Below are 72,089 nucleotides of genomic sequence, written 5' to 3'. Positions count from 1 at the left end.
TAGAGAGATGGATAAAGATGAGAGCAAAGGAAGACTTCTGGCAGCTAATATATGGAGCTTCTATTGACATCCTTCTTGGCCTGAATTTAACCACATAACCATATCTAGATGGAAGAAAGGCTATGAAATAAAGTCTCCATTTTTTTTTTTTTCTTTTTGCGGTATGTGGGCCTCTCACTGTTGTGGCCTCTCCCGTTGCGGAGCACAGGCTCCGGACGCTCAGGCCCAGCGGCCATGGCTCACGGGCCCAGCCGCTCCGCGGCATATGGGATCCTCCCAGACCGGGGCACGAACCCGCATCCCCTGCATCGGCAGGCGGACTCTCAACCACTGCGCCACCAGGGAGGCCCTAAAGTCTCCATTTTTATATAGCTGTATTTGCAGCTAAAATTCTGATAATAGAAGAAAATGGAAACAGATATTGGGGACAACCATTAGCCTGTATGACAAGATCTAAGCACTTTTTGGAGAAAAAACTAAAATTAAAAATGAAGCCTAATTCCAAAACGTTAAAACTCAGTGTTGGTATCATTCCCTTCAAATTCTCATTTTAAGTCTGGTTGAAATAATGAAACTAGGATTGCTGAAAAAATCTGAGGCTACATCTAAGAGAGATAACTCAATGAACATAAAGCAGAAGTTTCTTCATGGAGCAAAAACACATAATTTAAGTAACAATAATCATACCATTTCATTCAAAGTCTAAGCACTAAAATATAGAATGGTAAATTGCCTGAGTTTTTGTATGAGTGCATATTCTTGTTATAATAAGAAATAATTATTGGAAGTTTAATGTTGGAAAACAATATTGAGGCTTTTAAATATATCAGGAATCTCCAGCCAAAATAAAGTACATGAAATTCACCCTGATTTGGCTCATTCCTAAGAATAACATGGGACTGTTTCTTTGCACATGTTTAGTACAGCCTTTGGCACTATTATGATTAAGTGTTACACAATTCATGATGTAACACTACTCTCCAGGAAAGAAGGGGAAAAAAAGAAAGATAAATTCTGTGGGCCTTTTGGGACTCTGTTAACAGAAAAGCAAGAGACATTCAGTCCAAGCTCTGCTGGAAAATGGAAAAGACAAATAACGAGAATGAAAAAAAAAAAAGTAAGGAAATACAAAAACATTTTCCAAGGCTCGTTACATGGACTAGGAGTATGCCATGGGGGGGGGGGGGAAATAGTTTGGAAAATTCTGAGAAAAACAAATAATACAAGTTGCCTCAGTATAGGAAACTTCAGAGAATCTTGAATGTCCTGACAGGTATTGTCTTTCAATATGCGTGTGTGCTGATGAGGTGTTTCCCAAATTATTTTATTTTAGAACATGCTTCGTCAGAGAAACTAGTAAAATTAAGATCCCATGGGTCGCCTATTCAGAAGACACTGATTTAGAGACATATCACCACTGACTACCCATCTTCCCTCAGTTAACCTGAGTACCGAATCACACTTCTCTCAAGCAAGAACTTCACCTTCTGCTCCTCAGAATGCCCTTCTCCATCCATGTCCCTACTGAGATCCTATCTTATCTTACATGTTTCAAGGACTTATCTTGGCCCCACCCCATTCTTCCTAATCCCCTAAATTTTGTCAGTATTTTTCTGAATAATTGTTAGGACTTTATGCAATACCTAAATAAATAGATTTCTTTCTTTTTTAAAAACATTTTATTGAAATATAGTTGATTTACAATGTTGTGTTAGTTTCAGGTGTACAGCAAAGTAATCCAGCTATACATATGTATGTAAATATATATATTCTTTTTTAACATTCTCTTCCATCATAGGTTATTATACGATATTGAGTATAGTTCCCTGTATACATATACAGTTCCCTGTAGGCCCTTGATGGTTATCTATTTTCTGTATAATAGTGTGTATATTTTAATCCCAAACTCCTAATTTATTCCTCCCCTTCCCCTTTTGTAACCATAAATTTGTTTTCTATTTCTGTGAATTTATTTCTCTCTTGTAAATAAGTTCATTTGTATCATTTTATTTTTTTTTTAGATTCTACATATAAGCAATATCATATGATATTCGTCTTTGTCTGGCTTACTTCACTTAGTATGATAATATCTAAGTTCATCCATGTTGCTTCAAATGGCATTACTTTATTAAATGAATAGATTTCCTTCTTAAATGAAGATGTATGCCATTAACCTTCAAAACATTCAAAGCCTCCTACGTTCGTAGGAGTATGTTAGTCATCCAAATTTTACCAGGAATTTGAAGATGTGGTCTGACTTGAAGCTCAGTGGCAAGCTAGATGTCACCAGCAGAGAATGTACAGAATACAAAGAATAGAAGCAAGTTTCTAATTCTCTTAGGACATCAAATGGGATGAGAAAGTGAATTATAAGGAGTGTGTGTGTGTGCGCTTGCGCGTGCACACATGCACACAAGCATACCCATTGACGTGGTTCTTTTATCTAGCTTCCCGATTATAAAGATTATGTTTTCTTATTTTTAATCATCCCTTGAATTTATGCCATGAAAAAAATCAGTAACCTGTACTGGAAAATTGCAGAATTAATTCTCTTGATAATATGTGGGCTGTGTTTAACATGAATTGAAGAATAACAAAAAACTGTTATTTATGAAATGACGTTATCAGTAAAAATATCTTAAATTATTATATTTTATTCCCTTTTTCCAGTTTTATTGAGATATAATTGACATACAGCACTGTATAAATTTAAGGGGTCTGGCATTATGATTTGACTTATATACATCATGAAGTGATTGTCACAATAAGTTTAGTAGGCATCCATCACCTCATATACGTACACATTTTTAAAAAATAGAGAAGAGGTTTTCCTTGTGATGAGAACTCTTAGAATTTGCTCTCTTAACAACTTTAATATATAACATATGGCAGTGTTAATCATATTTATCATATTGTATGTTATATCCCTAGTACTTATTTATCTTATGACTGGAAGTTTGTACATTTTGACTGCCTTCATCCAATTCCCCCTTCTCCCACCCCCACCTCTGGTAACCACAAATCTTGTCTCTTTTTCTCTGAGTTTGTTTGTTTGTTTTTGAAGTATAATTGACCTACAACACTATGGTAGTTCCTGTTAACACAACATAGTGATTCGCTATTTCTGTACATTTTGAAATGATCACCATAAGTGTAGTTAAAATATGTCACCATACTAAGATATTACAGAGTTATTGACTATTTTCTCCATACTGTACATTTCATATGGGAGACATTTATTTCACAACTGGAAGTTTGTACCTCTTAATCTCCTTCACCTATTTCTTTCCTGTCCCCAGCTCCCTCCACTATGGCAACCACCCATTTGTTCTCTGTACATATAACTGTTTCTGTTTTGTTATGTTAGTTCATTTGTTTTGTCTTTTATTTTCCACATATAAGTGAAATCATACAGTATTTGTGTTTCTCTGACTTATTCCACTTAGCATAATACCTTCTAGGTCCATCCATGTTGTTGCAACTGGCAAGAGTCCATTCTTTTATACCACATCTTCTCTATCCATTCATCTACTGATGGGCACTTAAGTTGCTTCATATCTTGGCTATTATAAATAATGATTCAATGAACATAAGGGGGATTATATCTTTTATAATTAGTATTTTCATTTTCCTCAGATAAATACTCAGGAATGGAATTGCTATATCATATGGTAGCTCTATTTTTAATTTTTTGAAGAATCTCCATCTGTATGTCTTTTTGTCTATTCAAATCCTCCACTCATTTTTAATCGAGTTGTTTGTATTTATTTTTTAAATGTAATGGTTTACCAAGTGGTATGTGATTGATTAACATGGACCAAACACTATGTTAGATGTTATGGAAAGGAGATGTGTAAGCCATAACCACTGCCCACAAAGACTCCTCAATCTAGTATGTATTGAAAGTAAGGGGAGATAGTCAAATATAAAGCTAAATAATAAAATGTGAAAAGATTGATATTCTAATATAGTGGTGACTTGAACAAATGGTTACTGGATTGCAGTGCCAATAGGAAAAATAATTAATTTTGCTGAGGCAGGGAAGGTAATCTGGAAGATTCCATAGAGATAGCAACATCTGAGCCATGAACTGAAGTAAAAGTGAAGACTGAGGAAGAGATGAGAGGAGACAGTACGAGTAATGCCTGGGAGGGATAAATGTGAATGAACTATCTGAAAAGAGCAAGTAGAGCAGTATAATCCAGCAAAATGTCCAAACATGATAGGTCCTTTGTATTTTCCTTTTATACAAATGAATATGTGAGGAAATGAATGAATAAATGAAATACAGATGGGAGGTGGTTGAGAGAGGAAGATGGCTAGTAGAGAGAAGTAAGCAGATGAGATTCAGAATGGGAAGGACTCCACTTGCTATAGTTGTAAAAAAGTGGTCTAAAGTCAATTGGATATCCATATGCAAAACAAAAAGAAAGAACCTAGATACCAACCCTACCACCTTATTCCCTACATAAAAATTGACTCAAAATGGAATATAGACCTAAATGTGAAGCATAAAACCGTAAAATTTCTAGAAGAATACATAAAGGAAAATCTATGTGACCTTGGGTTTGGTGATCAATTTTTAGCTACAACACCAAAAACATAACCAATGACAGAAAAAGCTGATTATTTGGACTTTTTTAAAAAATTAAAAACTTCTTCTCTGTAAAAACAGTGTTAAGAGAATGAAAAGACAAGTCAGCCTGGGAGAAGAAAATTGCAAGGCATAATTGTGATAAAAATTTGCATCCAAAATATACAATAAACAATAATTATGTGATGCAATGGATATGTAAATTAGCTTGATTGTGGTAAACATTTCACAATGTATATGTATATCACATCATCTCATACATCTTAAATATATACAATTTTTTTGGCAATTATACCTCAATAAAGCTGAGAGAAGAGAAAAGATAAAAATACAAAAAGAACACTTAAAACTCAACATTAAGAAAACAGCACTGTTGGTGGGAATGTAAATTGATACAGCCTCTATGGAGAACAGTTTGGAGGTTCCTTAAAAAACTAAACATAGAACTACCATATGACCCAGCAATCCCACTACTGGGCATATACCCTGAGAAAAACATAATTCAAAATGTCGTGTACCACAGTGTTCATTGCAGCTCTATTTACAATAGCCAGGACGTGGAAGCAACCTAAGTGTCCATCGACAGATGAATGGATAAAGAAGATGTGACACATATATACAATGGAATATTACTCAGCCATAAAACGAAACGAAATTGAGTTATCTGTAGTGAGGTGGATGGACCTAGAGTCTGTCATACGGAATGAAGTAAGTCAGGAAGAGAAAAACAAATCCCATATGCTAACACATCTATATGTAATCTAAAAAAAGAAAAAATGGTTCTTAAGAACCTAGGGGCAGGACAGGAATAAAGGTGCAAATGTAGAGAATGGACTTGAGGACCCAGGGAAGGGTAAGGGTAAGCTGGGATGAAGTGAGAGAGTGGCATGGACATATATGCACTACCAAATGTAAAACTGATAGCTAGTGGGAAGCAGCTGCATAGCACAGGGAGATCAGCTCTGTGCTTTGTGACCACCTAGAGGAGTGGGATAGGGAGAGTGGGAGGGAGACACAAGAGGGAGGAGATATGGGGATATATGTATATGTATAGCAGATTCACTTTGTTATAAAGCAGAAACTAACACACCATTGTAAAGCAATTATACTCCAATAAAGATGTTTAAAAAAACAGCCCAATTTTAAAAAGCTTAAAAGATCTAAGCACACATCTCACTAAAGAAAATATACATACAGATGGCAAATAAACAAAAAAAATACTCAACCTCTTTTGTCACTAGGGAAATACAAATTAAAACAACAATGTAATACCACTATATACTTGCAGGTGGCTAAAAATAAAAAAAATAAAATAAAACTGACAATACCAATAGCCAGTGAGGCTGTAAATCAACAGGAGCTCATTCTCAGTCATTGCTGGTGAGAATGCAAAAGAGTTCAGCCACTTAAGAAGAGATCTGGCAATTTCTTATAAAGCTGAACAAGTCTGGAGAGCACCAAGATTTGGGAAGGTAGATGAAGTGAAATTAGGAATATACATTGAAAAAGAACCAATGTGTTCATAGTTGACCTTCTTGCTTCTCTCCAACCTTCAGGTCACATAACGGACTCCACCTAGCTAATAAGTAGGAAGGGAGAGATTTATCCTACAGCATTAGGTAGACTACAGAATCTCGGACTCTGTACTACTACTCTTTGCTGTGCTTCTAGAAAGAATTTTGGTGGAGGTGCTGGGGACAACCTAGTATCACAATAACTCTGTCACAGTCAGAAGATGGCTGCCAGCACTAAAGAGCTCACTGCCTCTGCCACTCCCCAATGCCAGTAAATTAAAGGCTCCATGCTTGCCCTTTACTGCAGTATAATTTTGTCATGAACCAGTATCTCCATTTGTATCTGAGAGAACCCAAATCACATGATCACATATCTGCTCCCCAGGGGAAAGGGAAGCTAGGAAATAGAGAGTTTAGTTTTCTATTTTTTTCTTTGTTTGTTTGAAGGCCCAAAGTGTATTCTGAGAAACTCTCAAATATAAACAGAATTTTCAGAAAATTTTGAGTGGCCAAAAATAATCGATGTCCTTACCCACCTGTAATAGTGGGAGTCAAATAAAGGTCATAGAAACTCTAAAGGTGGAATTGGAGTAAAATATTGTTAATTTGTAGACAGCATAGATGGTAATCATTTGCAATTTTCATTAGGAAAGTATAGAAGCCAGTGGTAGGGATGGAGGAAAAGGATGATTCAGTGCATTCAATGTAAGAGAGTATAAAATGTAACTTTAAAAAAAAAATTCCTTTAGAGTCTATACATTACCTCTTCAAAATTGCACGCTGGATACTAATTTTGGGGAGCCTAACTAAGCTCTCTTAACAACTTGATTCTCATGCTCAAGTATTTAATAGTCAGTGACTTTAGGTTTTAAGCAGCTACCTGCTTAGTCAAATTTTATGCTGTGAAACAAACAAAACAACAGCAACAACAAAAACAGAATCAGTAGTTATGTTTCAGTACCCAGCTTGCAATAGCTGATGCTGGGATGGTATTACGAGGATTCACTTAGGAGGTTCAGAAATGCTAGAGGAAGCAGTCATGCCTTCTAAAACACTAAATACTAATAGTTTTGCTTTCTACTGAAAACATTATTACTTTGTCAAGTGTACTGTTTTTCAAAAGAGAAATTAGTTTCAGGCAGTCAGTCTACTCTAACAATTAAGCTAATAAAATAAGAAGTAACTAAAGTACTTTTTGTTCTTCTGAATCACTGAAATAGCAAAGTGAAGAGGACTTCCAGGAAGATTGAGACTTTTTCCAATAAAACTCTAATCTGAAGTCCTCATCCATAATATTAAGGCCAAAGCTGAATATATGTGTTCCTTAAACTTCTCTAAAACACTTTAGAAAAAGCTTTATTTTAATTTATAGAGAAGGAAATAGCCACATAGGATATCAGATTTAAACATTTTTTCAATATATATCTCAGATATAATAACTCAGAACATTGTTAAAATAAAAATCCGAAAAAAATAAAATAAATTTTCTTAAGAAAACTCAAGATTCAGAGTAAGCAAAAACTACTGGGACTTAATAAATGTTATTTTTTTAAGATGTCAGTAATTTATGATTTATTATCAAATGTTTGAATTCCATTCTACCCATTATTTTATGACATTTTTAATAAAAAATTTTTTGTCAGTGTATGGTCATAAAGTTAGAGATAGGAAATTTTTGTAATATTGGAATTGCACATCACATAAAATTTCAACCAATTGCTTTTTCCACTTCCAATTTTTAGGCAAGTAATAAATGCACATGGTAGAAATAAAATTTTACAGAAGATTTATAATACATCCTATGCCTCACAAACCCAAGTCTTCTTTCCCTGTAGCAACTACTTTCAACTATCTCTGTTTTGAGTTTCTTTTGGTAGTTAACTCCTTAATTCTAATAACCAACATAGATTTTTATTTATTCCTTTGTCATTTTAAGATTTTTAAATTTTTTTATTATTTTAAATTTTTTTATTGGAGTATAGTTGATTTACAATGTGTTTCAGGTGTACAGGAAAGTGAATCATTTATACATATACATATATCCACTCTTTTTCAGATTCTTTTCCCATATAGGCCATTACAGAGGACCTACTGTATGGCACAGGGAACTCTACTTGATTCTTTTTAAAGAAAAGGATTTATCAATATCTCACACAATGTCTTGTCCCTTCCCAAAGTTGGTATGTTAAATTTCAGTGCTTCTCCATCAACTCTGCCCAATCTTTTGTTTTGTTGATCACTGTGTTCAATTATGAAAATTATAGTGCACTACTCCCTTGACATATTTTACTTATCCTATCCCATTTGTCATGTTTTTAGGTGAACCTTTACTTTTAAAAATGCCATGATAAATAACCTTTACATTCTCTTCTCTAATCATATTTTAAGAATTCAACATTTGGTCTGTATGTTTATTCTGAAAGTTGAAAGCAAATAAACAGAACTTTTAGGGGAAATATTTACTCCCCATGGTTTTCATTTGGAAAGACCTGCCCTAAAATATTGATCTCTCTCCATCCCCTCTCTAACTTCTCACCAAAGGATCAATGACTTTTTTGATAAGCAAGTCTGGAAAGGAAAACTGAATATGCTAAGCACAGCCCCTCCCTAGCCTACTTTTTAATTTGGTTACTATTTTTTTGCTATTGAGTTATAGGAGTTTGTGCAGATTAACCCCTTATCAGATATATGGTTTGCAAATATTTTCTCCTGTTCCATAGGTTGTCTTTCTTTAAGTTTTGAGAAATGGGTTGAATTATGAATCCACTTCCACAGCACGCATTATTTCTCTAAATAAGACATACAGATGGCCAACAAGTATATGAAAATATGCTCAAAATCACTAGGTTGTGGAGAAATTTAAATGCTTTCATACTATTGGTGGAAGTGCAAAGTCATGCAGCTGCTATGGAAAACAATATGGTAGTTCCTCAAAAAATTTAAAAAGGAACTATGACCCAGCAACCCCACTTCCAGGTATGTATCCAAAAGAATTGAGGATATCAAAGAAATATCTGCACTCTCATGTTCATTGCAGCACTATTTTCAACAGCTAACTATGGGAAAAAAACTAAATGTCCATCAATGAATGAATAGCTTCCAGGATGGAATGTAGACGGTGGTAAATGAATTTAATTATATTATGAATATAAACATAGCTGTCCTAAGGGGAGTGAGAATTTTTTAAAAAGAAGCTTTGGTAAATAATTTTGGAAAACAATATTTTCACTGGAAACTGTAAAACTATAGACAACGGAAGTGTACACCAACACCATATTTCACAGAGATGCAGATAACAATTCTAAAACTGCTTTACATATATACAGAGATTGAATAAATAGGTAAATGAATTATAGTGACTGAAAACTAGGTTTCTTACTTCAGAGAGGGAAGGAAAGAAGGCTAGAATGAACCCTGTGGTATTGAATTGGAATGAGAGACATAGTATGCATTTTTAACATTATATATATATACAGGTGAAGAGATACAGAAACAGTTATAGATTTGTGGGTTAGTATACAAGCGTATATTACCTAGCTGTGTGCTGAAAGGACTCGGAGCAATGACATTCAGTGGCAACAAACACACCCATTACCCAGATCTTGGTTTCTAAATACCATGCTCTAATGAAAAGAACTAGGGCTTCTTAGGAAAAAATGGCTGGTTTGGGGAGGAAAAATGTAGCAGGGATAACACAAGATGAGCCAGGAGAATTCTATGGTATCAAAAAGTAAGAAAGACTCAAAAAAAAAAAAATACGGAGACATTTCAAAGAGATATACACCTGTAGTAGCTAACATGAAAGAGCTCCCATTGGTCAAAGCTGGAACAATTTAACAGAATAAATAATATAAAATGAAATATAAATATATATTCATTCATAATAATATAAATACATGATTGAGTAAAGAAATAAATAGGGGAAGAGGGAGTAATATCTTCCTTATAGATGAATTCCAAATCATATATATGTAGTCATCTCCCTCTCCAGGAGGTAGAACATAATTCCTATCTCTTAAGTGTGAGTTGTACCTAGAGACTTCGTTCCATAAAGGAGAGGAAGAGAAAGAGTAATCTTACAGTGGAGAAACCTGACAAGGACCACCTTGACTGACTGATCACCAGTTTAATTATGAGAAAAACATCAAACAACCACAAATTAATGGATATTCAACCAAACACCTGACCAGACTCCTCAAAACCGTCTATGTCACAGACAAGGAAAGGCTAAGAAATTGTCACAAACGAAAATGGGGAAACAAGACAGTTATATTTAATGTGGTACCTGGATGTGATTCTGGAAGAAAAGGAGGACATCGATGAAAAAGTAGTGAAATTCAAATAAAGTCTGGAGTTTAGTTCATAGTAATGTACCAATGTGAATTTCTTGGTTTTGAGAATTGTACCACAATAGTGTAAAATGATAACAACAGCATAAACTGTATGAAGAATGTAAAGCAACTCTCTGCACTATCTTTACAACTTTTCTGTATATCTAAAACTACTCCAGATATAATGTTCATAAGAAGTAGATGATGAGATACAAGGGTTTTGACAGTTTTCATCTTCACTAGGTTTCGAGAAGCAATAAATATAGCTTCAGGTAAAGATTCTGCGAAGAACGAGTGTTTTGATGGGGAAAATAATGTGAAGGGGAATCCTTCCTTAGGTGGCAGATTTCACTGACCTAAGAAATTCCAGAGCAAGAGACAGTGCAAACAGCATTGTGCACTAAGAACACCGGCCACGAGAAACTATCATTAATCAGCTCTCAAAACAGATAGAGCACTACAGTTTGAGGAAAATGAGACTGATAGAAAAACAAAAAATTAGAAGTTTAGTAAGCTTCTAGAAATGGAAAAGAAAGAAAATTCTCAAGTTTTCCACTCTTACAAATTTATAAACTTTGCAAGAATAGCAAAGTCTCAAGTGCTTCTAATAAAAAGGAGTCTTATAGATAGTTGAATTTCATTTGCAGATATAGGAAATACACAGGGTCAGTGTCAGCCTCCTGTTCGGAGAAATATCACAGTGTAAGGTCACAGATCATGTAATCTAAAGTAGTGATCCATACTGGCTGGTATCTTGGTGAAGAGAAATTGAAGTTTTCCTTCACATAGCCTCACTCTCTTCATACACTAAGGTTTTTGCTATGATTTTTGACAACACTAAATGCTAGAAACTGAATATATAGTTTTGCCTGGGATAACTACTCTCGTAGCTAGACATTAGCTTATCTAAATTTTTTGCTAACACTGTGATAATCTAGCATGTCTTAGTAAATTTGATTTTTTTTCCTAAGTGACACACATGAATTATTTAAAGTTTATTTCCTGGTGGTTGTTTCCTAAGAATAGAAGACTGACCAGGGTCTCTGTAAAGATAACTGGTTTATCAGCATGTCAACCTAAATATTTTATTTTTAGGTTAAAATATAGGGGGCTTCTGGGCTTCAAAATACTGGGCCCTCAAATTCCAGGATGGGGAAGCGTATACAGAGAGCATTATTTAACTTCCAAGAATACTACAAGTTGGTTCGATTTATCTAGGGAAAAGTTTTTGCAGTTTTCTGACTAAGAGTAAAAGGCTGAGCTGCCAGCAAAGTCCCATTTCATATGTCCTGCCACAGGATGTATTCTCTGAAAATCAGACTCTGAGAATGAGACTGTAAACAGCTAATGCAGAGTGTTTACTAAGAAGGATCCTTGAGATCAGTACCTGTGGAAGAAGGAAGAAGAAAAAAGAACTAGGCAGAGAGAAGTCAAGCTTCAGTGGCAACTCCACAAAAAAAGCTCAGGATTGAAAATGACCCATCAGGTGTGTTGTGCAATGGGTCAAAATGGCTGGCCTTTTATACCTCCACCTCTGTCACTGGCGGTGGGTCTCCCTAAGGGTGTGACCAGGGCAAGGCAGCTTTCTGCAGCAGGGGAAGCCCTGCAGGAGCTGTCATCTGACTCCATTCTGTTAAGCCAAAATGAAAGAATCCTTCCTTAAAATGAGACCTGTATAGTGCATTACTGTATCTACCACACAGCTCAGTGCTCCAAACCTACTTCCTAGAAATATCCTTTATATACAAATCCCCATGTTCAATTACTGATATTTTATATGCATCTAATGTTCATGAAAATGCATTGCCTCATTCTATTAATGCTCATATTTTAAGTAATAATCTCTTTATAATTTAATGTTTATTTTATATTGGGGTATAGTTGATTTACAATGTTGTGTTAGTTTCAGGTGCACAGCAAAGTGATTCAGTTATACATATACATATATCCATTCTTTTTCAGGTTATTTTCCCATATAGGTTATTACAGAATATTGAGTAGAGGTCCCTGTGCCATACAGCAGGTCCTTGTTGATTATCTGTTTTATATATAGTAGTGTGTATATGTTAATCCCAAACTCCTAATTTATCCCTCCTCCCTCACCTTTCCCCTTTGGTAACCATAAGTTTGTTTTCTATATCTGTGAGTCTGTTTCTGTTTCGTAAATAAGTTTATTTGTATCATCTTTTTAGATTCCACATATAAGTGATATCGTATTATATTTGTCTTTGTCTGACTTACTTCACTTAATATAATAATCTCTAGTTCCATCCTTGTTGCTGCAAATGCCATTATTTTGTTCTTTTTATGGCAGAGTAATATTCCCTTGTATGTATGTACCACATCTTCTTTATCCATTCATCTGCTGATTGACACTTAGGTTGCTTCCATATCTTGGCTATTGTAAACAGTGCTGCAATGAACATTAGGGTGCATGTATCTTTTCAAATTATGGTTTTCTCCAGATATATGCCCAGGAGTGGGATTGCTGGATCATACAGTAGTTCTATTTTTAGTTTTTTAAGGAACCTCCATACTGTCCTCCATAGTGGTTGTACCATTTCTACCAACAGTGTAGGCAGGTTGCCTTTTCTCCACACCCTCTCCAGCATTTATTGTTTATAGACTTTTTGGTGATGGCCATTTTGACCAGTGTGAGGTGATAGCTCACTGTAGTTTTGATTTGCATTTGTCTAATAATTAACAATGTTGAGTATCTTTTCATGTGCTTCTTGGCCATCTGTATGTCTTCCTTGGATGGCTTCACAGGCGAATTCTATCAAACATTTAGAGAAGAGTTAGCACCTAACCTTTTGAAACTATTCCCAAAAATTGCAGAGGATGGAACACTCCCAAACTCATTCTATGAGGTCACCAAAACCAAAGATACCACAAAAAAAGAAAATTGTAGGCCAATATCACTGATGAACATAGACGTAAAAATTCTCAACAAAATACTAGCAAACTGAATCCAACAATACATTAAAAGGCTCATACACCATTATCAAGTGGGATTTATCCCAGGGATGCAAGGATTTTTCAATATCTGCAAATCAATCAGTGTGATACATCACATTAGCAAATTGAAGAATAAAATATTAGGATTGACATATATACACTAATATGTATAAAATGGATAACTAATAAGAACCTGCTGTATAAAAAAATAAAATTCAAAAAAAGAGAAAAACCATATGATCATCTCAATAGATGGAGAAGAAGCTTTTAACAAAATTCAACACCCATTTATGGTAAAAACTCTCCAGAAAGTGGATATAGAGGGAACCTACCTCAACATAATAAAGTCCACATATGAGAAACCCACAGCTAACATCATACTCAATGGTGAAAGGTTGAAAGCATTTCCTCTAAGATCAGGAACAAGACAAGAATGTCCACTCTAATCACTTTTATTCAGCAGTAATCTCTTTTATCAGACACTTGGGTGGTTACTGGTGGTGGTTTCTCATTATAAACATGCCATGATGAACATCAGTGTATCAGGATTTTTTTATACCCTCCACAGTATGGAACACATTAATATGCCCTGCAGTGAAACTCAGTAAATATTTGAAAATGATGCAATATAAAAGAAATTACATGGCTTTAAATCTGTAAGAATTTGGTTGCAAGTTCCAGTTTGGTCAATCATCAATTATCTGAAATAAAAGAGTGCTAAATAATAATAAGTAGTAAAAGAATTCCTGTTCTATTTACTATGCAGAGAGTTTTGAGTAACTAATGATATTATGTATAATTGCTAACTATTGTTAAGAGTCTCCTGTGTACTAGTCACTGTTAAAAACCTTTGAATGCATTCATTTAATTAATACTTAAAACAAGGATTGTTTTTCACATTACTGTTTATGCAGATTAGGAAACTGAGAGAGAGGAAATAATTTTCTCAAGGTTATATAACTAATGAGTATTGGAGCAATGATGTGAACTCAGACCTGCTCTTACTACTGCACCATACTGCCTCCCCATAAGCATTATTCTTTACATTCTGAATGCACCAATGTGGGTTATTATTAAATTCAGATATATATATATACTTGATCTTTCATAATCACTGTACCTATTAAGAAGTATAAATCATAACTGTCCATTAAAACATTTATTCCCCAAATTCTTTGAGCTTCTAATATATGCTAAGCACTTATTATCAAGATGCTGGTAGTAAAGTACTAAATGAAACAGTAATTCCTTTTTTCATGGAGTTTATATCCTAGGGAAGGAAACAGACAATAAATAAAATAAGTAAAATACGTGGCATGTTAGATGGGTTATATAGAGATAAATGCTAAGAAGAAAACAGTTAAACAGGAAAGGTGTTCCTGTTTAACATAAAGTCAGAGCATGAAAGTTTTTGGTAGAGAGGACAGAGCCCACCTCACTGAGATGAATTTTGAGTAAAATTTTTGAGCAGAATTTAATTGCTCAGTCAAAGCCTAGCATCGAATTTTCCATACATTCTCAATAAATATACATATTTTTAATGTAAGAAACTAAAGAAAGAAGAAAGTATTCCAACCATAGCCACAGATATAATGACCATATATAACAGTGTTTATTGTGATTGCAATTCATGGTAATCCTTTTGTGTGGAAGAAACTGTTTCGAACAGGTGCAGATTGTACCATTTAAGCAAATGTAAGCAATAGGAAGAAGCATCCCTTCATCAAAAATTTCACAAACATAAAATATAGATTTAAATTACATATTTTATCCTAATTTGCCCCAAAAATTATATTAAATAGATTCTCACATAATATTCTTTCTTTTTGTTTCTTAAGTTTAGCAATTTACTCTTCTCCTAATAATCAAAATTGTAAGGAATTGCTGACTATACTGTCACACCCACATTTTAGATTTTAGAATTGTTTTCTCTCTATTTTAGTATATTCTCCACTTAGTTTCAGGATTCTAACATGCACTGCACGATCACACACTAAAAATTGCTATCACTTATATAGTGTTTATTATATGCTAAGTACTGCTCTGTGTCCTTTTAATTTTTAATGTACTTCTTATTCTAAGATGTAGGTATTTCAAGTATCTAATTTTATACATATAGAAACTAAGGCATAGAGTGGTTGCACAGAGAATCAGTGAGTATCAACTAGTCTGTTCCATAACACTGGGATCTTAGCAATTACATTAATCTGCCCCTCTTCAAAAAATTTTTTCCTAGATAACTTTCAATTTCAGGAAATTAATGTATGGTGTGTCGAGGTATAATAATGCCCATCAAATCCTATTTTCTTTTTCCTTAAGAAAATATGACATTTTTTATGTGCTATATATCATTTTCAAGGATTCTGGTTTGGAGAAAATGAAATACATATACCTCACCCTCTTTTTCTCAGTGAATGCAAATATAAATCCTGGATAGAATGCATAAAACAGCTATTTGAGAACTCCAAAAAGTAAATGGTAGCAGCAGGAAGGGAGATGGAGATGAGAACTTTAGGTTCCCTTGAAATGGAAGTGAGTTTATTTTCTTTTCTTTCTCTAAGGGTAGCTAAGAACCCAGACATGTGTACTGGATACAGATAAAAGAAACTCCAGGAGAAGCTCTTTATTTCTGGTCCAAGTAACAGGAAAGGGTTTATCTATGAGTTATAGAGAGTGAAGGAAATCTGCTTATTTTTCTCCCCCTTCCCTACCACCCCAACACCTTGGCAATAGCATGGCAGCAGTGATAGCAAAGTCGTGGCAGAGATGATGGGTAGTTACCTAAAACTTTCACGGGGGAGGACTCTTCTCTCTGATCAGAGAAACTATGGTTCAAAGAACATGAGGCAAATTCCTGTTGCCTTTTCCTTTCTCTGTCCTCGTACTACAGTAATAGAAAGTGCAGAGCAGAGCAAGGAAACTCAAAATATAAACTAAATTGGAAAGCTGAAAAAATTTAATAACATAGAAAAAAACTGGAAAAGAGAAATATAACAAAAATAAAAGGAAGTGTAGCAAACCAAAAATCAAATACTAAAATGTTGGTAGCAAATTAAACACATCAAAACATACAGTAAATGTAAGTGATATAAATATACCAATTAAAATATATAGTCTGATTGATTTTTTTAAAAAAAACTCAATTGTATGCTGCCTACAAAAAAACCCACTATAAATGTAATGATGTAAGTAAGTTAAAAGTAAAAGAATGGAAATTGATATCTCATGCAAGCACTAATTAAAAGAAAGCTGAAATGGCTCCATTAATATTAGATAAAGTAAACTTTAGAGCAAGGAAAATGACCACAGGTAAAGGGAAACATTACATAATAATAAAATGACCATTTCACAAAGAATACACAGCAATCTAAAGATGTATGCACTTAAAAACAGGTTTCAAAATACATGAAGCAAAACTGGTAAAACTGAAAAGAGATATGGGAAAATTTACAATTATATTTGGATGCTTCAACATCCCTGTCTCAGTAATCAACAGAACCAGTAGACAGAAATCAGCAAAAATATAGACGAACTGAATAAAACAGCATCATCAGCTAATTGGATCAAATAACATTTACAAATACTCCAAAAAATAACAGAAAAATACACATTTTTCTCAAGTGCACATGCAACATATAGCAAAATAGACCATATCTCAAGGCATAGAACAAGGCTTAATAAATGTAAGAAAAATGAAAAATACAAAATATGTTCTCTGACCACAAAGTAAAAACAAACCAATAATAGGAAGACAATTGGAACTAAACAATATTTTAAATAAAAGAATTAAACATACTTTTAATAATTCATGGGTCAATGAGGAAGACTCTTAGGAAATTAGAAAATATTTTGAACTGAAGTAAAAGGAAAATATAAAAAAATCAAAATTCGTGGTATGCAGCCAAGCAGTGCTCAGTATGAAAATTACAGTACAGTATTACATGTTTATATTATAAAAGAAGAAAAGTTCTCAAATCAGCAATCTAAGTTTCTACCTAAAGAAACTAGGAAAAGAAATATAAAATAAACTCCAAGTAAGCAGAAAGAAGAGGATAATAAAGAACAGGAATCAGTTCAACTGAAAACAGTAAATCAGTAGAGAAAATCAGTAAAACAAAAATCGATCCTTTTTAAAATAATTAATAAAATTGATAAGCTTCTAGCCAGACTGATAAATAAAAAAATAGAGAAGAAACAAATCACCAATATGAAGATACTGTTCATAATAAGTTAGTTATGATATACCTTATGCTTATTAAATCTATATCTGTTGCAGTCACATTCATTATAACTTAGCCCACATTTCAAATATCCAGTATAAAGGATGAGGATCTACAATATTCGGTCTGAATATTACAAATTGGGTAATATTACAATTTACTCACAAATGATTTACCAGTGTACCTATTCCATCAACACATTCTTCTCTAATGGAGTAATGGAGTCAAAGTGACAAATGGAAAATTTTACAAAGCAATAAGATTATAAAATAGTAAAATTGAGAGAGATATCCTACAAGATTTAAAGGGAAGTTTAGCAAGTCATAATACTATCACAGCAATGTTTCTAAAAAATTTAAAATGCATTCTTCCAGCTGCTGCTATAATTTTTGACTAATAGAGACTCACAATCAATCAGTCTATTCCCTATTATCTGCATTTCAACTTTAATGAGTCCTACAGTAACATAGTGACTGACGAAAAGTTAACATGGGACCAGTGGTTTCAGCATAATTATAACACATCATTCATTAGATTGTCAAAGTCTCCTTCCAGATATTAGCCTGCTAGTTTAATAAAGGAGGTAAAAAATCAAGACCCATTATTACCCCTACATGAGAGCCCTCAGGGAGTTGAGAAAATTCCTCAACCTAGTGTACAATGACATTCTGTAATAAGCAGCAGCTATACCCATGAAGTGAAGGTTGGACTTAATGGCATCAAATCCTCTGTCACTTTTCTTCACAGACACCCACTAAAAGTCCCAAGGCAGCATTTTAAAGCAGGAAAGTGCTCCAGCAATGGTTAATGAAACTATGATTTTTCCCTATGGGGAATACCCTTCTAAACTAGAAAACAAGCAAAACTAGTCCATTAACTCTCCTTTGAGAGGTGCTTTTGTGGCTTCATAAAAATAGCAATGCAGAGTTGGAAAAACAATAAAAATCTCAGACTTTAAACACTAAAATGCATGCATTTGGTAATCAGCTTAATGAATGCTTAGTAAGGAAAGGGACTGCACACAAACATTATCCATGAGAGAATAGTGTAAAACCCACATTACATGAACAAAGAGGAACTTTTCCAGAAGCAAAGATATCTGACTTATTTACCTTTTCCTATGGCTCCTCTGCATTTATTAAAGGCAGAGACGCAGATGCATGAAACTCGCTTGCCCAAGGGCAAGTTTGGGAGCATATTTGAACTGTGTTTTTTCTGGTCTCATGTTAGTTCCAATCTTGACCATTATTTTCTTGTGATGAAGGAAATATATTGTTTGAATAAAGAACAAACTGCAGCAGATTTCATAGACAAAGAATTGTCTCTATTTATATCAGTATGAATAACACTTTGCTTAGGAAAAGAGCCCTTGAGGTGGAAAGATGAAATTTTCCTCACGCTACTCATTCAGCATATACTATTTTCTGAAAGAAAAGGAGAAAACAGAGAATTGATTTTTTTCTGCATACTAAATGAAGTGGAACGTGGTTTTTGACCATACCCAAGAATAATGTATAACGAAAGAAAAGGAAAGAAAGAAAGAAAGAAAGAAAGAGAAAAAGGTAAAGAAAGAAAGAAAAGAAAGAAAAGAATGTGGAAAATTTGAAAAAAGAAAATGGCTGAGCAACGAGATTGACTCTAGGATAATGATTGCCAAAATGTCTAACATTCTCCCAGACTTAACTAAACTTTAGAGAGCCTTCTTCCTGACTTTAGTTCCCTGACTTCTCTTTTCTTAGAGCTTTTACTTTAGAAAATTCTAAATTCTTTCTCTGCCCCTTTGAGATGTAAAGCTTCTCCCATCCTATTGCCTATTTAACAACTAGGAATGTCTTCCTTAAGGACCTGGAAGTCAAGCCTTTGAAATGTAATCATTAAGATAGAGCCCCTCAACCCCAGTCTTTATGGGAGGGTAGGAGCCTAACTTTGACAAGCACACATCAATCAATTAATAAACACAAAGTGGCCTAATCACATTGATAAACTTCCCTTCTTAAGACCTCCAGTACTTTCCCACTAGCTTCCCCTAGTACTTAAACACTCTCCCACCTTCTGTTTCAGTAGAGTAGACTTCAGTCTCGTATTGCAATAGTCAAGTAAAGTCTTTCTTGAGCATTTAACTCTGGCTGATACAATTTTGCTTTGACACTAAATGATTTGTGTGTCATCCTACAATGGGCTACGTCCCAAGAAAATTCACAGTAAAGATTGCTACCTACACTAGCCTTTGTAGTGGTTCTTTGGAAGACAGAAAAAGTGAGGCAGTGTTTAGCAGGAATAAACTTTGTAGAAGAATGGGAAGAAGAATGAGGTATGTCCTGACTCTTGAGAACAAGGCATTCCCTTGATTAGTCACAAAAATTTTTGGTAAAGAGCACCCAAAAAGTATGGCATTAGAGATAAAGTCATATTTAAAAAGAGACAGTGACTCCAGCTGGTTGGAGGACTTGGAGACCCTCTGTCAAACAGTAAGGATATACCTTGTGTGCACAAAGCTTACGTTTCTGATTATTTATTGTAGCATTCAGTCTTAGTAGGGTTATTGCTAGTGAGAATTCCTTGCCTGTAATAAGCTCTGAAAAATACTTATCATGAGCTATTAATTACTAGAAAAGGCTTCTTTTTATACTTACCTGGTACTACAACTGTCTCTTTCTATTTTTGTCTCCTGCATTTGTGTTCAAAGTTCTAGATTGGTAGATAGGGCATTTATATATTACTCCCTTTGGGATAGGAAAAATGATTTCCAGGTTAGGATTTGAGCTACAGCGGGTCACCCCGTTGGGCAAAAACCAGGACACCACAGCTCTTCTTTTGACATCATTAAATATCTACAACATCCACTGTAGCACCCAAAGCTCACAGGTTTTTATTGTTTATTTCACAACTGTTGTAGAATTATTTGTAATAACTCTGAGAGACAAAACGTCAAAATAAAATATGGAGAAACCAGACAGACGTCAAAACGTGATTGTAAAAAAAGAGACTATTTCACAACAAAGAAGGTATATCTTAGGGAATTTTTTTCCTCTTCCTCCAGCTCATTTATTCAAATATCTCATTGCACAAATTTTTCAATCTCAGTAATACTCCAACCTATAGACCTACAAAACTGTCTTTACTTCTCATGTTGCTCAACTGAAATTACATGATATATCATTTTAGCTGCTTCTTTGCAAACAGCCTTAATATCCATATATATTTCTCTCATCTCACCTTATCTAATGGAAAATTGATTCATTGTTTCTCTGAAATTCAATAAGATACATGGATTGTAGTCCAAAATTTGCCCTGGATGATGATATGCCAATCCAGAAAATGAAATAATCCACCTGGTTGTTATCTAATCTTCCTTCCAAATCTAAATTTCTTTTCTAACTACATCTCACTTCTTTTCTTCTTTCCTTCCTTCCTTCCTCTCCCCTTTCCTCCCTTTCTCCCTTCCTTCCTTCCACTTTCCCTCACTCTATCCCTCCTTTTCTGGATTTTAAAGGTAAGTGCAATATTTTCTATACCTCCAAACGATTATGGGTGGTAAGCCAAAATATTTTGATAAAATACAAGGAAAATATTATAACATCCATTGTCAACAGTGCAAAACAGTTAAAATACTCCAGAAGAGGAACATCAGCTTTGTGCCTCTATAGTGGTTGTATGTTGTTCCCTAATGAGAAATAGATTTCCAGCTGGCAGAGGCAAACAGATTATTTTGAATGTACAGTATTAATTTAGTGCAATTACTATGATTAATGTTTTTAGAACAAAATTGTGAGGTTTTCCTAATGAATGAAGCTGAAATATTTATTTTATAATAATATTGTAGCATTGTATTAATATAAATGGAACAAAAAAACTAGAGAAGCATAGAGTAGCCAAACTATGAATCTGAACACTGAAAAAAAAATTGCTTTTAAACATCATTACCTCGCTACTATAAAATTTCCTAAATTGAAATGTAGAAAGTTTGATATTTCCAATTGATATACTATTTCTTGAGGCTTAAATTTAATTTCCAGAAATTAAAACTATGTGAAAAAAGAATCCCAGTAAAAAGGCATAGTTACAGATAAAGGCTATTAAAATAGCGTCATTGTACAATGAGAGATGTAAGTGAGACAGTGTGATACTTGCAAATAGTAAAGAGTTATGGGCATTTCTTTCTGAATAGAATTTAATAAAAATAAATGGACTGTAGTCCAGTGGTTAAGAACTTGGTTTCTGAAGTCAAGAATTTTAAATTACAATTAATCTGTGTGGCCTTTTGCAAATTATTGAAATTTTCTAAATCAATGATCTTAAAACTTGGATTCCTGAGTATACATAGAGTCTTTCCAAGGACACGGCATGGGTGATTTAAGAAAATCAATTTCCAGAACCTCAGATATGTGCTGCCTCATCATGTACTTCCAGTGAAGGAACCACACACGATTTCCTTTCTCACCTTCTCCATCACAATTATCCCTTCTTCTGGTTGACAAAGTAAGGGGAAATTCTCATCCAACTCAAATCCTTCTACAGAAAATTGTCCTGACATTTAAAAACAACTGGAGAGCCAAACAAATGGACAATTCAAATTGCTTGTGTTGGTGAAGACTCTGAATAAGGCCCTATAAACCCAGTGTAAGATTTAGAGCACTGTGTTCTATTTTACTAAAGTACAAGTGTGACGTTGGAAATTTGGGGTTTTGTTGGAAATTTTGAAATCAGATATACTATAGGATAGGAAGTTGGGAATAAAGGCAATTTTCATTACAAAATCATACCTCTTCCATGGTTTAATTATTGTTAAAGAACATACTGTTCCCGAGGGAAAAATCCGTCAGAGTAAAGCAAAGAGAGCATCAGTAAGAAACAATGAAGTAACTGGCACATTGGTTCACCCAGGTGACAACTCACAGCAAGGCTCCATGCCTTACACATGTGTGTATCAATCCTCTCCCCCCACCCCCAGCAACTGTTTCCAATTAGAAGTCCTGCTGGTCCTTTTGAAGTGAATACATGAAATTAATTTATAATCAGTAGCTTTTACTCACAAGCTAAGATCAACTTACTTTTAAAACTAGTTTATTTTGAAAATTTTGAAATTTCATTGACTTTATTAATTGTATAATCAAAACTATTCTTTTTTAATATATTTATTTATTTTGGCTGCATTGGGTCTTTGTTGCTGTGTGCGGGCTTTCTCTAGTTGCGGCGAGCAGGGGCTACTCTTCATTGTGGTGAGTGGGCTTCTCATTGTGGTGGCTTCTCCTGTTGCAGAGCATGGGTTCTAGGCACAAGGCCTTCAGTAGTTGTGGTTCGCGGGCTCTAGACCGCAGGCTCAGCAGTTGTGGTGCACGGGCTTAGCTGCTCCGCGGCATGTGGGATCTTCCAGGACCAGGGATCGAAACAGTGTCCCCTGCATTGGCAGGTGGATTCCTAACCACTGCACCATGAGGGAAGCCCCAAAACTATTCTTTATATACAATAAAAAGAAAACACTTCTGTCCATCTCATCCTAGACTAAATAATAACAAATTAAATAATCACATATTTGTTAGCAGGCAAAAGAATAAGGTTTCATGTTTCTTTATGTGAGAACTTGTTATATCCGTTCCTCACTGACCAAATGAAGTAAGAATACATAGAACACCTGGGATCGTAATGCATTTTCATATTACTAAATAAAAGGATAAGAAAAGCTTTTTGAACCACAATGATTTCTTGGTCACATAGATTTCTCATATTATGAAGTGACAATTTCCAGCAAAGTTATTAAATAACAGTAGCAAAATATTGTTCACCTTTATTTGTTTGTCTGTGTATTTATCTTGTCTGAGAACACTGCTCTTAAAGTTTATCTCAATGAAAACATAAGAAAATAAATTCTACTCTATTCAAAGTCTGCTCAAAGCAAGCATTAGAGTATATTCTATATTAAATTCTTTAATTATTTTTGTGGCTTAAAAACTATGCTTAATATCCACATTTCCTTTGCGTCATTACTATAGAAAGCATGGAATAATTTAAAAAATGGAGTTTTAAAAAAAACTTGGGATAGAGAAAAAATTATCAGAGAGTGATTTTTGAAATTTGCTTTTACTCTTTTTTTTTTGATATACTGTTTCATGCTACAGTGAAGGAATGAAATGTCCTTCCCTATATTCAAAGTCATCTGAGTAGCCTGAATGATGTTTCCCATTATTTAATAAGCTTGAGGTACAAGACAAAATTCACAGGGAATCGATAATAGCTCTTGTCTTTGTTTTTGTTTTGCAAAGTCAGACTTAGCCCGAATACAGAAAACAAGAAGGAAGAAATAGAGTGTGTGGGCTATTGACTTTTAAGTACAACATAGAGTTCATAATTAAAATATGATCTCTAATTGCTGACAAATTCATTGGCATAAACATAGAGATAACTGTAGAGTAAGAGTACATATCTATAAAAAAAGTTTTAATATCTACTTCATTATTTCTGTAAATTAAATGAGTCTAGCAGCTAGTACTGTCCAGGAGATGTTCAAAAAATTGTGGCTATTGTGTGCAGTCACCTCTTAATTTGACATGAGTACTACTCACGTTATGGAAAATCATTTAATGTGCTATGCAGTAGTAGTTCCCCAACCTAATTTTGCATCAGAATCACCTGTGTAGTTCTTTAAAAGCAAATTTCCAAATTATATCTGAGAGGTAGAATCAGAAATATTGAGGTTGGGTCTCTAAACTTTGATACACTGATCATTTTTTAACCAATTTGCTGGGAACAGTGGCTCTAGACATTTAAGTCATCAGAGATCCCTTTACAAGCAAGCCACCTTCCACGTCCCTTAGCATTGGTCAGATTTTAGACTTTTTGATGCATGCCCAGGATTAAAATTTTTAAGTATAGAAATGCAGAAGGATCTTATAATTAACATGAAATTCTTAAACATACTTTTAATATTTTTCTATATGTATTTTTTTTGTCTTTTTTGTTGTTGTTCTATGAATATATATGAGAATTATCATAGGGAGGCAGCATCACATGGAACATCATCAAATCCAAGATGCCAATGTTTGTAATGTGCAGAATTATTCTATGAAATACTTAAAGAGAAAAAAAATTAAAATTTGACAAAATGCCTTCTTAGGACACAATTTTTATTAGACTTATTTCTGGTACTACTTTAGACTTATTAAGGCATAAATGATATATGACCCAATCAGCTTGGGCATTTTCAGTATAATTTTGTGTTATGGCAGAGAAAGTTTTGTTAGTATTTCCTATTTGTCTAAACTAACAGTTTTATTTTTTCACCAGTTGAGTCACATGTTGCAGAAGGCTTTTCAGCCTTTGTTGAAAGTCAGCAGGAATTTTCTGTCAAATTGATATTTGATGCCTTGATGATAGTTCTACACTATGCATGAATCTTTCACACCAGCAGTTCATTGCTTAGAATTGTCTTCCATTATTAAATGGAACTAGAAAATTTCTCCTTTCAGTCCCCACTCTTGTCTGGTAATGAGAATTCTTTTTACAGATAACCCAGTAACAAACATATCACAGTTTCACCTACTTATTGGGAACGTCATTTCTTTGAGCAAGTGAGACTCTTTCTTGGTGATTTTCAAGGATCATAGAGTATCTGTTCTATTTAATACCTGATATCATATAGTTTTCAAAAGTAGCTGAAATTTACATCAACAGTGTGTGGAGTTATGGTGATCCACATGTTTGTCAACACATGGCATTATTACTAATGCTATTTTTAACTATTCTGGTACTGATGTAATCATATCTTCTTCTTGATTAACTTACATTTTTGTAATTATTGTTAATTGGGTATCAATGAGATTAAGCAACATTTTAAATGTTTGTTGGACATTTTTATAAACTCTCCTTTGAAGTGACTATTACAGCCATTTTTCTTTTAAAATTTCTATTTTTTCTTAACTATGTAAAGTTTATATTTTCAGAAAATAGGCACTTTTTATTATGTGTATTGTAAATCTCCTCTACACTGTGGCTTGCCTTTTCACTATCTTAGTTGTGTCTTTGAATAAACAGAATTTCTTAACTTCAAAGTACTCTGGCTTATAAATATTTTCCTTTATGGTTAGTTATCTTTTGTGTTCTGTTAAAGAAATGTTTTCTTAACTCCTCCAAAAGGGAGGCACTTTTCTATATTATTTTATAGTGGACTTACTGATTTCCCTTTCACATTTAGAGTTTCAGTCCACTCAGTATAGAGTGTGAGGTAGAGGTTAAATTTACTTTACCTTTTTTTCACTTGCATATCTGACTAATCCAACATGATTTATTAAATACCTATTATATTCCAACTGCTCTGAAAATTTACCTTTGTTACATATTCTCTATGTTTGTTAATGAACTCTAATTCTGCTTCATTTCTCTATGTGTCTATCCTTCCAGCAACAACTGTCTTAACTACACGTTTGTAAAAAAAAAAAAAAAAAAGTCTTAATATTTAATAGAGCAAGTCCTTCCTTTTTTTCTTCTACTTCAGACTGTCCTGCTAGTCTTGAATCTTAATTCTGTATAAATTTTAGCATAAGCTTTTCAAGTTCTGAAAAAAAAATGTTGAGATTTTGGTTGGACTTTGGGAGCAAAGATATATTTTTTTCCCCTTTTTCTCTTTTTGTGAGTGTGTATGTGTATCCTTCTGTGTGTGATTTTGTCTGTATAGTTTTGCTTCTACCATTTGTCCTCAGATTGTGTCTGTCCTTTTTTTTCCTTTTTTTAATTTTTTAAATTGTTTTTTTAATAATTATTTTTTATTTTAATAACTTTTATTTTATTTTACTTTATTTTATTTTATTTTATCTTCCTTCTTTCTTTCTTTCTATTTTTTCACCCATTTATTCTTAGCCGTGTGGATGAAAGGCTCTTGCTGCTCCAGCCAGGCATCAGGGCTATGCCTCTGAGGTGAGAGATCCAAGTTCAGGACACTGGTCCACGAGAGGCCTCTCAGCTCCACGTAATATCAAACTGCGAAAAACTGCCAGAGATCTCCATCTCAACGCCAAGACACAGCTTCACTCAATGACCACCAAGCTACAGTGCTGTACACCCTATGCCAAACAACTAGCAAGACAGGAACACAACCCCATCCATCAGCAGAGAGGCTGCCTAAAATCATAAAAAGGCCACAGACACCCCAAAACACATCACCAGACGTGGACCTGCCCACCAGAAAGACAAGATCCAGCCTCACCCACCAGAACACAGGCACTAGTCCCCTACACCAGGAAGCCTACACAACCCACTGAGCCAACCTTAGCCAGTGGGACAGACACCAAAAACAATGGGAACTATGAACCTGCAGCCTGCGAAAAGGAGACCCCAGACACAGTAAGTTATGCAAAATGAGAAGACAGAAAAACACACAGCAGATGAAGGAGGAAGGCAAAAACCCACCAGACCTAACAAATGAAGAGGAAATAGGCAGTCTACCAGAAAAAGAATTCAGAATAATGATAGTAAAGAGGATCCAAAGTCTTGGAAATAGAATGTAGTAAATACAAGACACATTTCACAAGGACCTAGAAGAAATAAAGAGAAAACAAACAGTGATGAACAACACAATAAATGAAATTAAAAATTCTCTAGAAGGGATCAATAGCAGAAAAACTGAGGCAGAAGGACATATGAGTGACCTGGAAGATAAAATAGTGGAAATAACAACTGCAGAGCAGAATAAAGAAAAAAGAATGAAAAGAATTGAGGACAGTCTCAGAGACCTCTGGGACAACATTAAATGCACCAACATTCTAATTATAGGGGTCCCAGGAGAAGAAGAGAAAAAGAAAGGGACTGAGAAAATATTTGAAGAGATTATACTTGAAAATTTCCCTAATATTCGAATGGAAATAGTTAATCAAGTCCATGAAGCGAAGAGAGTCCCATACAGGATAAATCCAAGGAGAAACACTCCAAGACACATATTAATCAAACTATCAAAAATTAAATACAAAGAAAATATATTAAAAGCAGCAAGGGAAAAATAACACACAAGGGAATCCCCATCAGGTTAACAGCTGAACTTTCAGCAGAAACTCTGCAAGCCAGAAGGGAGTGGCAGGACATATTTAAAGTGTTGAAGGAGAAAAACCTACAACCAAGATTATTCTACCCAGCAAGGATCTCATTCAGATTTGATGGAGAAATTAAAAGCTTTACAGACAAGCAAAAGCTAAGAAAATTCAGCACCACCAAACCAGCTTTACAACAAATGCTAAAGGAACTTCTCTAGGCAGGAAACACAAGAGAAGGAAAAGACCTACAAAAACAACCCCAAAACAATTAAGAAAATGGCAATACAAACATACTTATCAATAATTACCTTAAACATGAATGGATTAAATGCTCCAACCAAAAGACACAGGCTTGCTGAATGGATACAAAACCAAGACCCATACATATGCTGTCTACAAGAGACCCACTTCAAACCTAAGGACACATACAGACTGAAAGTGAGGGGATGGAAAAAGATATTCCATACAAATGGAAATCAAAAGAAAGCTGGAATAGCAATTCTCATATCAGACAAAATAGACTTTAAAATAAAGACTATTGCAAGAGACAAAGAAGGACACTACATAATGATCAAGGAATCGATCCAAGAAGAAGATATAAAAATTGTAAATATTTATGCACCCAACATAGGAGCACCTCAATACATAAGGCAAACACTAACAGCCATAAAAGGGGAAATCGACAGTAACATACTCATAGTAGGGGATTTTAACACCCCACTTTCACCAATGGACAGATCATCCAAAATGAAAATAAATAAGGAAACACAAGCTTTAAATGATACATTAAACAAGATGGACTTAATTGATATTTATAGGACATTCCGTCCAAAAACAACAGAATACACATTCTTCTCAAGTGCTTATGGATCATTCTCCAGGATAGATCATATCTTGGGTCACAAATCAAGCCTTGGTAAATTTAAGAAAATTGAAATCATATCAAGTATCTTTTCCAACCACAATGCTATGAGACTAGATATCAATTACAGGAAAAAATCTGTAAAAACACAAACACATGGAGGCTAAACAATACACTACTTAATAACCAAGAGATCACTGAAGAAATCAAAGAGGAAATCAAAAAATACCTAGAAACAAATGACAGTGAAAACACTACAACCCACAACCTATGGGATGCAGCAAAAGCAGTCCTAAGAGGGAAGTTTATAGCAATACAGTCCTACCTTAAGCAACAAGAAACATCTCAAATAAACAACCTAACCTAACACCTAAAGCAATTAGAGAAACAAGAACAAAAAAACCCCAAAGTTAGCAGAAGGAAAGAAGTCATAAAAATCTCATCAGAAATAAATGAAAAAGAAATGAAGGAAACAATAGGAAAGATCAGTAAAACTAAAAGCTGGTTCTTTGGGAAGATAAACAAAACTGATAAACCATTACCCAGGCTCATCAAGAAAAAAAGGAAGAAGACTCAAATCATTAGAATTAGAATTGAAAAGGAAGTAACAACTGACACTGCAGAAATACAAAGGATCATGAGAGATTACTACAAGCAACTCTATGCCAATAAAAATGACAACCTAGAAGAAATGGACAAATTGTTAGAAATGCACAACCTTCCAAGACTGAACCAGGAAGAAATAGAAAATATAAACAGACCAATCACAAGCACTGAACTTGAAACTGTGATTAAAAATCTTCCAACAAACAAAAGCCCAGCACCAGATGGCTTCACAGAAGAATTCTATCAAATATTTAGAGAACAGCTAACACCTAACCTTCTCAAACTCTTCCAAAATATAGCAGAGGGAGGGATACTCCCAAACTCATTCTACAAGGCCACCATCACCCTGATACCAAAACCAGACGAAGATGTCACAAAGCAAGAAAACTACAGGCCAATATCACTGAGGAACATAGATGCAAAAATCCTCAACAAAATACTAGCCAAAAGAATCCAACAGCACATTAAAAGGATCATACACCATGATCAAGTGGGGTTTATCCCAGGAATGCTAGGATTCTTCAATATACACAAATCAATCAATGTGATACACCATATTAACAAATTGAAAGATATAAACCATATGATCATCTCATTAGATGCAGACAACACTTTTCACAAAATTCAACACCCATTTATGATAAAAACCCTCCAGAAAGTAGGCATAGAGGGAACTTTCCTCAACATAATAAAGGCCATATATGACAAACTTACAGCCAACATCATCCTCAGTGGGGAAAAACTGAAACCATTTACACTAAAATCAGGAACAAGACAAGGTTGCCCACTCTCACCACTATTATTCAACATAGTTTTGAAAGTTCTAGCCACAGCAATCAGAGAAGAAAAAGAAATGAAAGGAATCCAAATTGGAAAAGAAGAAGGAAAGCTGTCACTGTTTGCAGATGACATGATACTATAAATAGAAAATCCTAAAGATGCTACCAGAAAACTACTAGAGCTAATCAATGAATTTGGTAAAGTAGCAGGATACAAAATTAATGCAGAGAAATCTCTAGCATTCCTATACACTAATGGTGAAAAATCTGAAAGTGAAATTAAGAAAACACTCCCATTTACCATTGCAACAAAAAGAATAAAATATCTAGGAATAAACCCACCTAAGACAAAAGTCCTGTATGCAGAAAACAATAAGACATTGATGAAAGAAATTAAAGATGATAGAAAAAGTTGGAGAGAGATATCATGTTCTTGGATTGGAAGAATCAACATTATGAAAATGACTCTACTACCCAAAGCAATCTAAAGATTCAATGCAATCCCTATCAAACTACCACTGGCATTTTTCACAGAACTAGAACAAAAAATTCCCCAATTTGTATGGAAACACAAAAGACCCTGAATATCCAAAGCAATCTTGAGAAAGAGAAATGGAGCTGGAGGAATCAGACTCCCTGACTTCAGACTATACTACAAAGCTACAGTAATCAAGACAGTATGGTACTGGCACAAAAACAGAAATATAATTCAATGGAACAGGATAGAAAGCCCACAGCTAAACCCATGCATATATGGTCACCTTATCTTTGATAAAGGAGGCAAGAATATACAGTGGAGAAAAGACAGCCTCTTCAATAAGTGGTGATGGGAAAACTGGATAGGGACATGTAAAACAATGAAATTAGAACACTCCCTAACACCATACATAAAAATAAACTCAAAATGGATTAAAGACCTAGATGTAAGGCCAGACACTATCAAACTCTTAGAGGAAATCATAGGCAGAACACTCTGTGACATAAATCACAGCAAGATCCTTTGTGACCCACCTCCTAGAGAAAAGGAAATAAAAACAAAAATTAAAAAATGGGACCTAATGAAACTTCAAAGGTTTTGCACAGCAAAGGAAACCATAAACAAGACCAAAAGACAAGCCTCAGAATGGGAGAAAATACTTGCAAGTGAAGCAACTGACAAAGGATTAATCTCCAAAATTCACAAGCAGCCCATGCAGCTCAATATCAAAAAAACAAACAACTCAATCCAAAAATGGGCAGAAAACCTAAATAGACATTTCTCCAAAGAAGATATACAGATTGCCAACAAACACATGAAAGAATGCTCAACATCATTAATCATTAGAGAAATGCAAGTCAAAACTGCAGTGAGATATCAACTCACACTGGCAGAGTGGCCATCATCAAAAAATCTACAAACAATAAATGCTGGAGAGGCTGTGGAGAAAAGGGAACCCTCTTGCACTGTTGGTGGGGATGTAAATTGATACAGCCACTACGGAGAACAGTATGGAGGTTCCTTAAAAAACTAAAAATAGAACTACCATATGACCCAACAATCCCACTGCTGGGCCTATACCCTGAGAAAACCATAATTCAAAAATAGTCATGTACCAAAATGTTCATTGCAGCTCTATTTACAATAGCCAGGACATGGATGCAACCTGCGTGTCCATCAACAGATGAATGGATAAAGAAGATGTGGCACATATATACAATGGAATATTACTCAGCCATAAAAAATGAAATTGAGTTATTTGTAGTGAGATGGATGGACCTAGAGTCTGTCATACATAGTGAAGTAAGTCAAAAGGAGAAAAACAAATACCGTATGCTAACACATATATATGGAATCTAAGAAAAAAGAAAAATGGTCATGAAGAACCTAGTGGCAAGACGGGAATTAAGACACAGATGTACTAGAGAATGGACTTGAGGATATGGGGAGGGGGAAGGGTAAGCTGTGACAAAGAGAGTGGCATGGACATATATACACTACCAAACGTAAAATAGATAGTGGGAAGCAGCTGCATAGCACAAGGAGTTCAGCTCGGTGCTTTGTGACCACCTAGAAGGGTGAGATAGGGAGGGTGGGAGGGTGGGAGACGCAAGAGGGAAGAGATATGGGAACATATGTATATGTACAACTGATTCATTTTGTTATAAAGCAGAAACTAACACACCATTGTAAAGCAATTATACTCCAATAAAGATGTTAAAAAAAAAAAAAGAAACCAAACCTAAAGTGGCTCAGAGACAGAATAAAATGCAGCAAGGATTTGTCTCTAGGGGGACCAGAGGAAGAGAAAATTGAAACTGAGGCATCTAAATCTTTAAATAACTTTGGAAAGTAGTCCAAAGTTTTCTACTTGACCAAAGTTCACTAGAAATCTTCAAAAGGGCATTCAGTTCCCATAGGATTCGTCATTATCTCACTCTGGGTAGTTTAAGATATTGATGCTAGAAATATTTCCTTATGCATAAGAATACATTTATTTTGTGTTTTTATTCAATTGGAGGATTTATGCTTTTTTTTTAATTGATTTCACAAATAGCAACTCAACCCCGTCTATATATGTAGCCAAAATTCATCCAATGCTTAACATCAAGTACATGCTGTACACACTAGGTCTCTACAAATAGCTGTTGAATTTTTATGAATTGATAAAAAATGAATTACATACATTTGGGATTCAGAGGTGGAGACAGATGTGCCTGGCCATCAAGAAGCTGTTTTTCAAGTCATAATACTATTCATCCCATGAATGAAGCAGTGCATCAGGAAAGTCATTTCAAGGAAGTGATATGCTAGGCAGAGAGAGCTCCAGCCAAAAGTATGATAATTAATTTAAATGTCTTTTATTGCCTGTAAATAAATTATAAATATTTGATGAGAAAGCTCAACTGTTGAAAGCAAAATTACCTAGGTCCTATACTTGAATTCTCCCTGAATCAAATTAAAAATAAAACCAAATGAATGAAGAAAAGCATAATCCTTCTAGAATCATTTTTCTTTTGAATAGTAGACTTTGTTGTCTCAACATTTTCATCAGTTTAAAACCACAAGGAGCTTGGCAAATGATTAGATCTGATTTAGAGTCCATTCTCTTTAAAATCTCTAGCTATGAAGAAATTAATAGACCTTTCAATATACCAATCATAACTTTCAAAGGGAGAGCAAGGCTTGCTCTGAAATTAACACTGGCATGAACCAGAACTGGCAATTATTTGCAAACTGAGAAGTTAATCAGGGTCAGAAGACAGTCTTTATGCTTGAGAGTGGCAATAATACATTATATACTTATTCTAGAACAGAGGTGAACAAACTCTGGCCCTTAGGAGAAATCTAACCAACAGTCTGGAGTTATAAATAGTTTTATTGAAACACACCCATCCTTATTCATTTATGTGTTCTTTGCTTTCTCACTACAACAGCGGAGTTGAGCAGTTGCTTTAAAGACCTTAAGGCTCACAAATCCTAAAATATTTACCATCTGGACCTTTACAGAAGAAGTTTGCCAACCCTGTTCTAAACTAATGTTACCTATGTAGGGTTAAGAATAAAGCTCCATACATTCTGTTTTATTTACCTATTTTTTCAGATGTTTTCAATATTTTCTTCATATTGAGTGAAACATGTAAAATATCAAATTTGATTTCCATTGAATGGCTTCCTTCCTTTTTGCTAAATAGATATTAGATCACCATACATTTTGTTTTTGTTTTTAGCGTCTATCCTATAATAAATGGTATTGTTTTATTAAACCAAATATTTCTGATACTAATTACAGAAAATTAGATTGAGAAAACAGAACATTGTATGATATAAAAAACATAAAATATGATTATGTGCTTTGAATCCCTTTCTTTTTTCTACTTTCATTTTTCTACTCATGGATGAAGCTGATGCTGAAAAATTAAAAATAGTATTATATATGTTTGTCTCTGACCTAAGCTTGTTGTTTGTCCACCTTGTAATCAGTTTTGCTGGAGTTTCAGTTTCTTTTCTCTCATATATTATTTTTTAAATAATACTTCATTTTCTTCAAACTGATTTGAAAATTTGTGTTGCTCTCATTTTTCAGAGGCATTATTTCCTTTTAACCCTGAAAAAATTATTTTATTAAATACTCTTTCAGTGCACTAATTTGTACTGCACTTACTGAAGAAATATAATACCCTTCTTAGAAATCAAACTTTAGGGCAAATATATGTCAAATTATTTAAAACAAATGAAGAAACAAAACTCTAGCCTAATATTTAGTGTTATATTTTGCCAAATATCCTATTATAATGACACAAGAAAGAATAATACAAAGCACTTAACAAAAGCACAGACCACATAGTATGTGAGTTTCCAAAGAGTTTGGTAAATTCTGAGCCAATTGATAACCTTAATTTATTGAAGATGTGAACTCAAGGACATAAAATTATGTTAGCCAAAAGAAATATTATCTTACATTTGACTGTCTAATGCTGTCTTTTGGAAGTGAAATTAAGTGTATACAAATAAATGACTGCATTTTCCCAATTTGGGAGATCATCTAAAGATATGTAATTGAATGGAACTTCAGTGGATCATAATAGAATGGAATCTTTTCCATTGTCTCAGAATTCCTGCTGAAGATAAAAAATAACATTAGCTAATAAGCTTCTCCACATTCTGAAGAGGAGCTTTGAGACACATAGTCACAGGATTTACTAATATTTGACCAGACCTTCTGCTTCCTTCACTCCCATTACTCCTTCTAAGCCAAATTTTAAAATGGCTCAAATTTGTCAGAGGAGAGAATTCTTCTGAGTGTTCAGTTACTATTAAGAAACATGGTGGTACTTTCTATCCCAGACAAAGCTAATTGGGCTCCAAGAAAATCATGCATAGAAATTAGGGAGCCTACTGAAAGCAAGTCTCACATAACATCCCCCAGATGGATGGTTGCTGAGCTGGAGAAACTTGTGTCAAGGTGGACTTGGATAGAAGAGTTTTTGTTGAGACTGCCAGGTATCCCCTTGGAGTTTCAAGGCATATGTGAAGGTAGAGGCTGAAAGCTGATTCTCTTCTACACATTTCTGAAAATTAGATTCCAGATGGAATAACCACATAAAATGAGATGACAAGAGAGAGAAGCATTGGGAGTGCCATATAAGTCCATTTTTAGTGGAGTAAGAATTAGGGTTGACATAAAATACAGGTTGCCCAGTTAATTTTGAATTTCAGTTAGACAACAAATAATATCGAGTGTAAGCATGTCCTAAAAATTGCATGGGACATACTTATTTTAAATATGATTTCTTGTTTAACTGAAATTGAAATTTAAGTTGATGCCTTTTATTTTTATCTGCTAAATCAGAGAAGCCTAGCTAGAAGGTATGTGTGAATTAGTTAATGTACTGCTAGCTGCTATGACGAACTCCAAAGTGTATTATACTTCCAGTATGATAGAATTTATTTCTTGCTTATGAAAATTACAAAGGAGCCTTTCGTTAATTGGATCCAGATTTATTTCATTTTGTGGTTCCATTATTTTCAAAGGCTCCTTCCAAGGTCTCTGTGCTCATCTAGGCAGATGTGAAAAGAACATGGAGGATTGTAGATAGGAAGTTTTAGTGTGCCAGGCCTGGAAATGGCACTTACACTCACATTTCATTGGCTAGAACTCATCCATATCCATATCAGATTCAAAGAAATCTGGGAAATGCAGAATAGCTTTGTTTCCAGAAAGGAAAGGAAATGGGTTTGATACACAACTAACCAATTTCTAGTGCAGTACATTCCCATGTACCAGTGGAAAGTCTGGAAATTACCTTCACCCAAAGTTTCTTAAGAGGAACTTGTCAAAGAAGGCATCCTCCACAGTGAGGAGATACAGCAATGAGACATTAGAATGTATACCTGTGGGTGAAGGTGAAGTGGAGAGAGCTAAAGAAGGGTTTCTATGGTTAGACGGAGTATATTTCCATATCATAAGCTGTTCAATATAAGGATGCCAATAGACAGTCTCCATAAGCCCACAAGTTCAATCCAAAAGAAATTCAGCTTTTAAATACTTGTAACAACACCTCAGGCTCCAAATGATTACTCCTCTTTCCTCCATGCCTTCTTTAACCCAGTAGGAGCCAGGAATACAAGTAAAGAGGATAGCAAGAATGAAAGAACAGATTATACCACCCACACTGTAGGTCAGCTCAATCTCAGAGGCAGGAAAAATGGGGAAATAAAGTCTCTCAACTGAAGTGAGAATGAATTTATTTGACTCAGACTAATTGACACATAAAGCTGTCATTTCTACTCAGATGGACTCAGGACTCAAAAGGAAAATCTAAAATGGAATTGAAGACAATGGTTGATGAAAAACTGATTAATACCTTGTTTATATCCTACACCTATCATTCAAATTCCTCAATAACCTGGTTAAATATGAAAAAGAGAAGTTATCAAGGGGTTCTTCTAAATTCCAATATTTCTAGCCTCAAGTAATACCTATTAGTAGACAACAAGTGTCTCCTCAGAAGCAAACTTTTTTTTCAGATTCTATTGAATTTGAAATAGCCATGTGTGTTATATATGATTGAATTCCAGCCAGGAACAGCTTAAGTGTGGAACAAGATGGAAGTTTTGCGTCATGTTGTCTGGCGGAGATTGATCCCAGGAGCCAAACTCTCTAGTTCAAGATTTGATTGTGGAGGGAAAACAAAAGAAAAGAAAAGAAGAAAAAAAGAGGAAGGAGAGTTATGAAAATTGGCAATAAAGATTGCTACAAATCATAACTGCTAATAAAAGGCCAGAGCTGCTCTTCTTACATCATTGGCACACAGTATATAAAGTTTCTCTGAGTTGTGCATAAAATATTTTAAATCTCATACTAGGGTTATTAAAACTTAACAGATGGGCTTCCATGGTGGCACAGTGGTTGAGAATGCAGGGGACACGGGTTTGAGCCCTGGTTTGGGAGGATCCCACATGCTGCGGAGCAACTAGGCCTGTGAGCCACAACTACTGAGCCTGCGTGTCTGGAGCCTGTGCTCCACAACAAGAGAGGCCGCCATAGTGAGAGGCCCGCACACCGCGATGAAGAGTGGCCCCTGCTTGCCACAACTAGAGAAAGCCCTTGCACAGAAACGAAGATGCAACACAGCAAAAATAAAATCAAAATTAATAAACTCCTACGCCCAACGTCTTCTTTAAAAAAAAAGTACTTATATTTTAAAAAGTATATTGCTATTTTGGTGTGTATGAAAATAGGGTTATTAAAACTTAACAGAGGAGAGACTTTCAAGATGGCAGAAGAGTAAGACGTGGAGATCACCTTCCTGCCCACAAATACAACAGAAATACATGTACATGTGGAACAACTCCTACAGAACACCTACTGAAAACTGGCAGAAGACCTCAGACTTCCCAAAAGGCAAGAAACTCCCCACATACCTGGGTAGGGCAAAAGAAAAAAGAAAAAACAGAGACAAAAAAATAGGGATGGGATCTGCACCACTGGGAGGGAGCTGTGAAGGAAGAAAGGTTTCCACAAAGGCCCTTCACTGGCAAAGACAGGGTGGGCGCAGAGCGGGGGAGCTTCAGACCACAGAGGAGAGCACAGCAACAGGGGTGCAGAGGACAAAGCAAAGAGATTTCTGCACAGAGGATCAGTGCCAACCAGAAACCACCAGCCCAAGAGGCTTGTCTGCTCACCTGCCGGGGTGGGTCGGGGCTGGGAGCTGAGGCTCAGGCTTCAGAGGTCGGATCCCAGGGAGAGGACTGGGGTTGGCTGCGTGAACACAGCCTGAAGGGGGCTAGTGCGCCACAGCTAGCCAGGAGGGTGTCCGGGAAAATGTCTGGACCTGCCTAGGAGGCAAGAGACCATTGTTTTGGGGTGTGTGAGGAGAGGGAATTCAGAGCACTGCCTAAACAAGCTCCAGAGACAGGCACAAGCTGCGGCTATCAGCACGGACACCAGAAACGGACATGAGATGCTAAGGCTGCTGCTGCCACCACCAAGAAGCCTGTGTGCAAGCCCAGGTCACTATCCACACACCCCCTCCAGGGAGCCTGTGCAGCTCGCCACTGCCAGGATCCCATGATCCAGGGACAATTTCCCTGGGAGAACACACGGTGCATCTCAGGCTGGTTCAACGTCATGCTGGCCTCTGCTGCCGCAGGCTCGCCCCACATCCGCACCCCTCCCTCCCCCCAGCCTGAGTGAGCCAGAGCCCCCGAATCAGCTGCTCCTTTAACCCCATCCTATCTGAGTGAAGAACAGATGCCCTCAGGTGACCTACATGCAGAGGCAGGGCCAAATCCAAAGCTGAACCCCAGGAGCTGTGTGAACAAAGAAGAGAAAGGGGAATCTCTCCCAGCAGCCTCAGGAGCAGTGGATTAAATCTCCACAATCAACTTGATGTACCCTGCATCTGTGGAATACCTGAATAGACAATGAATCATCCCAAAATTGTGGTGGTGGACTTTGGGAGTAACGATATATATAATTTTTTCCTTTTTCTCTTTTTGTGAGTGTGTATGTGTATGCTTCTTTGTGTGATTTTGTCTGTATAGCTTTGCTTTTACCATTTATACTAGGGTTCTGTCTGTCCTTTTTGTTTTGGGTTTTTTTTTTTTTTTAGTATAGTTTTTAGTGCTTGTTATCATTTCTGGATTTGTTTTTTGGTTTGGTTGCTCTCTTCTTTCTTTTTTTTAAATTACTCTTTAATATTTTTAGATAATTATTTTTTATTTAATAACTTCATTTTTCTTTCTTTCTTTCTCTCTTTCTTTCTTTCTTTCTTTGTTTCTTTTTTCCTACCTTTTCTTCTGAGCCGTGTGGCTGACAGGATCTTGGTGCTCCAGCCAGGTGTCAGGCCTTTGCCTCTGAGGTGGGATAGCCGAGTTCAGGACATTGGTCCACCAGAGACCTCCCAGCTCCACATAATATCAAATGGCGAAAGCTCTCCCAGAGATCGCCATCCAACGCTAAGGCCCAGCTCAACTCAACGATCAGCAAGCTACAGTGCTGAACACCCTATGCCAAACAACTAGCAAGATGGAAACACAACCCCACCCTTTGGCAGAGAGGCTGCCTAAACTCGTTAAAAGGTCACAGACACCACAAGACACACCACGGGACGTGGTCCTACCCACCAGAAAGACAAGATCCAGCCTCATGGACCAGAACACTGGCACTAGTCCTCTCCACCAGGAAGCCTACACAACCCACTGAGCCAACCTTACCCACTGGGGGCAGACACCAAAATCAATGAGAACTGTGAACCTGCAGCCTGCAAAAAAGAGACCCCAAACACAGTAAGTTAAACAAAATGAGAAGACAGAGAAACACAGAGCAGATGAAGGAGCAAGGCAAAAACCCACCAGACCTAACAAATGAAGAGGAAATAGGCCGTCTACCTGAAAAAGAATTCAGAATAATGATAGTAAACATGATGCAAAGTCTTGGAAATAGAATGGAGAAAATACAAGACACATTTCACAAGGACCTAGAAGAACTAAAGAGCAAACAAACGATGGACAAAACAATAAATGAAATTAACAATTTTCTAGAAGGAATCAATAGGAGAATAACTGAGGCAGAAGAACGGATAAGTGACCTGGAAGATAAAATGGTGGAGATAATTACTGCAGAGAAGAATAAAGAAAAAAGAATGAAAAGAATTGAGGACAGTCTCACAGACCACTGGGACAACATTAAATGAACCAACATTCAAATTATAGGAGTCCCAAAAGAAGAGAAAAAGAAAGGGACTAAGAAAATATTTGAAGAGATTATATTTGAAAATTTCCCTAATATGGGAAAGGAAATAGTCAAGTCCAGGAAGCACACAGAGTCCCATAAAGGATAAATCCAAGGAGAAACATGCTAAGACACATATTAATCAAATGATCAAAAATTAAGTACAAAGGAAAATACTAAAAGCAGCAAGGGAAAAACAACAAATAACATACAAGGGAATCCCCATAAGGTTAACAGCTGAACTTTCAGCAGAAACTCTGCATGCCAGAAGCGAGTGGAAGGACATATTTAAAGTGATGAAAGAACCTACAACCAAGATTACTCTACCAGCAAGGATCTCATTCAGATTCGATGGAGAAATTAAAAGCTTTACAGACAAGCAAAAGCTAAGAGAATTCAGCACCACCAAACCAGCTCTACAACAAATGCTAAAGGAACTTCTCTAAGTGGGAAACACAAGAGAAGGAAAAGACCTACAAAAACAACCCCAAAACAGTTAAGAAAATGGCAATACGAACATACTTATCAATAATTACCTTAAACGTGAATGGATTAAATGCTCCAACCAAAAGACACAGGCTTGCTGAATGGATACAAAACCAAGACCCATATATATGCTGTCTACAAGAGACCCACTTCAGACCTAAGGACACATACAGACTGAAAGTGAGGGGATGTAAAAAGATATTCTATGAAAATGGAAATCAAAAGAAAGCTGGAGTAGCAATTCTCATATCAGGTAAAATAGTCTTTAAAGAATGTTACAAGAGACAAGGAAGGACACTCCATAATGATCAAGGGATCAATCCCAAAATAAGATATAACCATTATCAATATAAATGCACCCAACATAAATGCTATAAAAGAGGAAATCGACAGTAACACAATAATAGTGGGGAACTTTAACACCACACTAAATGGACAGATCACCCACAATGAAAATAAATAAGGAAACAGAAGCTTTAAATGACACAACAGACCAGATAGATTTAATTGATATTTATATGACATTCCATCCAAAAACAGCAGATTACACTTTCTTCTCAAGTGCGCACGGAACATTCTCTAGGATGGATCACATCTTGGGTCACAAATCAAGCCTCAGTAAATTTAAGAAAATTGAAATCACATCAAGCGTCTTTTCTGACCACAACGCTATAGATTAGAAATGAATTACACATTGTCAACTTTTTTTAAAAAAATGCATGTGTTAAACATACGGGAAAGTAATGAAAGGGGGAGGGGGAAGGGGGAGGGAAATATATGATTATCATGGAAAACTCAGAATATTGATCTTCACTGAATAAAATAAATATATATATATAAATATGTAAAGTAAAATATCTTTTCATTTCTCTTGATTTAGAAAGGAACAGAATAAATAATTCTGTACTAAGGTTGTCTTTATAAATAAAACAAGACCAGTTAGATAAGCTTTTATTAAATATACATATTTTAGCATCTTGGTCTTTGTGTGGATATAGAGCAATAGTTCTTAAATTGTGGTCCTTGAGCAGCAGAAACAGCAACTGGATGCTGGTTAGAAATGCAAATTTTGTGGCTCCAGGCTAGACCTACAGAATCTGAAACTCTGGGAGGAGGCCAAGCAATCTGTGTTTTAACAAGGAGATTCAAACCAGGGTAAAATTTGAGACCCACTAGTAAATAAAGATAATAAAATGTCCATGACCTCAGATGAATGGCTTCTCTACTTACCTCCTTTAATTTCCCAAAACCAGAATCAGATCAGAGGACCTGAATATATTAAGTATTCAACAAATGTTTATTTTGAATAGGCAACTATTACCTAATTAAACCCTGAGTTAGATTCTGGGAACAAGAGAAAGAAAGAAAAGCATCAGCACTCAGGATGAAACAAACTTGCACAAAAGCCTTCTGAATCACTGATAAGCTGAGGGCTGTAGCAATTATCCACAGAGAATGTCATTAGAACCCAGAAGAGTTTTACTTAGCTGCCTGGGTGGAAGAGGAAAGGATAGTGAAAGCTTACTCAGAGGAAGAGAATCTAAGCTGAGTTTTTAAGGATGAATAGAAGCTTTAGAGAATGACAGTGGGTGAAGGGTATTTCTTGCAGGGGTAATTGTACAAGAAAATATGATACAGCAAGGCTTATGTGAGGATTTGGGAAATAACAAGTCTTTTTCCTTTTGGAGGAGGTATAGTGCACATAGAAGCTGACTGTGCATGAGGCCGAAATTGAAATTAGAGAGATAATAAGGTCTGGATCATGAAGGGCCTTGACTACCATGCTTAGGTAGGTGGCATTCATCGAGTAGGTAGGCACTGTGCATCATGAAAACATTTTAAGCCAGAAAGTAAAACAAAGATCCTTAAATTTTAGAATAATGATGTTGACAGCTGATTAGCTGATAACTGGGAAAGGAGTCAGTGAAGAGAGAGAAATGTGTTAGACGTTTATTATGTATTTCTTGCAATAACTTCCTAATACATCTAAAGTGAAACCATAGTTTGAATACATATAAATATGAATGTGTTCAGAGCACAAGTATTCGTAGTTTAAAATATGAATTTTCTATTATTTATAACGTTAGTGATGTCTTCATTGATATGAGATTAAAACTCTTAAACAGTTGTATTAAAGATCTCAGTAAAGCATGTAGTGACTCTATTACAAAGTAATTTTTTTAAGTCAAATGAAGAAAAATACTTGCATAGATGACTTTTTTGGTTTTTCCTCCAAATTTTTAACTTAGAGATGCATTTGAAATGTATACTTAGGAACATCTACTTAATAATTCGTTTATAGGATATGGTCCTCAGTTTAGGAAAGAAAAAGGTTAATCAGTTGGATTCAAAATAGTAATATATAGCTTTAATAGCATGGAATTTTCAATAGACATACCATTTTCTTTCCTCTTATTGTTCATATATTGTCAATTGATTATTTTTAAATTGGGGTCTATGTCTTATTTCCTCATAGAAAAAAATTTTCACAACTAAAACTAATGATTCTCCTCTTTCCTCCTTTTATTCTCCCTTCCTAATATTTCCATCACACTTATTCAGGGCCTTTAAGTAAAATAAAGATCTTCTTTCCCCTTTTTTTCTTTCTTCCTTTCTAATTGCTTGGGACCTATAGATTCAAGGGACCCATGTACCTAGAACTCATTTCCCGTTTTTGTACACAGAGACACTCCTGTGATAGACAGTTATAGCTCAGGAAGGGTTAGAAGTTATATGTGTCTAGATCTGAGAAGACCAAAAGATATCACCATTAAATTGCAAAAAGAACACTCACTTCTGCTTAAGCAGATAGAATATAATATTTCAGGAAATCTAAACCCTCAAGAAAAGGTTACTATTTAGTAATAAAAGGAGTTGAAATATTTAATAAATTGTTATGAAAAATAAACTATACTTGGACCTAAACCAAAAGGAGGTTATACTGAAACATTGCCTAGTAGACCCACACAAAAATCATTTAATCATCTAGGCCTATGTTTGACTTGCTGTTTATTATTAATTAAATCTCAAAATCTATGAAGTTACATCTTGACTTGTGGATTTTTGTCTGGTAGAGATGTAAATTGTCTTCTGTCTGATAGATCTGATTGCCCCAAAGGTTATAGTTTTGTTGCTTTATTGAACATTAACCAGTTTGTATCTTACCATGTCCTTGCTCAGCAGGAGGAGCTAGGAATATCTCTGGAGACTCTTTTATGGGACACCAATCTCATTTATGAGAGCTCTGCCCTTATGATCCAATCACTCCCCGAAAGATCTCACCTTCTAATACCATCAACTTTGGGAGTTAAGATGCAATGTATGAATTTGGGGAGAACACACTCAGACCTTAGAATAGAGTCTATAAATATTCAGATATGGCTTTTGTGGTGTGTCAACTTGCCTAGGATAAACTACGTTCTCCAGAATTGCCCTTCTAGTATGCTTCCAGATATGGTGGGCTACAGAGATATTCTCCCTGAGAGCTGGAGGACAAAAAAGAAACAGCAACCATTTTCTAGCATGAATCTGTATTCTTCCAGTGATCCAATCAAATCCTATCCTAGGTGCTTCTATGAAGAGATTTGGCAGATGTAAAGTTCCTAATCAGTTTTACTTTAATTTAGGGAGATTACTTTGGGTGGGGCCACAAGTTAAGTATTCTGTAGGAAGGCCTTAAAAAGTGTCTAAGCTTTCCCTGAGGACACACCCTGAGCTCTGTTGGGTTCCAGCCTACTCTTAACCATTCTTTCCTGACTGCCTGTCACAGAAACCTTTGGCTCATGCTTGTGGGTGCCAGCCTGCTTGTGATGTTCCCTTCCTGACTTTCTGACCTTTGGGATATCAGATTTGCTTAAGCAGTCCTCATAATTTGTAAAACAATTCCTTAGAATAAAACAAAAGAATCAATAAATGTGTTCGGGAGGAGTGGTATATCCATATATCTTACTTATTCTGCTTACCTGGTTGAACCCTGACTGATAAACCTCATTAATAAGTTAAATAAACCTTTGCTATGTTTATTCTATATTTGTATGAGAGTCACACTTTTCAACTTTTAAAAACTTTTACTTTGACAAAATAAATAGTGAACATCAGCAGTAGTTCCTTTGGGCTCTGCTTGGATTAATAAAGTAAAAAAATATATATTGTGTCTATTTGAAACAAGTTTCTCTTCATGGTTGTGAAGTAATTCACATTGAGTTGTTACCGTGACACTATTAAAGAAGCATCTTAAATAATATTTATTATTACTTAGAAATAATATTGTTTAGAAAGTAGGTTACCTAATTTCTTATTTAGCATATAGGATCCGGTTCAATTTGGGGAATAACTTTGCCAGAATGTTTCAAACAAGATACTCTAGAGCTGGAATGCTTACTGACAGTCACTTATTTTGCTTATAACCCACTCCATCTGACTGGTTTAGCCAGGTGTACCAGAGACAGGAAAAATACAAAGGATATGATGACCAGGTAAGCTACTCTGGTCAAATGCTGCATCCTATCAGTCAGTTAAAATAAACAAGATGGAATGGCAAGTAAGAAGAAACTCTGGGAAAGGCCAACTGTTTCTATTAAGTGTTTCTGTCAATTGAGTCAGAAACATGACTCAAGATGACTTTTGGCAGCTGGAGGGACAGAAAAGATTGTTATTTTTTTCCAAATGAGCCCGTGGAGAGTTGCATCTGGTGAACAAGCATACTTTTAAAATAGCCCTTGAGATTAGAAAAGGATGGGTAAAGTAGGGATGATAATTAGAAATTGGAGGAAATGAAAATGAGTAAGAAAAGGGGGGGGGTGGAAATAATGCAGATGAAAAGAGAAAAAATGACAGGGGAAAAATTCTCTTTCAGATCACTGCCCTATACCACAAAGAGGAAAGCAACCAGTCTGTGGGATTTTCTGTTGGTGACTCAACAGTGGCATAATTAGTTGTAGCTCAGATAGGGGCATGGTTTATGAGCCAACTAGGGCTCTTTACTAGACAGGGAGGGTGCAAAGGGGGAGAATTGGCGGACCACCACTCCTTGTGACTGAAAGAGGAAGGATGTAGTCTGTTTGCACTTATCCTTCATTTCATCAATTCAACTTGTGATGTTTTCATTCACTTAAAAAAAAAAAGATGAAGTGCTCCCCAATGGGTGTGTTTCAGTTTCTAAACAATAAAGACGTCTGTTTTTTTGGTGATGCTAGAAGAGTACATTTTCACCAACCGCTTTTTCCACATTACACAGGGAGGGTATCCAGTATCCAAGTGGGTGGCTCCCTGAAAAGGACCAATTTTGGAAGCACCCACCTAGAAAAACATTTTAGATTTTTATGGTTCTTTTCATCCAAAGATCTCAAGGGATTACCAAGCAAAATATGAGATCCTTGACAACATTTCAAGGTGGTAGGAGACAAGAGTTGCTGACATCCCTTGGCGGATGAAAAAGCAGTGGGCAAAATGAGGGTACTAGGAGGCAGAAAATAACAACAGAACCAAGAATCCTATACCTCAAACTAGTACTGCTGCCTCTGAAACTTTTGTTTACCTCTGTCATAACATAGTCTCGGTGTCATTATGTACAAAATAATACCCCTTTATTAAAGTACCGCCATTACCTATGTGTCAATGTGTATCATAACTTCCTGAACGAGGCACACATTTTCAAGGTCAGGGGTAATTTCCAATATGTACGTTATATAAGTTGGAATATTTAGTAATTTTTTACCTTTAATAACCATAAGATTCCTTTGGTTGCTATAAATTTACTTGTGTGATTAACAGGCAATTTGAAAGGTTAATTATGCATATGAGAATTATAGGGTTTTATGTCATTATAAACTGAACTTTCAGTAGAATATGCCATTTGGCTTTACTTTGCCAGTGGATTATTTTAGTTTGATGAATGGGAGGGGAAGAAGATTAGCAAATACATCCATTTATGTTCCTGAAATAGTTATGCTTTATTTTAAAAGTGAATTTTCTTCATTTCCACATAAACCTTTTTGCATTTCACTACACTGTTGACTATAATTCAAGTTGACTATAAGCTTGAGTTTTCCCAGGAATAGGTTAAATCAATTAACATTGGTTTTGTCCAGTCTCTGAAAATGCAAAACACATCTCCAGAATGTTAAGTACACTTCCTTTAACTTCCAGAGCTCAAATTCAAAATATACCCCTCATGACCTAAAAAATATATAATCAAATGAGCTGCAAAGAAAGGTCTTTTTTGTAATATTAGTAAAAATGTTTGCCAAATGAGTCTTTGTTCCACGTTTCAGAAAATTCCTCATATACATATTTCAATATATTTAAAATGCTGAATCTAGAATTGGAGACTGTTAAATGGCTCATATTTATTTTCTTGAATGTCAAAATGTAGCCAGTGCCAAAAAGCCTCTGGGTGTATGTACAAAATTTGTAAAAATACATAAAAACCTACTGAACCAAAACCACAGTGGAACTCACAATAACTTTCCAGACAGCATAATTTACCACTTAGTCACTGGGGAATGCCAATCTCAAAAGATAGGTTTTACACCAGGCCAAGAAGATCAACAAAAATAAACCCTTCTTGGACTAGGAAAAAATGGAAAGTCCCATTCCAATGGCCTTAAAACAATACTAATATTAATGATAATCATAAATTAACTGTCTGTTTTGGTGTGCCAACATTTAGTTGAATGATTTTTCTAAACATTGTGCCTTTTGAAATGATAATGAATAATTAAGACTATTAGAGTATGTGGTGTTAAAGCATTTCTGTTTGTTGTACATTGAGCTCTCTATTTTTTTTTTGCATGTTTCATATTAGATTAGCAGAGAAGCTGAATTAAATGTGTTTAGCCACAAGAGATAATTATAGTGAGTTTCTGACCTCTCTTATCCCTCTGTAGTCTGAACCCAGGTAAGGAGTACAGAAAGTCCCATCTACTCCACCTCCAACAGAGATCCTAACTTGGCTACCTCTGTCTCCTTCCCCACTGCCCTCCTTCAGACTGGAGAGATCTCTTGCATGGGCAGCTCTTTTCTGCTTCTGCTCATCTTTACGTTCCTGCTTCACCACAGCAATTTCTCAACTTGATCTCTCCTCAGCAGTTCGATTTATCTTTTAAGGAATGGTCATCAGACCACCTCATCCTCTAGCTTATAATTTCTGGTAGCTTCCCATTGCACTTAGGATAAAATCCAATTCCTGCAACAATCTATATTACAATGTGTGTAGCACCTGCCTCTTTCTCTATTGAGCATATGTATATACAACCTGCAGGACTGCAGTATAACAATGAAATGCTGAAGTTAAGATGAGTTGTTAGTTTGTTAGGCTTCTGTTCTTTAAATGTACTATACACATATATAAATCTAATAAACTATATTGTCAATGTGGATTTCAGGTGGCTTACTAAGAGAGAGGAGTTATCTTGTTTTAAAAGATAAAACATGGCAAGTTATATTAGGTATGTTGTGCATAAATCTGAAATTCTGGATGTTGCCATTTCACTTACTACGTCATTTTGTGCCTTTCCTCTGCCACACCAAATATAGAATGTTCATGTAAATAATTTATAAAAATCTATTCTTTTTTTTTTTTATTTTTTTTTTATTTTTTTCTTTTTGCGGTATGCGGGCCTCTCACTGTTGTGGCCTCTCCCGTTGCGGAGCACAGGCTCCGGATGCGCAGGCCCAGCGGCCATGGCTCACGGGCCCAGCCGCTCCGCGGCATATGGGATCCTCCCAGACCGGGGCACGAACCCGTATCCCCTGCATCGGCAGGCGGACTCTCAACCACTGCGCCACCAGGGAGGCCCTAAAAATCTATTCTTGGGGAGCCTAGGGCAGCTAAAACAAAAATAAAATAGATAACAGAGTAAAGTATATCAGAGGATTACCATGACGTATTACAAGAACTCAAAGGAGTTCTAGTGTGTTCTAGGTTCTAGTTTGTTTTTGCCAGATGTGTGATCCTAGAGAAAAATAATGTCTTAGACTCTATTCCTTTGTCTGTAAGATGTAGTAATGAAGATTTCTGTGTTCTTCACGAATGTACTGTTGAAATGAGATGCATGAATGTGTAGTGAATGGCAGTTTGACATTCAACTCTCTCTTTTCCCCCATTCCTATTACTCTTATCCTTCTCTGCACTGTTAAAATGGTAGGAACATTAGCCTTGGGGTCCTGAGTAGGGCATCCAAGTATCACTTAGAGCAAAGAACTCAACTGAGAAGCTAAATGGATTTTGAAATTCATAAACACAACTGTCTAAAAGCCAAAGGGTTATTTACATGTTAGACCCCAGGCATTTATTATGGGGACAGTTTTCAGTTTGTGGTTTTGAATTACAAAATAGACTTGTCTTGGAAGAACAGGAGGCAGAGACTAGAAGACTAAATAAAGTCTATGAAACAAGCACAGAGTGAAGGAGAACTGAGGATGGTATCCAAAGAGCAGCTTCCCTGCTACACAGGGAATAGCTAAACACACAGAGACCTCTGGAAAAAGAAGGAGTTTGGAGAATATTTGAAGGTAATAATTTAAGGTTTCGATGCTCTCTGGATTCCTGAAAAGAGCGCCAGATCCCCTCTTTTGAGTCTTGGCCTGTTGATGTGGGGAGGAAAGAAAATAGGATATAAATACCCAGAAGGGATTGGCAAAATCCCAGTAGAGAAAATTTATACCTTACATCACAGGAAACATCTAAGGAAATTTCAAGCTTTTTGAAATTCTTTACTTGGAGAGGTGCCTGGATGTCAAGACACACCTGGAGAGAGATTAAAAACTGGTAAAAGAGGTGTTTCCATGGATGAACCTAAGGACACACCTTACAAAGTCCAGTGGGGCTAAGAGTGGTAGGGAGGGCAAATGAGATCACACAACTCCCAAGGGGTGAGGGGAGGTAGAAGCACACTCACAGGGTCTTCTTTAGACTGAATGAACTTTGGCCAGGAGTTGAGACAGGTGGAGAGACCACGTGACCAGAGACCACAGGGACTAGGGAAAGTAGCTGTGGATGTCAGTCTACAGAGCCCCAGAATCAGACAGAACAAGAAATACCATAGCAGAGGGAAGTCCAGACAATGGCATTTATGTCAGACTCCCTCAGGAGGGAGATTGTTGGCAAACCAGAAGTGACCTCGTTTTCTAGAATTTTCTAGATTAAGCATGTTACATTGTGAAAATGGGAGTTCCACAACCTCGTTAAGTTCACTTACTAAAAAAGACAATCAACTTAAATAAGTACACATCTGAATTGTGACTGCAAAATATCTACTCTCATAAATATGCATCAAGGTATCTAGCAGATGGAATTTTAATTTATTCTTGTTGCTGTTGTTGTTGTTACTGAGATAACGGATCACTGAAAACTTACAGGCTGCTGCCACTTCTAGCATCAAAGATGACAAATCTCTGCAGAGCAGTATGCCCGTCCCTGAGACTGTTGATCAGGATGGCAGCAAATTACGTGGGCCATCTCTTCTTCACTGTATATAGCTAGAACAGAAAACCAACTCTTTTAATTTCTTTTTTTTTCTTCCTTTTCATAGGGAGAATTTAAGGGAATGTGATAGCTTCTATGAGAGAAAACACAACCTTTCATACAATAGTGATGCATAAAGGTATCCCTTAATGTGAACGTAAAGGCTTGTGACATTCTTGAGCCCAAGCTGTTGAAGGAGAATCTGATATTACAAAGGAAATATTTCAACTTACTGCCTGGGAGAGTAACAAATATTAAGGGATAGTCAAATTATGTATGTCTCCTTTAACTACGTAAAATCTTATGAATGTATTTAAAATGAGGTTACAAAAAATTGACTCAGAAACATTAACTATGCAGCAGAATCCATTAACTCAAGATTGTCTGTAATAAGTTACTAAATACACTCAAGAGACTTACTCTTATACACTGGTGCTAATTAAAAGTATGATTCTATTTCTCAGTCACAGATAGGGAATCCTTTATTCCATTAACTTTACAAATTCTTAGACTCATTAAGACTTACTATAGGTACCCTAAAAAATCACTCAGCCTTCCCTCTGACTATGTGAAAAGCAGGGCAATGAAAAAGAAAATCATATCACTTGATTATATGCCAAGTGTAGAATTGTCAGGTTTCTATGAAAAAATGGGGGGGCGTAGAAAATGAAAAAGGGATATATATTTTTATTTTCCAAATGTTTGAAACATTGTTGTCTTGAACCAAATACACTCTGATAAGAAATGTAAACTAAATAAAATGACTGTTCAGGAAAAAATGCCAATAGCTAAAGGATCATAATTGCATATGGAGAATTTTCAATGCTCTAGAAATATGTTTTAAATATTCTGCCAACATATGTTTCAGTTGCCAAGTCTTATAAAAATATAGTCTTTACTGAATATTTTGAAATATATTTGTAATAACTATATTCAGTAAAACCTCATTTATCTGACAACAGCTCGTTCAAAATAGAGTAATTTGAAGAACTACTATGCTATAGTTGGAGAGACAAAATTTTTCTGTTAATATTGATCATATATTTTGAAATAAAGCTTCAAGGTTACAGAAGTATATGTAAGGAAATCGGCTACTCAGCAGTTGTAAAACTATGCTATGCTTCTCCATATGCAAACATCACAAAGATCAGGACATTTTCCCTATACATTTAAGTGGCTTCACAGTAAAGCCCAATCACCATGACTGAAATAGTCACAAGGTGGTCCATTTGTTCTCAAGGTCACTAAAATAAATGGGCTAACCCTGACATTTCTACTCACATAAGAAAAAGCAGCCTGACTTAGGACTATATAATGGAAGAAAAAAATCCTTATAAATTTTGCTCTATATTGTTATAATATTAAACTTTTACTTTAGTATCTTCCCCAAGACCACAAACAAATATATTTAAAATATTATTTTATAACCAGGACATGGAAGCAACCTAAGTGTCCATCGACTGATGAATTGATGAATGGATAAAGAAGATGTGACACATATATACAATGGAATATTACTCAGCCATAAAACGAAACGAAATTGAGTTATTTGTAGTGAGGTGGATGGACCTAGAGTCTGTCATACAGAGTGAAGTAAGTCAGAAAGAGAAAAACAAATACCATATGCTAACACATATATATGGAATCTAAAAAAAAAAAAAAAAAAAGTTCTGAAGAACCTAGGGGCAGGACAGGAATAAAGACACAAACATAGAGAATGGACTTGAGGACCCGGGGAAAGGGAAGGGGAAGGGTAAGCTGGGACAAAGTGAGAGAGTGTCATGGACATATATACACTACCAAAAGTAAAATAGATAGCTAGTGGGAAGCAGCTGCATAGCACAGGGAGATCAGCTTGGTGCTTTGTGACCACCTAGAGGGGTGGGATAGGGAGTGTGGGAGGGAGGTGCAAGAGGGAGGAGATATGGGGATATATGTATATGTATGGCTGATTCACTTTGTTATAAAGTGGAAACTAACACACCATTGTAGAGCAATTATACTCCAATAAAGATGTTAAATATATATATATATTTTTTTTATTATTAATTTTTTTTTTTTTTTGCGGTACGCTGGCCTCTCACTGTCGTGGCCTCTCCCGTTGCGGAGCACAGGCTCCGGATGTGCAGGCCCAGCGGCCATGGCTCACGGGCTCAGCCGCTCCGCGGCATGTGGGATCTTCCCGGACCGGGGCACGAACCCGTGTCCCCTGCATCGGCAGGCAGACTCTCAACCACTGCGCCACCAGGGAAGCCCTATATTATTTTTAATTAACAAGAAAGAAAAGAATAAATACCATAGTTTTCTTTTTCTGTTTTAGAATGTATTTTTCTAAAGTTGTAATAAATGCACAGGGAACAGAGTTCAAATGATATTAATGTATATATGATTAAAAGTAATTTTCTTTTTTACTTCTGCCCAGCTTTTGTCCCCAAAGGCAACTGCTATTATTAGCTTCTTGGATATCCTTCTATATATATTTTATATACAAATAAGTATTTATATGTAGATATTTTAACATAAATATTAGCATATGGAGCCTTTTTTTGTCTTGAATTTTTTCACTTTATATAAATGGGAGATCTTTGAATTTCATTGCATATAAAACTTCTTTATTCTTTTTTATATTTGTATAATATCCCATAGCATGGATTTACAATAATTTATTTGAACAATCCCCATTGATATACATTTTTCAGTGCTGAAAGGCTATCCTTATACATACATTATTCTGTGCATATGAAAGTATATCTGTAAGATAAATTCCTAGAAATTGAATTGCTGAGACAGAGGACATGCATTTACATTTGTGATTAGATAAAGATGTATTTAATTACAATTATATCAATTTATGCTCTCATTTAAAGTATAAAAGATCCATACTATAGGGTTTAGAACTTATTTATTGCCATTTTGAAAGTCACCAAACTGAAGACTTATTTGCCTACCACTGCAAAATTTAAAGAAAAGAAAGAAAAAAATATAAACATGAATTAGAATTGAAAGGTTTGCATGTTTCCTTTTAATAAAACCAAATATAATCTCCAAATCTGAATTTTCTTTGAATGGATAAGCTGACATCATTTTTCACAAAGCCAAGTTATGTAAGACTAACAATTTTCTCCAAATTTCAGCATCATTGCAAGTAAACCAAAATAAAATAACTTCAATATGAATGGAAACAGTATAATCCGTAGAAAGCTATGCAGTTCTTCATTTATATTGTAATGAGGTAGAGAATGTTACTAATCAATTTAAGATCATTCAACAGTGGCGTAGTGGTTAAGAATCTGCCTGCCAATGCAAGGGACATGGGTTCAAGCCATGGTCTGGTAAGATCCACATGCTGTGGAGCAACTAAGCCCGTGTGCCACAAATACTGAGCCTGCACTCTGGAGCCTGTGTGCCACAACTACTGAAGCCCGTGTGCCTAGAGCCCGTGCTTCGCAACAAGAGAAGCCACTGCAATGAGAAGCCTGTGCTAGGAAGAGTAGCCTCCGCTCACTGCAACTAGAAAAATCCCAAGTGCAGCAATGAAGACCCAGTGCAGCCCAAAATAAATAAATTAATAAAATAAAATAAAATAAAAAAAACTCTACATAAAAAAAGATCATTCAGCAGACATCAAATATTTAACTCTATTTTTCCCAATTTATGTATTTTCTCAATTTTTCATCTCTTTTTCTAAAATAGGAAAACCTGGGGCTTTAGTTTCTCCAAATAAAGTACACTCTTAGAGATTAAAAGAAAAATATTCAGCAAAACTTTTCCTCTTTCAATGACTAATTCTTTTAGTAATTTTTGGAACATATTTGTGGACTTCTACATAGAAACCTTTACTCTCAACTTTAATACCTGAGGAATTTCAAGACAACAACACCTGATTAAGAGTTACTTATTAACAATATTTTCCTCTAAACAAAATCACATTTTAAAATTAATCAATTAAAACTAATCAAGTTGATAAATACATTTTTGCCATATACCTTCATATGAAGTTTTTATATTCAAAAGAGCCATGTGGATGTAAAATATCCCGAATGCCTTTGAGGTGTTAATATTTTTCTGTTTGTCCATTAGACATGGGAATAAATTTTCAAGCAAGGAGAAGAGAACTTCTTGAGCATTTAACTATGTGCTGTGGATAAATTCCACTGCCCACAATTATGTTTATTTGCTACTTTATTTTCTCTAGGTTGGCTAACTTTCTCTTACATTTCTTTTCATATCAATACACATTCAAAGTAACATTTGCTCTGATACAGCCCTATTCATTTTAACCTCATACTTGGAAGCATGAGGCATCAGAGTTAAATGAAACTCCTTGGGTGTCAAAGTGTTCTTATAAAGAACTGCTCAACTGAAATTTATATCTCTTAGAGATTCAAGAAAAGGTATGCACAAGGCTGGCTCTCTGAGCCTCTTCAACCAGAGTCTTGTGACACTGCGTGTAAAGTCTGGCAGGGGTACCAGCCTGACCTATCCTTGACCAGTGCTGGGTTGAGGGAATATCCAGGCATGACTAAATAACAGTGGCAGGAGGTCAGTTCCACTGAGGAATTTGAATGAGGCTTTCAGTAGAAGGAAAAAGAAGGGATGCCTGGGGAAATAGGATAGAAAGAAGAGCCTGAGGTGTGTCTCCAATTTGCTTCAGATGCCTAGCTCCAAGGATCCTTGTCTGAGCAGAACCTGAAAGATTTTCATGAGACACTAAGGCATAATCATAAGGCTTCAGCATCTCATAAAATATTAATATTCTCCTCCACAGTGACTGTGTAGCCCCATTCTTGCAATGAGGTTTCATTACGTGGAAACAAATTTTTGGAAATTTCTTATAATTGGAATTATCAGTTATTGATATTCTCTAATTCATAAAAATATATTGATGTCAGTGGCTTTTACCATAGTACTTGGGGCTTAGAGCATTAAAAACATTTGTCTATAATATCTTCCCACTATGATCCATAATCAGCAATGTTGTCAGCTGTCTTTCTAAAGTGAGGCCTTATTAAAGCTCTTTCCCAACATCGCCTACGTGATTTGGTCCTCACCTACATCATTTGGTCCTCACCACCAAGAGATAAAGTCCAAACTCCTAGAGTATTTGATATACTATTCAGAATCTGGCTCCAACTAACTTCTAAGTCACATCTTTCTCCATTCACCTATACACATTTTGCATTGTGGACATTAAACACTTCTTGAAGTTCCTCAAACATAACATTTTTTTAATATAACTCAATGCAATTGTTCTTACCAGTCTACATGGTACACTCATTGTTTCTTCAAGGTAAATCATGTGCCACCTCTTATAAGAGGCCTCAATAATCACTATAAGAAAATTAGTAACTTCTCCCACTATGATCCCACCAATCTAATAGAGAGTGTGTTAACTTGTAATTATTTTTCTATATGTGTTTACCCTTCATTAGACTGTTAGTTAATTTTCAGGAATTGATTTTCATATTTGCACACCTAACGCCTACATGACATTTGGCCTGTGGTAGGTGATCAATAAATGTGAGTTGAATGGATGAATAAACAATGAATTAAATACACAAATGAAGCAAAAATACACAGATCTATAGAGTTAAATATTTTTCTTGTAGAAGGCTGCCTCATTTTTAATATAACTTTTTTTTTTTTTTTTTTTTTTTTTTTGCGGTACGCAGGCCTCTCACTGTTGTGGCCTCTTCCGTTGCGGAGCACAGGCTCCAGACACGCAGGCTCAGCGGCCATGGCTCACGGGCCCAGCCTCTCCGCGGCATGTGGGATCTTCCCGGACCGGGGCACGAACCCACGTCCCCTGCATCGGCAGGCGGACTCTCAACCACTGTGCCACCAGGGAAGTCCTAACTTTATAGAATATATATTTCTTAACACAGTTTTTTTTTTGGCCAATATTTATATAGAAAAATTTCATTTATATCTCTAAAACTCAATATGACATCTTTAAACAAATTACGTGGGAAAAAGTAATTTTCTAAATAAAATTGATAAAATGTCAAAATCACATAGATATTTTGAGAAGCAGGACAAATCTCAACAAAGGGGATATTCATCTTAGATGTTTCTGGCACTAAGAAAGGCCATGTTACTTCAATGTTTTGTTTTGTTTTTTTATATAAGCATATCAATTACATTTGGTGACCTGGAAGAAATTTTTTAAATAGTTAATAGACATGTATAAAAATTGTACTGTTTTTTAAGAAATTGGGAGTGTGGGGCTGATGAGTAACTTGCTATATTTTTTCCCACATAAATAATGGGAAGTAAATGTCTGGTTAGTATTTTCATTCAGACTGTCTGATTTTGAGGAACAGGTTCTTATTAATAAATGGGAGATAGCTGTATTAAATTAGATATTTAATACATTCAAATTGTTGTGTTGTATATTGTGAGAAATGTAAAAATAAAGATGATTTGTGCCCTATCTTCATAGAGCTTCCTTTTAAGTTCAGGTCCGAGAAGTATGATTGGATCACAGTTAGTCTTCATTTGCAGTGTCAACTACATAAGGTACTATGTTTGTAAGGATTCTGAGGCCACAGCTTAGCATGGGAGGACACCATGACTATTAGTGATGTTTGTAACAGAAACATACTTGCCACCACTGCTCTAGGGATTCACAGGAAAAAGAAAGCACTTCTTGTTGAAGTGACAAATGGGAAGCTGCTGCATAGCCTAGGGAGATCAGCTCGATGCTTTGTGGTGATGTAGAGGTGTAGGATAGGGAGGGTGGGATGGAGTCTCAAGAGGGAGGGGATATGGGGATATATGTATACGTATAGTTGATTCACTTTGTTGTAGAGCAGAAACTAACCTAACATTGTAAAGAAATTATACTCCAATATAGCTGTAAAAAAATAAAATAATTATTTTTAAAAAATCTCCTGAAAGAAGTGACACTTAAGCTGGGTAGGGTAATTTTAGAAATAGGAATGGAAAGAAGTGGTCAAAGTGAAATAGTGCCAGAAGCAGAGCTTAGAAAAGAAAGGACTAGGAAAATTCAATAAAAGCAAGTAGTCATGTTAGTTGAAGCCAAATGAATTCTTCTTATCCTCAGAAGGGAAGTATAGGGTAACTCCTAAGAAAGTCTCCTTCAGCTGGACCAAAATGACCAATGAGAAGCCTTTTCAGTGGAATAGCAATCTCACAATGACTTCAAAAATTAAAACTGAGAGCTACCATTTGCTAGTATATGGGAGGAACTAATGTTAATTGTAAGATAGAATGTACTAAGTAAAGGGGGAAAAGTGAGGAAAAGTCTTGACATAACCTTGATTCAGTTAATGAAACATGGACTCAAAAAAAAACATATAGCATTGTAGTTAATAATCTAATTAATAGGAAGTAGTAATAAAAAGAGGGAGAAATTTTATTTGGGACAAAAATACAAAGTTGCTACCTTTCACAAGGTGAGCTCGAAAAGAGAAAGAATTTATTTCTACCTGCTGATAGACAAAAACTCCAAAAACCTCAGAGCTAAATCTTCAACAACATCTTTGCAGGAAACATTATGCATCCCACATAATTACTTCAGACCTTCTAGGAATTATACATCCTGGGGTATTAGTGCTGATGGAAACACAAACAGTTCAGGATCATTCTTAAATTGGCCTCAGAGTCATCTTCATGAAGAGGAAATGAGAGAAAGTATATTTGCATGGAAGGCAAAAGAGGCTTACTGAGAAAATTAAATTTGTTTTATTATCAATCAATTTACCACTTTTATTTAATCTCTTCTTAGTCTTTTCTGTATAAAAAAAATTCTTGCCTTCTTATTCTTAGCCTCTTTACCAGTCTTGTGTCAAGCTAATAGTAACTTTTTCAGCTCATAAAACACTTCTGTGCCTATCAGCTATCTTGAACATCACCTAATAAGTAAAATATGATTATTTTATATCCTAACCTTTCTTCCTCCCACTCTCCATTCAAATGCTTCAATGCCTTTTGTACCAGTCTGGGTTCAGAGTATGGAAGTAGTAAGAGATATATATTAAGAGATTTACTGCAATAAAGTGACTTACATGATCATACGGGCTAGCTAGGCAAGTCTAATATCTACAGGGCAGACCATCAGAAACGTCAGGCTGGAACTTTCCAGCATGGATTGAAGCTATTTTCCACAGACAGAATTCCATCTTCTTTCAGGAAAGTTTCAGGTTTTAAGGCCCTGTTTTTAAGACCTTTCAACCTATTGAACTGGCCAACCAAGATTATCGGGGATAATCTCTTTTACTTAAAGTCTCTTTTATTTAAAGTCAACTGACTTTAAGCACATCTAAAAAATACCTTCATAGCAACACGCAAGTTAGCACTTGATTGAATTACTGGATACTGAAGACTAGACAAGATGATGGTCCAAAAAATCATCACGGCCCCCACCCTTGTCAACTTGGCACCCATATACATTTTATTAAACCATACTTACTATCCAAATGAAGACAATAACAAAGTCATGTTTCCATCTAACACGATACAGCTATCCTCCATACAACTGAAAATACATTAATACTTAACTCCAGAAGAGGATTCAAAGATCTTCCCTGATATTCACTATTCTCTTTGATATCCTGTAACTGAAAAACTGTGATATACAATTAACTATTATTAATATATCTTATGTTAGATAATAAGGAGATAAGAGAGGGAAGAAAGCAAAACTACTTGGTTAATATATGTGCAAACATATTTATAACAAAATAATCAAGAAATACTCATTACAGTCCTTGTTTCTGCAACTAGTAACACAGTCGTTGTAGGCATTTATGACTACTTTCTTCCATCAGCCAATTTTTTATTCCCTTTTCACTCAGCAACCGCCTAAGCTGATTATGATTCTTTGCATAGCAAAGTGACCCAAACCTTGATTCATGAAGGTTCTGGACCATTAACACTCCTGCCTGAATTGGGTTATTTTAGTTTCACATTGACTTTAATCATAGAACGTGGTAGAACTAAAATATATCCTAAGGGATCTCCAGTGTTCCAGACAAAATCTTCCATACTTCCATTTTTCAGTAGCAACATTCCCTTGGCAATTAATATCATCCCAGACAGTACTGTAAGTCCCTCCTTGGCCTGTTGATTCAAAGATGTAAAGAGGCTGGGTGACAGTCTTAACTTTTAGTCCACAATAATAATTGTTTCTCCTGGTGGAAGCCTTCTTCCCAATGGAACTAAGTCCTCCAGAGCATCATAGCCTAAGGTTATGAGGACTAGAAATGAAGATTTTGCTGATGGAACACTAAGAGTAATAGAGAATGGAGCCACTCCCATTTCTGTGTTTTCATTCCTGGACCAGTGGATTGTGGTTAAGGGAGAAATAGCAACATATATTGGATGCTGATTCAGAGCATATGCAGCCTCCTGCAGAGTACTGCCCTAACTCTGAAAATATGGCCACATAGCTGACATTGCAACAGAGGCTTTAAAATGTCATTTCACAATTCTATCAAGAAAGCTGCTTTAGGTTGGTTGAGAACATGATAAAACCAGTGAATTCTGTGAGCATAGACCCATTGCTCCACTTCTTTTTCTGTGGAGTAAGTTCTTTGATCAGAGCAATGCTATTTAGAATATGGTGATAGGGAATAATGTATTTTGTAAGTTCAGCAATGGTATTTTTGACAGAAGCATTGTGTGCAGGGAAAGCAAATCCATATCCAGAGTAAGTTCTACTCTAATAAGAACAAAATTCTGCCCTTTTCATAATGGAAGTGGTCCAATGTTATCAACCTGCCATCAGCTAGCTGGTTGATCATCCCAAGAAATGCTACCATGTTGCAGACACAGTATTGGTCTCTGCTGGCAGACTGGGAACTCATCAGTGACTGTAGTCAGGTCAGCCTTAGTGAGTAGCAGTCTATGTTATTGAGAATAGCTTCCATCTACGATGGTCCATTGGACGTGACAAGAGTGGCTGGGAAAAGAGACTGACAGGTATCCACAGAATGGATCTTCCTATCCACTGTATTATTAAAATCTTCCTCTGTTGAGTTCACCCTTTGATGAGCATTAACAAGGGACACAAATGTCTTTACAATCTTCGCTCATTCAGAAAGAGCTATCTATAAATCTCTTTCCCAGTCTTCCTTGTTATGAATTTTCTAATTATATTTCTTCCCAGTCCCTGACCATGTAGCCAAATAATTGGTCAGAGTCCACGAATAGGCCTAGACTCATAACTTTGGCCATTTAGTCTTCCAGGCAAAATAAAAAACCGCGTACATTGCTCTAAGCACAGCACACTAGGAGAGTTTCCCTTCACCACTGTCCTTCAGGAATATCCCAGAAAGGGGTGTAGTGATAGAACTGACCACTTTCAGGTGGTGCCTGCATATCATGCAGAACCATCAACCAGGCTTGAGTTTTCCCTTCCTCAGTCAAATCGTCACAGGGAATTCCCCATGAGGTCCTAAGTGCAAGCTAAAAGATAGAAGGCAATGTAGCAGGAGTACTGGCCTTGGGTATTTGGACTACTTCTTCATGCAACTTACTTATACCTTTAAGGCATGCTCAAGCGTGATCTCTTATAACCACCTTCTTGTCATGGTTACTGTACATGCCCAAATTTATGGTTTTATGGGTCAAACAACACCCAGTTCACAATGGAAAGCTCAGTCCACAAGATAATTTTGTGGCTCATGATTAAGTATTCAGTATCTACTTAAGGCCCAGGATAGATAGATAGTTTATAGATAGATAGATAGATAGATAGATAGTTCAGTTCTATAGTTTCTGTTTCCCTGGAGAATCTTGACTAATACAGCCCATATGAATAAATTTAGCTTGATTCAACGTTATGTTTCTTCCCCCATTACACCCTTAATATCCATTCCCACACATATTTCACAGATTTCTATCTATATAAATTGAAAATAATGCAGTTATGCAGGTTTTTTTGGTACATGGTGCAGCGCACTTCCTGGCAGGTCATACTTTGTTCCTCATCTTTTGCGAACTGCTGGGTCTTGAGTCTAGTTATAGGTCTAGAAACTAAGACAGGTGGTGCAGGTAGGTCATGAGGAGAAGCAGCAGTGTTTTGTAAGGTAGCTACAGCAGAGGAGGCCATTACAGGCGCTTTAAGGCTAAGGAAGACTATCCTCCTCATAAGTGAATATTTTACATCATTTAAAAATTTACATCATTTAAAAAATTTGTTAACTAATACACACACACACACACACACACACACACACACACAATTCATCCTCTAATTTAACATCTTCCACATATTTCCAATAACACACTCCTCTACTCTGAGATGTATTGGAGACCTAAAATAATGACTGAATGATTATTAAACATTTTCTATTTTTTTCATAAAGCAAGTTATGTTCTACTAATTGTCAAAGAGGAAAAACAAAAGACCCAGATGGAAACTGTGGAAGTTACTATTTTGCAAGAGTCCAAATCTAGCTATAAAATGCTTATCCTTTGAGGTGATTCATCTTTATACAAATTTAAATCTCCTTTGTCTTTATGTCAGTGGTTCATTTCTTAGTTCTATCTCAATCCATCAGACTCATCACAAAACACTGTTTCTTTTATACATCAGGAACTCCCAATTGACTTCAAAATGTATTTTTGTCTTATTTTCACAGCAAATTAATCTTTACTCTCTTTGATTGCACAGGGAGATTTATGTATATATATATATGTGTGTGTGTGTGTGTATATATATATATACACACACACACACATAAAAATACATGTATATTTTTTAAGGATTTGACATAAACAAAAACAGGATACAAAGAATTACCTTTTATTGAGAAGTTACTATATAAAAGGCACTATACTGATTATATAAAAAGAGAGAGAGAAAGCCTTCCTTCTATAAAACCCTATTGTAGAGTTTATTGTGAAAGATGAGGTTACTATAATATTATCCCTGTCTTTAATGGAAAAGACAGATATATAGGCATATGTCATTATATGAGGGAAAATAAAGTGTTAGAATACAGATATGAGTAGAGTGCCCTGACCATATGTGGTACATGGAATCCCTAGATTCCCATCCCCTGGTGCACATGCCTGTATAACCCCTTCCCCTTGAGTCTTAATCCTGAATCTGTTGACTTTGAGTTAAGCAAAAGGGAGATTATCCTAGGTGGGCCTGAGTTAACTGAGTTGCTGAGTTAATCAGATTAGCTCAGAAGTCACCTATTCAAAACAGTCACCTACTCAAAACAGCAACAGACACCCTCCTCTTCTGTTGGCCTTGAAGAAGCCAACCACCATGTTATGAAAAGGGTCACATGGCAGGAAATTGCAGGCCTCTCTGGAAGGTGACAGTCTCAGTCCCATAACCACAAGGAACTGAATTCTACCCACAATCTAAGTGAGCACAGATAAAGACTCTAAGCTCCAGATGAGAATGCAGCTTCTCCAATATCTGATTTTGATCTTGTGAAACCCTAAATGAGAATTCAGCTACACTGTGACTCAACTTCCAACTTACAGAAACTGAGATAATAAAGTGGTATTGTTTAAAGACCATGTAGGCGAAGTCTGTAATAACTTATTATATAGCAACAGAAAACTAGTAGAAGAGGAAGGGTAAAGAATTCAAAATGAATTTGCCAATGTTTCATTTTAAAACAAATTTCCAAACTGATCAGAAGCCCTTTCTAAGTGCCTTCTCTTGTGATCCTCGCTGTTATACTGACTTTAAGCATTTCCTGTCTTTCCAAAAGAGATGTGCTGCTAGGCATACCTGCCAGTGAAATAGGCAGCCAGCCAAATCACAGAGAAGAAAGTCTCAATTCCAATGAAATCCACTGAAGGAATTGAAGAGCAAGCCAGCCTTGAGTGTTGCCACAGGCTTACTGCTCTAGAATTTCAGAGGCTGTATTTTCATCAAGCTTTGTCTCTTTCATCACTCAGACACAAATACTATGAATTCAATAAGTCAGTGATTTCAGAGTGATTTGGGTAGATCTGTATACTATTGGAAAAAGTTTCTCTTCTGCAGAAATTCCTTAATTGGTGGGAATCACTTCTCTCTAATAATATTTTTTTCCCACTCCAAATATGGGTGCATAACTTCCTTATGTATGGACTGCAGACTTAGGTTAAATGTATTTGATTATTTACATCTTCTCATGCTCACTTGCCTAGAAAAGCATTCTTGTCTTAGTGGACAGTTTCAATTGCTTTGCTTACACAAATGAACATAACTACAAGTTAATATGTGGTGATATTTAAAGATATTTAATTTTAAAAGCACCATATATTCCAATGGAATACTAAAACCCGTGTTATTTTTGCATTAATTTTAAGCCAAATCATTAAATTCCACTAATGATGATTTTTCAATAGTTGCCATCATTCAAACAGTGCTGTCCAATAGTCACTACTACACATGTGACTATTTAAATCTCTATTTAAATTAAGCAAAACAAAAAATGAATTACCTCACTCTCGTTAGCTACATTTCAAATGCTCAATAGCCTCATGTGGCTAATCTCTGCCATGTTGGACAGTACAGATTATAGAACATTTCCATCATTTCAGAAAGTGCTATTGGACAATGCTGAATTAAGCCCAGATCCTCAGGCATTCTGTTAAAGCCTGTCAAGTTTTATCCCCTCTGTGTTTTTATATCTAACTTCCCTCTTCCTGCCACATCTAGCCAGTACTCTAACCATTATAAATTACTTCCCTTTCGCAAATCAGATATTATTTAACCTTTGTCCATATGGCTTTCATGGTCATTAACATCATTTATTCCCTGGTCCAATTGATGAATTTCTCCTAATCCTTTAAAACTCAGCCCCACTATCACCTCCAGTGAAACACCTTTGTTGATATCCTCAAGCACAGATAAGTGTTTTCTCCTCTGACCTCCCATGACGTCTTATTCACACCTTGATTATAGCAATGTTTATATGAGTGTAATTCATTCACATGGGTTTGTCCTATAATTGTTCACGAACCTCCAGAGGAAAGGGACCTTATTCTTTTCATCTTTATATCCCTCCATACCAATTATGTAATAGACACTAAATACTTCGTAATATATCCATTCATATGCTTATTTTCCTCATACTGTTTCCTGACTGACTTTGGGGCAATAACTTTATTTACAGGTTACAGAAAGGAACCAAAAATAATCCATATGTGATTAATCAAAAGTTGACCTTAGGGGCTTCCCTGGTGGCGCAGTGGTTGAGAGTCCGCCTGCCGATGCAGGGGACACGGGTGCCCCGGTCTGAGAAGATCCCACATGCTGCGGAGCAGCTGGGCCCGTGAGCCATGGCCGCTGAGCCTGCGCGTCCGGAGCCTGTGCTCCGCAACGCGAGAGGCCACAACAGTGAGAGGCCCGCGTACCGAAAAAAAAAAAAAAAAAGTTGACCTTATAAGAAGGAAGCTACAGTAAGAGGAAAGGTAGAGCAAGAAGCTGACTTAAAAAAAAGAAGTATGATTTGGCAGATAGTGAAACAAGTGAATAACTTACTCAATGAGAAGGTAAAATTATCCTTGAAACTCTATAAAATCAGATACTATCATGTAGAAAACTGACTATACATACACACACACACACATATATAATTTACAGTTCCATGGTTCTTGGCTCCCAGAGAAAGTGTTAGGTAATCAGAAAATTCACTGAGGCTGCTGACTTTTCCTTTATAATTTGGTGGGGTGAGCAAAGGGACAGCTTTCTGGTGCATTGTAATTCTTTCACTATATAGGTGACTAGCCTCAATTTATAATATATTCACTTGGAGATTTTCTTAAATTCTAATTATACTATTCTCTATTATGTTGTTCTGTCTCATTCTAGAAGGTGGTTAATTGTAAAAAGAGAAACTAAGATGTGCTACTAGTAAACGCTGCACTTATAAATAAAAATATTGTTTCACTGTCTCGATGTGAGTCATATTTTTTGTTTGTTTTTGTAGCCTTTTAAACAATCAAAATGCTCGAGTAGCTTCCTGTGGCGAAAGCAGAAGAGCTCTACAGATTTTAGTCTAGCTACCTGCCATCCGTCACAGAGCTGGAAAGGCCCTCTAGCACACAAGACCATCTGAGTGACGCAGAAGAGTCCTTTTCAAGGGTCTTGGAACATGCAATCACTTGGCTGCCATCAGACATTTCTCGAGGAAAGGAATCCTCAAGTCCAATAGACCAGAGGGTCTTCTGGCTCTGCCAAGAAGAGTGACAGAGGCTATAAAACTGTCTGCTCTCCTCCTCTGCTAAATGTCTTGGCAGGAATCACACAGACTCAAGAGCTGTTGAAAATACGGCTGCTTAATCTCAAAATGCTCCCTGAAAGACGGGTTGCTGCCTACTCTCTTGCTCCATCTACTGGAGTTTACTAAAAACACTGATCTAGTTAACACTTCGGAAAATTACATTCCAGAGTAACTTCCATTCCCTTATTGTTTCCCCTTAATCATTAAATCCTCAGGGAGCAATGCGTCTGACTGCCTGAAATGTGAATTTGTTTGCTGAATATTGTTTTTAAAGAAAAAAGAGCAATGGGCCAGCTGAATAAAGCAAAGTCCATTCTGAACACATATCTGCTTTAAGTTCTCCTTCAGAATAACTTTTGCCTTTTACTTCCAGAACTCGCCTCCTTTACTATATGTACCTTATAATTCGTGGTAATTATATCAGTAACTTGCAGTAGAGGAAGGGGTCCAGGATTTGAAGTCAGAGGATAAAAAACCAGTTCTCATCTGCCTTCCTTAATACCAGAGATACCCTGGTGGTCTTTGTGTCCAGAACAGATGCTCTTACTTATGGGGACCCCATTAAAAACTCTGGTGTGACAAAAGAGGTTCTCTGTAATATCCCTACTATCCCCAAGTATGGGACACCCACCCTCATTTCTGACCCCTACCACTCTCTCCTGTTTGCCCCTTGCACTTGCCCATAATCTTTTGCAAAATTATTATTGAATAAACTTTATTTCTTAGAGCCATTTTAGGTTTACAGAAAAAATGAACAAAGTACGGAAAGTTCCCATATACCTCATCTCCTCCAACCCATTCACAGTTTCCTTTATTATTAACAGTTTGCATTAGTGTCATATATTTGTTACCACATATGAACCAATATCATTGATGAACAGTATTATTAACTAAAGTCCATAGTTTACATTAGGGTTCACTCTGTGTTATACAGTTCTAAGGATCTTGTCAAATTCATAATGTCATGCATCCACAGTAGAGTAGCATACAGCAGCTGTCCCCAACCTTTTTGGCCCCAGGGACCAGTCTCATGGAAGACAATTTTTCCACAGACCGGGAGCCGGGGGGTTGGTTTGGGGATGATTCAAGAGCATTACATTTATTGTGCACTTTATTTCTTTTATTATTACATTGTAATATATAATGAAATAATTATACAACTCACCATAATGCTGACAGCAGGGGGAGCTCTGGCAGTAATGTGAGTGATGGGGAGCGGCTGTAAATACAGATGAAGCTTCTCTCGCTTGCCGCTCACCTCCTGCTGTGCGGCCCGGTTCCTAACAGGCCATGGACCAGTAGTGGTCCGTGGCCCAGGGGTTGGGGACCCCTGGCATACAGAATAGTGTCACTGCCCTAAAATCCCCGTAAAATCCACTTATTCATTCCCTCCATCATTGATGACCACTGATCTTTTTACTGTATAGTTTTGCCTTTCCCAGAATGTCATATAATTGGAATCATAAAGTATGTAGGCTTTGCAGATTGGCTCCTTTCACTTAGCAATATCCAGTTAAGTTTCTTCTATGTCTTTTGGTGACTTGATAGCTCATTTCTTTTTATCAGTGAATAAATATTGCATGGTATGGATGTACCACAGTTTGCTTATCCATTCATCTATTGGAGATCATTGGGTTGCTTCCAAGTTTGGGCACTTATGAATAGAGATCCTATAAATATTTGTATGCAAATTTTTTATGAACATAAGTTTTCAACTCTCTTGGGTAAATACCTAGGAGCATGTTGCTGGATTGTGTGGTAAAACTACGTTTAGCTTTGTAGGAAACTTCTAAACATTCTTCCAAAGTGATTGTGCCACCAGCAATGAGTAAGACTTCCGGTTGCTGTATATCCTCATTAGCATTTGTTATTGTCAGTGTTTGTATCTTACCCGTTCTGTAGGTATATAGGAACTTTTTATTTTCATTCCCTTTTCTAATGGCTCTCTGAGCTTCACTGTGATCTCTCCACTGATGCCTGGTCTTGAGGGCCCTATAAGAATAAGAGCATCGTAATGAAAGTATCTGCCTTTGTCTATTTCCATATCTCCAGTGACTACAAGGCTTGGCAAGTAGAAGGTCCCACACATTGAATTCAATCTCCTGACTCCAATTGTTCTTTCCCAAATGTCCTTGGAACCAGTCTCTGTCCAGCCATATCACTCTGAGCACCTCATTTTGTGGTGATATGACCTTGTGCAAGTCACATAATCTCTCTGAATAGCTACTTATTTAGTTATCTAAAAATGGAATTTTCAGTAAGTTCCATGACAGTCATAAAGAATTTCGGTAAAGATGAAATGAGTCAAATATGAAGCTGCTTTGTATGATGCACAATATAAAAGTCAATTCTTTCTTTTTAAAAAAATTTTTATTGGAGTATATTTGATTTACAATGTTGTGTTACTTTTTGCTGTACAGCAGAGTGAATCAGTTATACATATAGTCACTCTTTTTTAGATTCTTTTCCCATATTGGTCATTACAGAGTACTGAGTAGAGTTATGCACACATACTGTGAAACCACCTAATTCAGGAAGCATAAAGAAATCACTTGCTTCAAAATGTCTTCCTCCCCTCTGTTCTGGAGTACATTATATTATAGACACACACACACACAACACACATAAATATAAACACATGCATAAAACTAGTGTCTGAATTGAATATATAGCCAAATCATAGTAATATATTATGAGAATGTGTCCACATAAATTATAGTACATACCAAATATTTGCTCCTGAATATAACATATAGACAATTATTATAAATTCAAAAAGTCAAGTTTATTATTTATTCTTTTAGTTATTTTGTGTGAACGATTCCCCAAATATCTGATTATAATGAAAGGAGTTGATGTGGACAATGTGGCATTGCTGTTTGGTAACACTAGCAAGTGGTAATCAACAGTGCTTAAACATTGCTACTCTGACATAGGAAGCAAGTGAAACTATGCTTCCTGTATTCCAGAGACTAGTATAATATTGTCCAAAGCCATTAGGATCTGAGATGAAGGTAACCATATGATTGTTTTCTGGACCATAGTCACTTCAAATATGGGATTACTATGTAACTTGCCACTCTTCAAACTCACAGGTGTTTGGGCCATGAAATGTTTGGTTTATGTATCTTAATAATATACAAACTGACCTAGATTTGCAAGAGATCCTGCCTCTAAGAATATTAGGAAAAGAGGAACTATTGAATTAATGCTTCAAAGAAGCTGACTTACCAACAAATATTTACTAAGCATCTACAATGGCTCAGGCATTGCACTTTCTCAGTTTTTGTTTGTCTTAAAAAACATCTCTACTTTGCCAACGTTATTGAAGGATAGTTTCAATGGATTATCAGTTATTTCATTTCTTTTATAATATGTCTCTGACTTCTATATGTCTTTTAAGAAGTCAAATATTAATCCACACACCACTCTTTGAAGGTAATCTGTATTTTTTGCTCTGGGTGAGTTTTAAGATTGTTCACTTTGTCTCTGATATGCTGAAATTTCCATTTAATGTGACTGAGTTTGAAATAATTATTATTTCAAGTCCTCTTTGAGATCCATTGGGAATCTTAAATCTGTTTCTTTCTCAGTTCAGGTAGTTCAATAAAGTTTTATTCATTATGTTTTTATGTATTACCTCTTCTCCATTCTCTCCGCCTTCTACTGTAAAACCAATTAATCATACCACTTAATCTTCCTTTGTCTTCTAACCTGTTCTACATATTTTCCATCTTTAAATTTCTCTGTGTTAACTTAAAAATAATTTTTTCTAACTAATCTTTCAGTTCCTCTTCTCCAACTTAGTCTTCTTTTAAAATTATCCATTGAGGTTATACTTTCATTTATTGCATTTTTTATTTCAAGAAGTTCTCTATTTTTTTAGATTTCCTTTTTTTTCTTATTTATTTTTATTGAATTACAGTTAATTTACAATTTTGTGTTAGTTTCAAGTGTACAGCAAAGTGATTCAGTTATACGTACGTGTGTGTGTGTGTGTGTGTGTGTGTGTGTGTGTGTGTATATATATATATATATATATACACACACACACACATGTATTCTTTTTCAGGTTCTTTTCCATTATAGATTATTAGAAGATATTAAGTGTAGTTCCCTGTGCTATGCAGCAGGTCCTTGTTGTTTATCTATTTTATGTATAGTAGTGCATATATGTTAATCCCAAACTCCTAATTTATTTTTCCCCCTGTCCCTGCTATCCCCTTTGGTAACCATAAGTTTGTTTTCTATGTCTGCAAATCTATTTCTGTTTTGTAAATAAGTTCATTTGTATCTTTTTTTTTTAGATTCCACATATTAGTGATATATTTGTCTTTCTCTGTCTGACTAACTTCACATAATATGGTAATCTCTAAGTCCATCCATGTTACTGCAAATAGCATTCTTTCATTCTTTTTTATGGCTGAGTAATATTCCATTATATATTTATACCACATCTTCTTTAACAATTCATCTTTCAATGGACATTTAGGTTGCTTCCATGTCTTGGCTATTGTAAATAGTGCTGCTATGAACATTGGGGTGCATGTATCTTTTCGAATTACAGTTTTCTCCGGATATACACCCAGGAGTGGGATTGCAGGGTCATATGGTAGCTCTATTTTTAGTTTTTTAAGAAATCTCCATACTGTTCTCCATAGTGGTTGTACCAATTTACATTCCCGCCAACAGTGTAGGAGAGTTCCTTTTTCTCCATACCCTCTCCAGTATTTACTATTTGTAGACTTTTTAATGATGGCCATTCTGACTGGTGTGAGGTGATACCTCACTGTAGTTTTGATTTGCATTTCTCTAGTAGTTAGTGATATTGAGCATCTTTTCATGCACCTGTTGGATAGAAGTTCTCTGTTTTTTTAAAAAAAATCTTTCAGCCATTTTTTCACTTTTCTACATGTATATATTTTCAGGCTTATCTTTTTATTTTTTAAGCACAGTAAGTATATTTTATACTCTTTCTCTGAAAATTACAATATCTCTAATCTTTGTGGCTATGTTTCTGTCATCTATTGTTTTAGCTGATTCTGACATGTAAGGCTATGAATCCTTATATGCTTGGTATTTTCAACTGTGTGCTGCTCATGGTCTTGAAAATTTACAGATGTGGATATTTTGAAAATTTTTAAAAAAGGATACTTTTCTACAGATTTGCATTGGTTTCTTGCAGACACCTAGGGGTGCTACTACTCTGTGATCACTTTGAAATGTATTCACAGTTTGTAGGTTATTTTATAACTACCAGATGATATTAATTTGAGCTACAAATCTTTTATTCAAGTTGGTTATAATTATCATTTCTTAGGGCTTCCCCCACACTCTGTTCTACACATTTTTAAGGCAACTTTCCCTAATGTTCAGGGGATGGAACGGAGATTCATTTCTGATTTACTATTACTCTAATGCTGTAGTCTTCTGAAGCCCTAGCTTAATGTAGGAAAAATCTCTTATCAGATTTGTGTGGTTGACAGATTTTGGGCTTTAACTTCTATTCCCCTCATGTTTAAGCCATCAAAACTAAAGTACAAATTAGCCTTGATTAATAATTGCATCTCGGGCAAAAACAATTTCAGTACTCCTTTACCTCTTGCACTCCAGATTTTCCTTGGACTTTGGCTTGGTAATTCCTTACTATCTCATCAGATTTTTGATGGTTTTTGAAAGGTAGTCATAAAATATTTTATCCAACATCTGTTGTTGGTTTCAATGGGAAGACTGGTTTGAATAACCCTACCTGCTATAACCCTGGAAAGAGAACAAGACATGCAACATTTTCTAAACAAATTGCTTAAATTGAGTTTGAGTCTAAGTCTGATTCAAAGTGGAACAGGACGCTTTGTGAAAACAAACCTGACCAGAAAGTAAATTCATGAACCTACCCCAGGGTCTCAGAAATAGTGATACTATTATTCTGTAATAAATATGTACTGGCAAGAATTTTGCAGTGTGCTTTTCAGGGACTCAAAGTACAACTGAAAACTGAATTTAAAAAATCAACACTGTACTTGAAGAGAAATTTTTGCAAATGTGGATAGAAAACAAAGTGTGTCTCTCGAACAATAATAAAGTGTCTTATTCAAAGAAATGACAATTCAACCTAAGCTGTAGTGGTACAAGAATGGGATGGAATAAAGAGAAGACTATTAAAACACTGCTAATAATTAAAGAAGATAAATTGGAGACATTGAAACCAGTCCTGCCAGAAATTCTTTGTTTCATAACTAAAGATTTTACCAATTTCATAATGATGAAACATTACAATTTCACTCTATGTCATTCACAAGTTTAATTTCATTATATAATTCTACTCCAATTAATTTAAAGTAAATTATGTATAACTCCCTTTCTATAATTTGAGCACAGTCATTTTTTTACAAATCTTTTTGTAGTCTATATAACATCTCAAGTTAAAAGAGTATCTCCAGGAAGTATCACAGGTAGATGTCTGGATCTAAAGAGCTGTACATTTTTCAGAATATTATCAAGTCAGGCTTTTTTTCTGGCTATCTACAAAAGTAAGATACAGATATATAAAGGACAATAAATGTTCAATATTTCTTTGTTTTGTTTTTTGTTCTGGACAGGAGCGTAGGAAATTGATTCCCCAGCAGAAATATCCATACTTTGGAAGTTCTGTAATTATGTGATGTACACATTTCTTTCTATTTATCTGTTTTTTTAAAAATTCTATTATCTAAATTTTGACTTCCATAAGACTGCATATCAAAAGCTTAATCATAACATTTCAAGTTAAAATGGTCTTATGGAAACCTTCATTACTTGAAAGGCTTTGTCATCCACTTTCTTGATCAAAATAGGTAGTGACCTGTAAAGCAGCCAAGAAATTTATATTTGGAGTGCTTTCTTCTGATGGATGAAGGAGCAGGCAAAAGATTCTTCCTGGTAAAGTGTGGGCGGATAATTTTATGTGACAGACTCATTATGAATGAGGCAATATGAGCATGAAGTAGTTCACAGCATTTCTATCAAGTTCTGCTGATTAAAAAAGCAAGGTGTGGTTCAAAAATATCTGAGTCTCCAATAATTTTTGGCTTCCCTGTAAGTCAGACTACACAAGAATACCCTAGAGGTTCTGGACAGGAAGCCATGTCATCATTGGCAAGAAGGCTTCTAGAATTGGCCCCAGTTGGTTTAACTGAGCCTTCCAATGCAGCATGAAGGATGGAACTGGTGCATGTAATGGCATGAAGCCTTATATATTAAAACTGAATATCACTCAAAGCAATTGTAAGTTTTATCAGAAATCCTAGACACAGGCATCTTTTCAAAAGCTCAGACATTGAAAGGATCTTTTAT

Source organism: Mesoplodon mirus, assembly GCF_964341445.2.
Source record: "Mesoplodon mirus genome assembly, chromosome: 16".
NCBI classification, from domain to species: Eukaryota; Metazoa; Chordata; class Mammalia; order Artiodactyla; family Ziphiidae; genus Mesoplodon; species Mesoplodon mirus.
Note: the sequence above shows the minus strand (reverse complement) of the source record.